This window comes from Rhamphochromis longiceps, linkage group LG12 (genome assembly GCF_057381845.1).
Source record: "Rhamphochromis longiceps isolate RC_006_pf linkage group LG12, R_longiceps_female_GT1.1, whole genome shotgun sequence".
NCBI lineage: Eukaryota > Metazoa > Chordata > Actinopteri > Cichliformes > Cichlidae > Rhamphochromis > Rhamphochromis longiceps.
Genome location: NC_140568.1, coordinates 15,708,103 through 15,772,294, shown reverse-complemented (window position 1 = coordinate 15,772,294; position 64,192 = coordinate 15,708,103). Strand labels below are relative to the sequence as shown.

At 41.9% G+C, this 64,192-nt stretch overlaps 2 protein-coding genes and 3 pseudogenes across 2 annotated transcripts; 2 read left to right on the top strand and 3 right to left on the bottom strand.

Moving 5' to 3' along the window:
* The first annotated feature begins 4,458 nt into the window (after window positions 1-4,458).
* Window positions 4,459-8,943, top strand: LOC146657085 (uncharacterized). Its single transcript, XM_085424937.1, has 4 exons — window positions 4,459-7,538; window positions 7,696-7,848; window positions 8,135-8,218; window positions 8,320-8,943. Exons 1-4 carry the CDS (start codon window positions 7,437-7,439, stop codon window positions 8,368-8,370), a joined length of 390 nt encoding a protein of 129 aa, XP_085281063.1. The 5' UTR covers window positions 4,459-7,436; the 3' UTR covers window positions 8,371-8,943.
* Window positions 8,944-11,796: 2,853 nt separating this feature from the next.
* Window positions 11,797-45,346, bottom strand: LOC146657081 (serine protease HTRA1-like; annotated as a pseudogene).
* On the top strand, window positions 29,270-30,710 carry LOC146657084 (uncharacterized; annotated as a pseudogene).
* Window positions 33,279-39,120, bottom strand: LOC146657082 (uncharacterized). Its single transcript, XM_085424904.1, has 2 exons — window positions 38,728-39,120; window positions 33,279-33,650 (listed from the first exon to the last, which is right to left on the bottom strand). Exons 1-2 carry the CDS (start codon window positions 39,071-39,073, stop codon window positions 33,295-33,297), a joined length of 702 nt encoding a protein of 233 aa, XP_085281030.1. The 5' UTR covers window positions 39,074-39,120; the 3' UTR covers window positions 33,279-33,294.
* Window positions 34,794-35,803, bottom strand: LOC146657083 (uncharacterized; annotated as a pseudogene).
* Window positions 45,347-64,192: the final 18,846 nt, after the last annotated feature.

The window sequence follows — 64,192 nt, the reverse complement described above, 5'->3', positions numbered from 1 at the left end:
CGTCTGTTTAGAAGGGAGTATGTGAACCATTTTTTATTTTTTATAATGTTCTTCAGGTACAGTGCTAGATCATATGACGCAACTCCTTCAAAGAGGTCATGACCTAGACAAGGTGGGAGACCAGGCTGGGATACGTGAAAAGACTGAAGGGTATTGAAGATGGAGTTTACCTTTATTCCTCTGACGTCTTGGATAGTTTCAGACTGGAGATCAGCAACAGCCGCGTCATATGTCTCTGGAGTGCGTGGAGGACCACAGGCATTCGGATCAGCATAAAACTCACTTCGTGTTACTTCACAGTACCTGCAAAAATATTGAGAGCAGCTGAAGTTTTCTGTAAACCCTCCTATGCAATGAGAACCCAAGTTGTCCCCAGCAATACAGTAAAGACCCCCTTTTACTGTTTCTCCATCTACATCTATTCCATCTGTCTCCAAAGATTTCAGATCTGCCAACAACTCTGAGAAAACTTTGGCTATTCCAAAGCGCTTGAAGTCATTCTCAACACACAACAAGACTAAAAACATGTTATCTGTATTTGAACGCAAATGAATGGGTAAATTTGCTAATGACAGATAGACTGCAAGAAGTTTGTGCGTTTTTTTAGCAGAACCCAGGGGATTCACTACCTCAAATGAATCTTGGTACAAAATCAGTTTGAGGCTTTCAGGGTTTTCATTAAAGAACTGGTGACATTTGAAAATTTTGCCATCATATAAATCCTTAAAAATTTCTACATCAGGACCCCCAAACTGTTGTGACTGTGTATTCCTCCATAACTGTGACTCTAAAAAGCTCTTCAGGGTTTCTCCAACTGGTATGTAGTAAGCACATTTTTCTGTCATGTTTTCATCCATTCCCAATGGCACTTTCTTGGGTTCTGTGTATTTAAACATTTTTTTGAATGTTTGATTTCTGGTGTGACTCTTTAATGCAGTCACAGATTTTAGTGACTGCTTCATCTGATAGGTTCATTTCATTTTTTAGTAAACAACTTACCTTATTAATTGTGTAGGCTTGACCCAATTCGTGCACATTCTGCATTTCCTCAGCAATACTCTGTATAGTAGAGGCAGGAATTAGCAGCTGTTCTTGCAGTTTAAGGTAAAAGAGACACATGTTTCTGAGATAAGAATGACTATCCTTCTCTGGCATATCACTGGCTGAACTAGCAGATGCCATGGTTTCATGTGTGTTTTCTGAATATTCTGTACTGTCATTTGGGGGCTGAGGACGAGATTCCTTGTACATGTCATCAATACCATCTGGGGAACAAGCTTTATGCTTCCTACACATGTGAGAAGTAAATGATGACTTTTTTGTAAACATATGCTTACAACCACTTACTGGACATGACACAGACCTGCCCTCTGCAATATGATCGTTTAAGTGAGACACTAGCTCTTTCACTGTTTGAAAATGGCGGGCACATAATGAAACCGCACATTTTAAATCTGCAACAAGAGCTTTAGGAGTAGCTTGAAGTGCAGGTGCATTGTGCACACGATAAAAATGCCCCTTGAAAGCAGAGTACGTGGTGAATGTTTGGCTGCAATTGGCGCCAACACATTTAAAAATACAACAAGGCTCATTCTTATGCACTCTGCAATGTAGTACATAGCCTCATAATGTGACCAATACCTTTTTACAAAAGACGCAGATGATCATTTTTAGTATTTCAAAAGTTTGCCTGTGCTTTTCAGCTGAACTAGCATGCTAGCGCTAGGTTATGAGCATTGGTCTAAATATCAACTGGTGCTTTTATCTCGAAAAAACGTCGCCAAGATATTGAACTTACCGTGCAGACTTTCTGACGAACAAACACAGATCCTCAAAAAACACTTGAAATCGTATGTTTGTAATTTGTCCTAACAACGTAGTTGCTGAAAGTTCAACGTTTTCTTCTCCCGTCTTCTCTCTCGTGCTGGCTCGTTAGCTATAGTCGTGAACTAGGCGCTTTTCTCCTCCCGCCCTCACGTCATTATCCAATCAGAGACGAGCTTCAGATGCACATTCAAAATTAGGCGCGCTCAGTGCAACGGTGAGTGGCCTGAAGTAGCTTACAGCTCTGTGGAGATGAGGCACCATAGAGATCCTATGGGAGGCACTGTAAGTTTGTTTAGCCTGTAATAATGAGACATTGCTGACCTAACCCAAAAAAGTATTCTAGTCTAAGTATCACATTGCAATTAAAAGAAACATAAAGAATACAAGCATTATGACAGAAGCATTACTTAGTCGTTAAATAATAATTTCTTATTGGTTACCCTACAATAGGCTGCAAATAGCCCGAATGATTTAAGAAAAAAACACGATGTAAACAATTTTAATTGTATATTTTTATATAGCCTATAAATGGAGAGGCAACCTCTCAGGTTCACAATGACATCTTCTGTGAAAACATTTTTATTAGTCCTATCCATGACTTTGCATCATTTCATGAATCATGTTAAAAGTAGGCCCAGTACATCCATGCAGTTGTAAAGTGACTTACATATAGGTCATGTGTTTTTAAGAAAAACTGACTAAAACTGTGATTTTTACAGTATTTGCATGTCAAATTAACATGATTGTTTGGTTATGAGTATTACGGTGTTTCACTGTTTTTATTCACAGTATTTGTAGTTTTAACCAATAAATTTGATTATAATCACACATTCATGTTCTAAATATAACAGGAACATTCTGTTTAAAGGTTTACAATAATTCACTGTGATCGAAACAGGAAAGTTGTGTTTTGGGGTTTACTATACATTTCTGTAGGGGTTTTACATGGTTTTTATGTCAATTTCACTGCCCTTTTTTTTACAGTGTATATATTCTGAGGTAAGTTGATCTACAGTGGGGCAAAAAAGTATTTAGTCAGCCACCGATTGTGCAAGTTTCCCCACCTAAAATGATGACAGAGGTCAGTAATTTGCACCAGAGGTACACTTCAACTGTGAGAGACAGAATGTGGAAAAAAAAAAATCCATGAATCCACATGGTAGGATTTGTAAAGAATTTATTCGTAAATCAGGGTGGAAAATAAGTATTTGGTCAATAACAAAAATACAACTCAATACTTTGTAACATAACCTTTGTTGGCAATAACAGAGGTCAAACGTTTACTATAGGTCTTTACCAGGTTTGCACACACAGTAGCTGGTATTTTGGCCCATTCCTCCATGCAGATCTTCTCGAGAGCAGTGATGTTTTGGGGCTGTCGCCGAGCAACACGGACTTTCAACTCCCGCCACAGATTTTCTATGGGGTTGAGGTCTGGAGACTGGCTAGGCCACTCCAGGACTTTCAAATGCTTCTTACGGAGCCACTCCTTTGTTGCCCGGGCGGTGTGTTTTGGATCATTGTCATGTTGGAAGACCCAGCCTCGTTTCATCTTCAAAGTTCTCACTGATGGAAGGAGGTTTTGGCTCAAAATCTCACGATACATGGCCCCATTCATTCTGTCCTTAACACGGATCAGTCGTCCTGTCCCCTTGGCAGAAAAACAGCCCCATAGCATGATGTTTCCACCCCCATGCTTCACAGTAGGTATGGTGTTCTTGGGATGCAACTCAGTATTCTTCTTCCTCCAAACACGACGAGTTGAGTTTATACCAAAAAGTTCTACTTTGGTTTCATCTGACCACATGACATTCTCCCAATCCTCTGCTGTATCATCCATGTGCTCTCTGGCAAACTTCAGACGGGCCTGGACATGCACTGGCTTCAGCAGCGGAACACGTCTGGCACTGCGGGATTTGATTCCCTGCCGTTGTAGTGTGTTACTGATGGTGACCTTTGTTACTTTGGTCCCAGCTCTCTGCAGGTCATTCACCAGGTCCCCCCGTGTGGTTCTGGGATCTTTGCTCACCGTTCTCATGATCATTTTGACCCCACGGGATGAGATCTTGCGTGGAGCCCCAGATCGAGGGAGATTATCAGTGGTCTTGTATGTCTTCCATTTTCTGATGATTGCTCCCACAGTTGATTTTTTCACACCAAGCTGCTTGCCTATTGTAGATTCACTCTTCCCAGTCTGGTGCAGGTCTACAATACTTTTCCTGGTGTCCTTCGAAAGCTCTTTGGTCTTGGCCATGGCGGAGTTTGGAGTCTGACTGTTTGAGGCTGTGGACAGGTGTCTTTTATACAGATGATGAGTTCAAACAGGTGCCATTCATACAGGTAACGAGTGGGGGACAGAAAAGCTTCTTACAAAAGACGTTACAGGTCTGTGAGAGCCAGAGATTTTCCTTGTTTGAGGTGACCAAATACTTATTTTCCACCCTGATTTACGAATAAATTCTTTACAAATCCTACCATGTGAATTCATGGATTTTTTTTTCACATTCTGTCTCTCACAGTTGAAGTGTACCTCTGGTGCAAATTACTGACCTCTGTCATCATTTTAAGTGGGGGAACTTGCACTGCACAATCGGTGGCTGACTAAATACTTTTTTGCCCCACTGTATAGTGTTACATCATATTCTATAAGGATGTTATATGTTTGGATACTTTCTGCCCAGTTTGACCCACTTAGCAGAAGCCAGCCTGTTTAAGGCTCTGATATCTATTCTGTATGACTTAAAGCAGTTATGACATGGTCTGATTTTCTCACCCAATAAAGGAATATTTAATAGAATGAAGTCTACTCTTCATTCTATCAGAAACAGTTATCACAGCTCGTACATTTTCTTTTTACACATATATGTAAGCATTGAGCCAAATGTAATAATGTCAACATATTAAACAAACAATATTTGTCTCTTATATATAATACATCTATATATACACTGTCAGAGATACTTGTCTTTGAGTGAAGATTTAAGGTGATATGAAATTCAAATAAATGCAACTTGAATCTTTACTGAAGCTCAGTATTTAACACAGAGTTCAAGTTCACTGCTTTAACAAATCATAATAATCGAATAATAAATATAATATTGGCCATATTATTATATTTACATTACTAACGTGAGATGACTTTAGTCTCATGAACAACATAAGCTAATTGTTATTTACTAACTAATCTTAAAATGACTGTTCAGTACAGAAATGAAGCCCAACAATCATGTTTTTACAGTCCTGTGGTCTCATCCTCAGATACTTAACAAATCAAAATGATCTCATGAAAAAAATGAATGAACAAAAAAACATTTTTTCGCCTTCATTTCTGTCAAACAATGCTGTATGAAACGTTTCTCGCAGTTAGTATCATGGTTACTAGCAGGGGCGATTTTAGCCCATTTTTGGGGGTGCTTCAGCAAAATGGTTTGTTCCAGCTCGCCTCTCCCCTGCTCTGGCTCTACACTGAAAAAATGGGAATTGGCAGGCTTTTGAATTTGCACAAATGAATTTAGTTAATGCTACACAAGCCTCTCATGTTTCTCTTATTTACATGATTAAATAAAGTACCATTTACTCGATTATAAACAATACTGAGACTACTCATTTTTCTTGCATTGATTTAAAATGACTAAATTAGAATACTAAAACCATTGTAATCATGTTTGACCACAACTGGAAATGATGCAATATATTCATAGACAACAACTAAATGTGATTGGATAATAAGACCGACCTTATCCAATAAGACAACAACATAATTTAAGGAGAGCGCAATTGACCGCCAGATTCTGGAAGACTGTTCAGCCACATGCAACCTTTGGCACTGAGTCAGGCATAGTGAGAAGGTAAGTAATTTAAATACATTTGTTTTAGTTGGGTACGTTTTCACAGAATTGTTGTAGTGCATGCTATATGAAACGTAATCTGTAATGCATCTACATGTTGTTTTTACAGTGCTAGCTAAAGTTGGTATTAGCTTTGTGGCTAAAGCTAAAAAATATTAACAAATTGCACATAGTCGGGAGAAAGCAGCTGTTGTCGGTCAGATATGGAATTTATGCATGTGACAGAGAGCACTGACGTTTTTGATGGCTTAGCAAGTTAAAACGTCACTGAGAGAGCAATAGTGTTTGTGTTACTCGTGCTAGCTATGGCTACATTGGCTAATTAGTCTGGCTGTAACCGTCAGAGTTTCAGAAGCTGGGAGGGCCACAGTGCCATACCTTAATTCTTGCTGATGACATGCACTCAAGTTATAATAAGGATCCTGACACCTTAGACGTAGGTTTAAGAACCTGTGCCCATAAATGCCAAATCATTTTTCCATTTAGTCATTGTTTTAGGTGAAGTGTCACTTATTTGACTATTCTATCGGTCATGCCCAAATAATACAGCAGATATCTACAAGGAGATAAGTTTGTTCAACAGACTATGTCTTATTAAGTGATGTATTGTGAATTTTCCAACATCGGCCCAAAACAAATTAGGACCCTTCCCCCCCCCCCCCCCCCCCCCCCCCCTCTTTTTTTCTAGTTTGTGTAGAACATATGTGAGCTGCTTCTCAAAGATTGGTACTTTAAAGAAACCATTGATGCTCTTCTGGACTGGAATACCTTTTTTCAATTAAAATGAATGTTTTTTGTGATGGTGGAATTTTTACTTTTATGATTACAGAAGTCAAAACATCAGATGATGATAGCTTACCATCTAAACTCCCCATCTCTTGGCAAGTCTGAATTAGAGAGCTCAGCTGTATCGGCCTTTCTAGTGGATTTGCTTAAAGAGGAGATAGCTTAAGTCATTAGGTACATATTCCCTGACATTCTAGAGGTCAACCTTGCACAGTGTGTGACATAAAGAGTATAACTTATAGAAATGGAATGGTACTGGCCCAAAGGGCAGCAGGTGGATTGCCAGAATACTGAAAAACCATATCTGCATTGTACCACAGCATATTCTACATTGTCAGAGAGCTTGGTGGCTGGTACAGAGAGCACGACAGAGCTTTTGAGCTCCGCCCAGTATCCACAAGAATATTCACTCTCGCTTCACTCTGTGAACTCCTTGATACTTATCCATTGGTTGACTATGAGATTGGATCAGTCCACATTGTGACTTTAAAAAGGCATATAGAAATAAAAGGTGTTCATATAAGTGTAATAGGTTCAGTCGCATGTATTTCATTAGATAAATTCTTCTTTTTTATGTCTGATCTTTATAACTTTGAGTATTGGGTATGGATAGCTTTATGAAAACTAAACTGAAAGGATTCTTTCTGAATGTCTGATATGTAATTCTTTGTTGCCTACAGAGTCCTATGGGGAGTCCTATGGTCCTAAAGACTGTTTTGGCTGACGGAACCTGTCGAAGGCTCACTCTCTAATGGAGCACCTGAATCAACTGAGGATCTCATCGTTGAAGTCAAGAGACAGTGTTGTCTTCAGGGCAGTTTCAGACTTCAGTTTATGGATTCCTTGTTTGGGAATGAGTTTCTTAACCTTACCTCAGTTTCAGAAGTAGCAGACAAGGGGACTCTTAAAGCTATTGACATGTCAAAGCCCACCACATGGACATAAAAAAGAGTAACAGAGTTGGTGAAACTCAAGATGGAAAAGACTTTTTCATACAGAAGACATGAAGTTGTTCGTGATGCACCAATGGTGGAGGCTTTCATGGCAAGATGGCCTGCTCTATTTGATTTCCATGAGGTAAGGTTTGCCTCATACACGGTGTTCTTGTGGTATTAGCCTAAAATGGTTAAGGCACAGTTGTTATTTGACAGCCCATTTCTTCAGCATGAGTGATTGCGGCCTTCTTCCAGGTATTAAACCTTTGAAGCTCATTTCTCTGTGCTCATGTTTTCAGATCAACGCTGAGTTTAAGAGAATTGCCACTATCCCCCCTCAAACAAAGTTCCTGGCTCAGCTGGATCTCCACTTGGACAACCTGGTGAAGTTGGTCAACAGAAGAGGAGAGCTTGGACTAATACTGAAAAGAATTGTGGCACAAATGGATAATGTAAGTGATAAAGCCTCAACATTCACTTAACACGATCCTCTTTGGATGAAATTTTATAATTGTGGAAGATTTCAAATGTTTCCCATGATAAATTCTCTCATTTTGTATTTTTACATCTGCTTGTTTTTTTTAACCTTCACTTTGTCAACTTATTATTAATTGCCAGTAAACCTATTATTAATTTGTGTGCCTTTACTTTAAAAACATTCATGTAAAGTACACTATTAAAACTTAAATGAAGGACAAGAGCTGAATGAAGATGCTAATTACATACATTTCATTTCAGTGTGAAGATGTTGATGCTGAGTGTGTTAAGGGAGTGTGTATCTACATGGGTGAAGACCCTGGCATGCTTATCCAGGAGTATGTGGTATGTACTTGTCTTTTTTTTTTTTTTTTTTTCTTTTTGGACTTTCCACAGTGTGTCATATTACTTACTTGGAAATGACTAACATGGCTTCTTTTTTACAGGGCATGGAAGAACGTGCCATCAGTGAGACTGTTGAAGACACCACTGTTTGAATTTGTCTTCTTAAAGAGCAAGCTTCAGCAGATGAACAAGAGTTGTCCTTGCAGGGATCAGGGTGGCGAAGACTTTGGATAATGTAGCATTTGCTGTGATAATGCTATTTGGACTCATGTATGCATTAAACCTTGCCTACCCTGCTGACCTTCGCTATAACTTCGACGTTTTCCAGAAGGTTTTCATGGAACTGGATGGAGCTAAACTCTCTAAAGTTCTTGCTTTCAAAAACCATCTGTTTCATTGAGAAGTCAAAGACTGCACTTCTGCAATTCTTTGCAGTTTTTCATTTTGTGTTCAGTAATGTTATACTGCTTATGTTTTTATTGCTTTCCCCTCGTGTGACTGCAATGCAGGATAATTTTTCCTTTTGGTATCATGTTGTAAGAAATTTTTACTGACGATTTTTAGCAATATGTTCTAAGTCAACCTTAATGTCCTGCTTACATGTTTAAAATGAAGATTAAAATTCATGTAGGTGTTTGGTATTAGTTATGTAACAATGTCATTTAAGGCTCAACTTAGTTGAAATCTTATACAGGTAAATACATGTACAGAAGCTGAAACTGTTGTCAAATAACACAAGTTATATTTGGGTAAATCTGTTTATTCATAAAAGCGTGTTGCTTTTTTTTCAGGTAGTCTTAATTTAGTTTACATTTTCAATTGTGTAATTAATACAAATGTTATATGTAAGAGATGACAGGATCATCTATAAGCACTTTCTTTTATTTGCTGCTGAGGTCAGTTTTTTGTGAAATATTTGCAAATATATTCTCAAACTAACTTTTTCTTTTAGTTATTTCTGCAGGCTATCTTTAAAAATGTGTTAACAAGTTTACATGGATGCGATTTTGGACTTGTTCATGGCAGAATTGCTGCTTTCACTGCTGTTACAGTTTAATAAAGGTGAATTGTTCAGTAGCACTCACAGTCTTTGCCTTTTTTGTCAATAATAATCAGTTAATATTTCAATTGAAAAAATTAAGTAGGATTTAAAGCCATAATTTGTGTTGCAGGAACATAATTGCAATGTGTTTACATTACATAATATCATTGCGTACCACTGGCAAATAAAAATAAGTTGGTGTTAAACATTAAAATATATTGACATTATGCAATACATTGATATTATGATAATAGATTAATATTAGTACATCAAACATGATTTTTTAAAGTAATCTGATGTAAATAAAATACTTTGATCTGACAAGCATTAATTACTTGAGGGAAAGTGGAAAATTAAGTCAGTCATACTTATTCATATTATGTGGGACCGATGTACACAATAAAATCAAGTAAATTGAAAGAACTTTTTTTTTCAGTGTAGTGCTCTTGCTGCCAGAGCGATGGTGGCTGAGACGCAGCGGAGCGGAAGTATAAGTGCCTGGCTTAAAACAGGACATATTAGCTGCATTTAACCTTCAGTTACTCTTTATATAGTTAGGTAGGAGTCAGACCATGTTTCTTTTTAGCTGAAAAGCATTACACCCAGGTAACCTGTTGAAAACGTGTTTTCCGACAATGTTTGCTACCCTACAATCCCTCCTACACTGTAGTAAAATCAGCAACATTTGACCGTTCTGTTGCTCCCATTGAAATGTATACAGCCTATTTAAAATCTAAAACTTCAAATTGTCCATAGCCTACTGTTGGTTACAACTGTCCTGTTTGAAATGGATACTAACTAGCTAACTGACTGAATGCCCATTAACCTTATAACTCCTGTTGTGTGTTTGCGTGTGTGTGTGTGTGTGTGTGTGTGTGTGTGTGTGTGTGTGTGTGTGTGTACAGACAGACAGCCAGGTTCATAATGGATATAAGGAAGTTTTTTCAAAAAAAAGGAGCCACATTCAGGTAAAAGTGTAAAATCAAATGATCCGTTAATCAAGAACAATGTTGCATCAGTGTTTCAATGTTTATATCTTTTATTAGATGTTCATGTGGTTTGGTTATTTGCCTTTTGGTTGAAAGTAGACTGAGAGAGGACTTTTTGTTAGCGATCTTAATAATTTTTCATCTAATTGAATACAATCTATACAGTCCAAATAGGGAGAGAGGAAAGAGGAACGTGAGGAGAAAGGGCAAGGTCAGGAAGAACCAGGTAAGAAAACAGACAGGGAACAGTGACAGGCAAAACAGAAACTGTTAAACTGACAAATAGAAAAAACCTAATTTTACTCACACAATCTGGAAGTTGTGTTCTCCCTATATTAAAGCTACTATACAGAATCTGAAAAACAAACTGGGTTGAAACATTGTTGACCCTCTTTAACAACATTCCAACATAACATTATAATTGATTGGGGAGATTAAAATTAATGATATATTTTTATGTGGTTCAGCCACAACTCTACTAAAACCTCAGCCAGTAATAGGTAGGCCAACTTTTGGACCGTTCAGTTGTCTGTATGACTGCCGCAGTACGTACATCACATTTGCACACTATCAGAAAGTGCCAAACAGCCCTGGTGGAGTGAGGAGCTGTAAAGAGAAGCAGATGCTCTGTTTATATTCTAAAAATGTTTTAAGCTTGTTTCAAAGATTCTGTACAGCAGCTTTAAATGTTTTCCAAAAGCACACATACACTTATCAGTGTTTCTCAAACTTGTTACAGTGTGTACCACCTGAAAAAATGCAGCAAATTTAACTTTAGCTGTCTATTTCCTTCTTACAGCTTTCTATTAAACAGCTGGATCTAACCAGACATGTGTACTGTCAATTAAATCAAATTATTTTTACAGAATTCACCTGCTTGCTGCATACAAATCTACTACTGCACATTCACCTAATGTATATAATATATAATGTTGTTCTTCTCTCCCCCTTTTGTACAAGTCGAGGAGCGTATCAGGTTACATTTCACTGCGTGTTATACTTGTATAACTATGCATGTGACGAATAAAGAATCTTGAATCTTGAATTATGAGCAGTGTGCTCATAACTTCATAACTTGAGACTGGAAATATTCATTTGTACCTCTGATGATTTAATTGAATTTCTGAACTTTCTGTGTGACTAATGAACAGCTGAAGAAAAAAAAGGCATAGATCTTTATAAATGCTACTATGGTGTTTTGAACATGTTACATCATTGAAAGATCTTATGGTGGTGCTAATTACCAACTTGTGGCTGATATCCAACTGTTTGCTCTTCTGGACTTGTGAATTGTTTCAGAATTCTGACAATTTTGAAAGCAAAGTAAAACAGGCAAAGATTCATTACACTGTAACTGAGAACCAAAATGCCAAAAAACATCTTCTTTTCTATGATGAGGAAACTGTAACCCTCCTAAAAGGGAACCATAAAACTAAGGTAATAGCATGTTGGGGCATTTTGGCACTGCTAATTCTTATACTTCTGCTTTTTGGAAATGCACAGTACAATTGGATGGAAACCCAGCTACTTGCAGACAGACAGTGGTATCAGTCAGTTTCTTCAGGGATGATCATTAGCGTAACATCCCCATCCTTTCTCCTCACCAAAACAAAGACTGAGGTGCTGTGCTTGACGGCATCGCTCACTTCCTGAGTGGTGTGGACAGGGTGTCCATTGATGCCAATGATGACGTCATGATCAGTCATACCTCCCCTGCAGAGATATCAACACCATACCATCAATCACAAGCTGAAAAGGTGTCAAACTCTAAGGAAGACACCAGTAACTTTCACACAAGACAAGCCTGCTCCTGTGTCAGCCCCCCCCCCCCCCCCCCCCAAAAAAAAAACCCCTTCACTGATTGTAAATCTCTTCACTGGCAGATATTTGCATGTTAGGTATGTACATTTGCTGATCGTCTTGCTGTTGGCAGGATGACAGTAGGTTAGTAGGTTACTAGACTGGCAATCCAAGTTGTCACTGTGAATTGACAGGCTGTGCTGTAATGCTTGGATGTTAGTCAACTGCTGTGTTCTGTGCAAAGTATACGGCTTCAATGTCATGGGAGGACAATTAAGAATATAGTCTAAAGAAAGAGAGAAGGATTCTGTCTTCCATAAAAAAGATGTCAGCATTGCCTTTGGGAAGTGCAAGAATAATGAGTTTAATCTAAAGCCTTGAGAACTGCAAGAAATTTCTTAATCCACCCAGAAAGGCCTCCAAATGCCAGTTCACAGCAGATATTGTTACACTCTGTAAACCAGTACCAAAACAAGTCCCAACTGTGCAGCTTTGCAATAAAAATAAGAAAATACATAAATAAATGAAGCCCACAGCTGTGGTATCCAACTTTGAAAAGATTTAATCTGTAAAACAGTGTAGCATTTAGGATAACAATAGGAAAGTGTCTACAATAATCTCTACAATGTACACTTAAAATACAGCAAACAAAACCCATAACATTAAAGCTGCACTGGATATTATATTGAAGAAGCAATGCCTTTCCTGTGTAGTTTATAATGGGAAAGTTACACTCAAATGAATCTCCAGGAAATGTATCACTCAACTCTAAAGACTATGTTAGTATCTTTTAGTAAACTTAGCACAATAGTGAGTAAGAAAACTATCACCTGTGATGAATCATAACACAATATGATAATCAAACTTCTGATAATCAAAGATAATCAGAAGTCATCGAGGTGGATGTGTGTGCATGCATACAAAAAAAGACCTGTTGGCTGAAAAATAGCCATCAACAAGATTCTGGAATAAGTATGGTTATATATGTGACTATTTTTCTCTTCAGAATTGGTAGAGTTCATTTCAATCTGTTGGTTTTCTGGCACAGACCCAGTTTTTAAGCATAGTCCACAATTTTTTTTTGTCAGGTTGGAGCTGGGTCTAATGTTAGCCTGCTTTATCCATGGATGTGTGTTTGAGAGCACTGACAAGTCAAAACACTGAATTGTGTCCAAGTTTTAACTGTCAAACTATTGATTTAAGGTGAATCTGAAGAACTTTGATTTATTAAATATTCCACCTACTCTGTGCAATGTTCCAGTGTATGCAGCAGATACAGTGGAAGCTTAGCTGCACTGTACCGGCAGCTAAACAGCAATGTTCTCAAGTTTGAAAGCTCTTCAATTTTATAGCTGTTCTTTCTTGGTTGACACCCCCTCAGTCGGTGTGATGTAACACTTGCTTCACTGTTGACAGTGACACTAGTGTTCCAGCCATTTCTAGTTCATGGCAGACTCAAGCCTTAGTAATTCCTGGGTCTTAAATAATTTTCTCTTATCTGAGGAAGACAGTTTGGGTCTTCTTCCAGACCATGGCAAACTGGAGACACATACAAATAACTTGTACTTATTTACAGTTGTTTGACTGATGATTCTAAGCTTGAATCTAAGTTTGTGGGATGGCCATTTCAACCCTTTTGAAAATTTCTGGACTAGCCAAGTCAATCAATTTAAATTAACTCTAAAATTCTGCCAAGAAAGTGGTCAAATATCCTACCAGAAGCTTATTGATGGCTACTAATAATATCTGGTTAAATTGCAACTTACTAAGGGATATTTAACCAACTATTAGTGGAGGTGAATATATACTTTTCTAACTTATTATAATCATTTTTTTCCAAGGTGGAATGATTGTACAGCATACATCTGGAAAGACTTGAAAACAAGAACTGGGTGCATAACTTCCATGCCCAGGTTTTAGCATTAAAGTACATACTTGTTGATATTTTGCTTTGACATAATGATCTGAGATCTTTTATAAGGAATCATAAGAGTTTCAGAGTGAGACACAGAGCATTGTCAAGTTGACACACTTTGGGAGGAGAAAGAAGAGAGAGGGTGCTGCTATTTGGGCCTGACATCACTCCGAACAGCATTCCTGATGTGATGTTTACAATATGATAATTGCCCTCAATATCAGGGGATAGCAGGAAATAGCCACAGATCAGAGATATGCATGAATCTCTGGGGTGTCACAGATGGAAGCCATAACTTATAACAATAAACATTTTTGAAGCACTGAAAGCACTAATGGCTCTAAAACAAGTGTTTGTCCAAGGCAGCGCCATCTTTTGCCCCATATTTGTCACATAAGCAACACGAGGCAACTCCTTCTCCACTATTCTCACATCGCCTTTTTGTGCTGGAAGTTCTTTAGATGTTTGGCTACCACCAGATTAGCCTGCTTTGCAACCCAGCAGCTGGAGTCTCTGTTTTTTTAAATGTAGATTGTCAGACCTACACTAAACAACAATGGAAGCTAACAGGTCCAGGTGTTAAGTTGAATATGCTGCATGGATCCTTGACTATGATCTTACTATTAGGGCAGGTTGGTCAGGCAGAAATCTGACGCTTTTCAGAAAATATCCAGAGCTTGATCTCCGGATGCCAAGTTCTAATAGTACATTTCTGCCCCCTACCTATTAATTTTCAAGCTACATGAAATCTCAGTTTTTCACAAAAGAATAAATGTATTGCAGCACAATTCTTACCTGGATGCAGCTGTTCCAGGTATTACCTCATAGATGTAAACACCTGAGCTCACATCTGGAAATTCTGGCTCACGTTCCTTGAGATCTCGGATTAAACTGGACAATCACACAACAACAGAGAAACAGGTTATCCCACTGGTTGAAATTTGTTTCATATCTCATCAAACATCTACATTTTATTTTGAAATGACAAAAGTAATTATAGTTTATGCAGTATTAAATACATGCCTATATATTTCAAAAGGGCAATAATTAGTACGAAAGGTGTAGTTCAGCTAAACCTCTGAGTGGTAGTACTACTGAAATTCAGTGTGCAAGACAACATTACAGGAACACCAGATAAGAAATTTGTGGTTTTTTTTAATAAAATTGGTCAAAACCATGCATCTATCTTTTTACTTTTATCTGGTTATTTTACTGTTTCTTCATATCTTTGATATCTATATTGTGATATTTACTGATCGATAGGTAATGGTAACTGCACATGCTACCTTTTTTTAAACTATAATTCCTATGAAGATGCTCCTTGCTAATTGGCCACTTATTTGATAATATAGACATTTGATATAATATTTGTGATTTTCAAAGTAAAAAAAAGGAACTTTTTCCTACTCAGAGTTTTTTTGTGTGATTTTAGATCCGTATGACAAAATGAAAACAAACTGTAAATTCATACATGTGAAGTTGTGCTGAAAAGAATGATGTCAAACAAGGCAACGTAAATAGTCTTCAAAGGTGAAATATAAAGATAAAATCAAAAGTAGTCAAAAACAGCCAATTATACCCTCCAGAGGCTTAAAGATATGCTATTCACAAATAGAAGCAGGTTGTTACTTCAGCATTTTACATGAATCTGCACTTTTGTAGTCAGAGTCTGCTGGCCATTTAAAAAAACAGGAAGGTTTAAGGCACTGGTACTATTCAATTCAATTTTATTTATATAGCGCCAAATCACAACAAAAGTCGCCTCAAGGCGCTTCATAGATACAGAGAAAAACCCAACAATCATATGACCCCCTATGAGCAAGCACTTTGGCGACAGTGGGAAGGAAAAACTCCCTTTTAACAGGAAGAAACCTCCGGCAGAACCAGGCTCAGGGAGGGGCGGCCATCTGCTGCGACCGGTTGGGGTGAGAGAAGGAAGACAGGATAAAAGACATGCTGTGGAAGAGAGACAGAGGTTAAGCTGTTACCCTCCTGGACTGCCCTTTCACCCTCTGTTTGGATCAAACCCCTCTGCTATGACAGTGCCTGTATATGGCTCCCCAGCCTTTTAAGTTCAAGGTGGTCCTTAGGCCGGTCCTGTCATGTCTCTTTGTGGCTCACTCGCAGGGTCCCTTGCCCGTGCTGCGTCTCAGCCAGTCCTCAGACCTGCGTCCAGGTGAATTTGTGGTGGCAGTAGGAAGCCCTTTCTCTCTGCAGAACACTGTCACCACTGGCATTGTCAGCACTGCCAATCGCAACAGCCTAGAGCTGGGCTTTAAGGACTCTGACATGGACTACATCCAAACTGATGCCATTATAAATGTGAGTGAATAAGCATTATAAACCTATTGATGCCTTTCATTTTAACTGCCTTTATTTGTTTTTATTCTTAATGAACAATGGGTAAGAAAATGTTTTTGTTTTTTTGTATTATTCATAGTATGGAAACTCCGGTGGACCGCTTGTCAACTTGGTAAGAGGATTTATAGTGCTGTCACGTGTAAAGAGATAAGACCAGGCCATTTGCATGTTTGTTATGCTTGCTGCTATGTAGGCGATTTTCTTGTTTTATTTATGACTGTGTGGACTAAGGTCATGATATTGTTTTATTTAATACCCAGTATCTTCACTCTACTCCCTCAGGTTCAAAATTAAGCCTTCCACAAAATATTTTAGGACAAGACCCGATTATGGAGGTCTTTGCATTGTTACTATGGAATAAAATGATACAGATTGTATATTCATTTATCAAGGTTGCTGCCTCCAGCCTGCCTTCCCGAAAATTGCAGCTTTTTTCTAAAGGAGAATAGTTGCCATACCGAGCATGCATTTTTTTAATTGTCCTTTGCTGTGAAAACACAGATAAGTTATGACAATAACCAAGACTGATGATTTGCATTGTGGGTAAAAAGAACACTTAATAGACACTGAGTTGTGTTATGTGCAGTGGAAGAAAAGGACACAGTACTGCTGTTTCTTTCTCTACATGAGGCAAAACTGTGAAATCAATGAAGACCACAGACACAGCTGCCCCTCTATTTTGTGCTTTTAACAGGATGGAGATGTAATAGGCATAAATACTCTGAAAGTGGCTGCTGGAATTTCTTTTGCCATCCCTGTGGACAGAATACGTCAGTTTCTTGCCAACTCCTACAACAGACAAGCCAGCAGTGAGCAGAATCGTATGTTTTTGTCACAGCATCCAGGAATTCAGTTCATGATAACATTTATTCAGTGATAAAGTCATATATATGTGTTTATTTCCCCTCAGGAAATTCACTACCAAAAAAGAAATTCATAGGTGTCCGGATGGTACAACTCACACCATTGTAAGTAAAGGAAAATTCATTTTTCCTAAATTGTCCTGCATTTTAAATGAAGCTAGTCTTAGCTAATTATAGGCCAATCTCCAACCTTCCTTTCATAACAAAAATCCTTGAAAGAGTAGTTGTCAAACAGCTAACAGATCATCTGCAGAGGAATGGTTTATTTGAAGAGTTTCAGTCAGGTTTCAGAGCTCATCACAGCACAGAAACAGCTTTAGTGAAGGTTACAAATGATCTTCTTATGGCCTCTGACAGTGGACTCATCTCTGTGCTTGTCCTGCTAGACCTTAGTGCAGCATTCGATACTGTTGACCATAATATCCTATTAGAGCGATTAGAACATGCTGTAGGTATTACAGGTACTGCACTGCAGTGGTTTGTATCATATCTATCTAATAGACTCCAGTTTGTGCATGTAAATGGAGAGTCCTCTTCACACACTGAGGTTAATTATGGAGTTCCACAGGGTTCAGTGCTAGGACCAATTCTGTTTACATTATACATGCTTCCCTTAGGCAGCATCATTAGAAGACATAGCATACATTTTCACTGCTATGCCGATGACACCCAGCTCTATCTGTCCATGAAGCCAGATAACACACACCAATTAGTTAAACTGCAGGAATGTCTTAAAGACATAAAGACCTGGATGGCCGCTAACTTTCTGCTTCTTAATTCAGATAAAACTGAGGTTATTGTACTCGGCCCTGAAAATCTTAGAAATATGGTATCTAACCAGATTCTTACTCTGGATGGCATTACCTTGGCCTCCAGTAACACTGTGAGGAACCTTGGAGTCATTTTTGACCAGGACATGTCCTTCAAAGCACATATTAAACAAATATGTAAGACTCCATTTGCGCAACATCTCTAAAATTAGAAATATCCTGTCTCAGAGTGACGCTGAAAAACTAGTTCATGCATTTATTACTTCCAGGCTGGACTACTGCAATTCATTATTATCAGGATGTCCAAAAAACTCACTGAAAAGCCTTCAGCTAATCCAAAATGCTGCAGCAAGAGTACTGACAGGGACTAGAAAGAGAGAGCATATTTCTCCTGTTTTGGCTTCCCTTCATTGGCTTCCTGTTAAATCCAGAATTGAATTCAAAATCCTGCTCCTCACATACAAGGTCTTAAATAATCAGGCCCCATCTTATCTTAATGACCTTGTAGTACCATATCACCCTATTAGAGCACTTCGCTCTCGCTCTGCAGGCCTACTTGTTGTTCCTAGAGTATTTAAAAGTAGAATGGGAGGCAGAGCCTTCAGTTTTCAGGCCCCTCTTCTGTGGAACCAGCTTCCAGTTTGGATTCGGGAGACAGACACTATCTCTACTTTCAAGATTAGGCTTAAAACTTTCCTTTTTGCTAAAGCATATAGTTAGGGCTGGACCAGGTGATCCTGAATCCTCCCTTAGTTATGCTGCAATAGACGTAGGCTGCCGGGGGATTCCCATGATGCATTGAGTTTTTCCTTTCCAGTCACCTTTCTCACTCACTATGTATTAACAGACCTCTCTGCATTGAATCATATCTGTTATTAAATACCTTCTTCAGGAACAAAAGGCAGTACACAGCTGTTTCACACCTTAGGGTTCACACTCCCTTGCTACCTCCCAGAGTCCTCGAAGAGACAAAATACTCTTCCTGTGGAGTGGTCTGCTTCCCCCAACTTCCTTACTACACCCCCACCATTTGTCTTATAGTGTGAGTGTGGAACATGTTTAAATCCAGTGGCACCAAGGCATTATAAAATAAAATAATGTGATTAATACATAAATAAAAGAAATTCCTATACAGGGGGCAAACTCCTCAAGATGGGTGGTGACCATGGTGGCCGTTTAGAAGTCGGCCATCTTGGATACAACTTATGTTTTTTCAACAGGAAGAGGGCCATGTGACACATCAAACTTATTGGTAATGTCACAAGAAAAACAATGGTATGCTTGGTTTCAATGTAACATTATTCTTTCATGAGTTATTTACAAGTTTCTCTTTGTTCACAGCCATTGACATGTCAAAGAGGTTAACACGTGAGGAGTGGATCGAAATCGTGTTGATATCTGGTGAACGCAGTAACCGGGTCATTGCAGCAGATTTCAATGCAAGACTCCCTACAAGACCACCCATCTCCCATGCTACAGTTAGCAAACTGCTTGCTGGTTCAGTGTTGGATTTGCCAAAATGTGGACGCAAGAAAACTTTCACTAATGAAGGAAAATCAGTGGCTGTCCTAGCTTCATTCAGCAAGAGCCCACAGCGTATCACTCGCCGCATGTCACTGGAGAGTGGCATTAGTCGAACATCCCTTCGGCGGATGTTAGCAACTCACAAATGGCACCCTTACAAACTCTAGCTACTGCAGCATCTCAACGAGGATGACCCAGATCGGCGCACAGAATTTGCAGAATGGGCAAAACAAAAATTGGAACAGGACCCTCAGTTCACGCAGAAGATTTTGTTCAGTGATGAGGCAAACTTTTATGTGAATAGTGAAGTTAACAAACAAAACTACCGCTATTGGTCTGACACGAACCCACATTGGATGGATCCCTCCAAGACTGTTGGAACAACAAAAGTGATGGTTTGGTGTGGTATATGGGGTACAACGATAGTGTGTCTATTCTTCATCAATGGAAACCTCAAGGCCACTGGGTATTTGAAATTGCTACATGATGATGTGTTTCCCTCTTTGTGCATTGAAGCTGGCACGTTCCCTGAGTTTTTCCAGCAAGATGGTGCACCACCACAATATGGGTGCCATGTCTGAGCATTCCTAGATGAACAGTTTCCTGGAAAGTGGATTAGTCGTCGTGGGCCAGTTGAATGGCCCCAAAGGTCTCCCGATCTGACCCCCTTAGACTTTTATCTTTGGGGTCATCTGCGGTGTTGCTATCAGTGTGTGAAGAGTGGGAGAAGAGGGTTGCATTGACAATCCAACACAATGGGCAGTACATTGAACACATTTAATAAGTGGTCAGAAACTTGTAAATAACTCATGAAATAATAAAGTTACGTTGAGACCAAGCACAACATTGTTTTTCTTGTGACATTACCAATAAGTTTGATGTGTCACATGGCCCTCTTCCTATTGAAAAAACAAAAGTTGTATCCAAGATGGCCAAATTCTAAATGGCCACCATGGTCACCACCCATCTTGAGGAGTTTGCCCCCGCACATATACTAATGTGCCACAAACAGGACTTTAATATCACCAACTATTCCCATGTTATTACGGTGTATCCATATAAATGGCCCACCCTATATATCAGATCTATAGTTGGGTGTTCTGGATGCTCAGGTGAAGAGAGAAGCTGATCTTTAAATTGATCACCACCTGGTGATGAGTTTGGGGGGGAACCCAAATATAGTGAGGATTCATTCGGCGCGTCTAGCAAGATCACAAGTACCTACTTCCTGCTGAACTTTGACAGGATGCTGCAGTGGAAGGAATATTTTTGATTATCTCCCCAATCCCACTGACATGCCTTTCATAGAGGAAGCAGAGTATGGAGATGAGCGGGGTGACTCACCCACCACTGGGGGGTGAGGTCACTTTGGCAGTTAAACAGGTCTTTGATGCCAATGCCCCTGGCATGTATGAGATTTGCCCTGAATTCCCAAAGATCCTGGGTGTTGTAGGGCTGTCTTGGTGCCACGCCTATGCAACATCATGTGGAGATCTGTGCCAATGCCTTTGTATTAGTAGACTAGGGTGATGATTCCCATTTTTGAGTAGAGGGGTGTCCTCTAAATATTGACAGCTCACACTACTTAGGGTCTCTGGACAGGTCTACACTAGGGTACTACTGAGGAGAGTCTGTTCATTAGTCAAACCTAGATTCAAGAGGAACAATGTGTTTTTTGTCCTGGCTTTTATCCTCTTGAGATATTCGAGTGGAGAATTTGCCCAACCAGTCTGCATGTTATTTGTGGACTTGGAGAAGGTGTTTGACATCATCCCTTGGGGGATCCTATTGGAGGCACTTTGAAAATATGGACTGTGACCGCGTGCGCCTGTTCGTCTTTGTCTATATGTCAGGTTGGGTCTCTCTGGGTACATCTCAGGCCCTCCAAAGTACGGAGGCCTATCTCCCCTCACCACACTCCCTGCCGGTGGCTGATGCCCTCACACGTTGGTGTGTTGGTGGTCCTTGTCGTCTGGGGCTGGGCGCTCATGTATGTACCGGCTCACTCCTGGTGGCCGATTGGCGGGGCCTGGCGCCTGTGGCCCGGTTGGGCCCCTTCCGGGGGGTGGGATGCCCTCAGGCCTCTGGCCTCTGGGCCTGAAGCTCGGTCCTCTCTGGCACAGCTGGCTGCCGGCAGAGCCCGCGAGCACGCCACTGCAACCCCCTCTGGCCTCTGCTCCGTAGCTGCTGGGTGACCTCTCGTTTGGGGCTCTACTCAGCTCTTCCCAGGAGGGTGGCACGGTTCCCCCCCTTTTGGTGGTCCTCCTCGGGTCCTTGTACTCTGGAGCCTCTGGATATCTGGGGCGGAGAAAGCTTTGGAATACAAGCATGCTGATCCACACAGGTGTGCACACAGGTGTACACACGGGTGTTCACAGACGCGGACTACACCTTTCTTGGCTGCTGCCTCAAAGCACATTGTGCGCTGTCTATCTTGCGTGCTGCACAATATCGTTTAATATTTAGTATCTACTGTTATCTACTGCTAGCTAGTTTATTGTGATGGTGCTGTTTTTTATTATGTTGTTCTTTTTTTGTTTGCTTTCTCTTCTGTTTTTTTTCTCCATACAGGTGATCCAGGTGTTTTGTTTGTTTTTCTTTCTTTCTTCCCCCCTTTCTCACCGTCTCTTCTCCCCTTTGGTTTTCTTTCTCTCCCTCTCTTTCTTTCATTCTTTCTCCTTGTCCTATCCCCCAGTCATGTCTGTCCCGTTTGTAGCAACCGAAAATAAAATCAATTCATAATTATAATAAAGGTCAATCAAATGGACCAATATGGCAAGGCCATGATGATCCACTTGGTAAAATAAATCCACTTGGCATCTTTCTTGGCCTTAAGACAACTATTCTGATGGCTAAAGATCGAAACGGGACACAAAAAAAAAGGACTGTTTGGAAGTGAGAACTTGGTTGCATTGACGACAATGAGTTGGACTTGTTTCTAGTGGCTGTTGGACTTTGCTGGGGCTGCCCTTTGACACAAATTCTGTTTGTAACTTTTATAGACAGAATTTGTAGGTGGATTTTGTCTCTGCTTTTTGTGTTTATGTTGGCTTTACCAGGTGGTGGCCTCCAGCTTGCAGTGGAACAGTTCATTGCTGAGAAGTAGCAGGAATGAGAATCAGCACCTCCGAGCAGGAGTTTAAGTATGGGTCCGGCAAGAAACCGTGAAGGAGACACAGCAAATGGACCATGGCAGATTCTAATGCTAGCTTCTGCAATAGCCTCAGAAGATATGAGTTGCCCACTAAACCTGAGATAAACCAGTAATAAAACTGTTATACTTTTTTGTAAGGTTTCCATTGGTGAAACGATCCTTCCTCTGTGAAATTCAACTCATTCAGAGACCAGCTGTTTATGGTCTCTCAAAACTAGTCCTGCAAGCAAAAATCATGTTGCTGAATTTTAGAAAATCTTCCACTGCATAACTTGTTCCAGTCACTCACTTGTTCAAACATTATTATTAGCAGTTTTTTTTCTTTTTCTGTTGAGATTTCTGTTGATGTTGATGAAGGTTAACTGTCACTGGTTGGAAAAGGTTGCCAAAGCCCTACGGTGGAAATGAGTGTTTAAAGTGCATTTTTTAATACAAAAACATTTAGTTGTACACCAAACGAAAAAATGCTTCAGCTTGACTCTGCCTGGTTCCTCCTTTGCCAGGCTCACGCCATTTATCTCTAGTGGGAATTGTAATGCTTCATTTAATTTATAGCTGCACCTCCCGGGGTATGGGCTCTTATGTCACAACAAATATGCCTTTTAGGCAAGCTTTAGAACCCCTTATGCAAAGAATGTATCACAGAGTGTTAAAGCATTGTACAACTGTCACCACTCCCAGGTTTTTAAAAAGAGAAAACTCCTTCAGCTTTAAAGCAGTTAAATCCAGTGATGCTTCTGGTTAACTTCTGCTGATCTTGAGGTGTTCCTGTATTCAGATCAGCCCTAAAGATGTTAATCATGTGCTTCACACTGAGTGCCGTCTGACTGAAGTGGTTGGGAATAGAGCACCTGCTACCATACAAAGCAGCCAGTTCTGTATGAGCAAGTCTAAGTTGGAACATGTTTTATTCAAAACCGCTCTTGTAAGTATACACACAAAAAATAGCTGGGGCTTTGAATTCATGATACATGAACAAATAGCACCCCAAAGGAATTCAGTCTGCAAATTGGCCATGTTAAGGAACAGAGTCTAATTTTGGTAGGCAAAGGCCCTTGATGACTCTCTCCCTGGATTTCTCACTGCTTTGTGTGCAGGATTAATACACTTTGATGTTAGCCTCTGATGACAAGCTACTCAGCAAGAGGAAACGCACCACTGATTTTGCCTTAAACCCTTGGGGAGCCCCACAAAAACAGCAGGACACTCACATCTGGATCGATTTTGATGAGAGCGATGTCCATCTTCTGATCCACATCCCTGACCGCAGCTTCATAATGTACGCCACTTTTCAACTCAACTTTTATCCGCTGTTTGTTGGTAAGCACGTGAGCATTTGTGACAATCCAGCCATCCTCTGACACTATAAACCCAGAGCCACTCGACACAGAGACCTCCTCACTGGAAAATGGCACTCTGGCAGTAAAAAAAGATTAATAGCAAAGGTCATTTTGCATCTAAAAGAGCATTTTGAAATGCTACTTCATTTTTCTGCTTTGGTTTGGTTTACCTTTGAAAAAGCTCCAGGTGTACCACAGCTGGGACAATCTTATCCACCACATCTGCAATGAAGTTAAACTTGTAGCGTATACTTCCCGGATGCTGTGCCCCTTTTAGTATAAAAGAAAAGGCATAAAAGTTTTCAAAAAAATTTCTTTAATAGAAAAATGAAATCTTAAAACTTAAACAGACTTTATTTCCAAAACAGTCATGTATCGTTTAAAAGAAAGTGGGGCTGTAAAAAGACTCATACAAAGAGCTGGAAGCAATAAACATCTTCAGCTTCTGTTAATGTTTGGTCGAACCTAGTTATTACTAGGTTCAGTTCATTACTGGCTTGTCTTATTAATGAAGCCTTTTATAGATTTTTCATTTGAGCAGTAAAGCTTTTTTATGAGTATTATTTTTAGGGTTTTGTCATTTTAGAGAGGTCTTAACTAGATCGAATGCAGTCATTTACTTGTTATTAAGTTGACTGCACTTTTGCTGCCATTAGAGAAGCCAAGATGGGAGAAAAGGACATTATCTGCCCTGCAGTTGTTTTGCTGTGTCCGTGTTTTCTGGCCCTCCGCCAGAACACCTACACCTGTATGCACTAGTTTACTCAGTCTCCTATTCAGAATTCAAACATTTATATCAACACTTTTGCTTTGCGTGTCTCTGAATCTGTGTATCATGTGACATGAAGATAATAGTTTCATTTACAATTCTTTCCTTATCAGACTTACAGAATACTTATCAGGCAAGTACTGGCACATTATTACTCCACTCAGAGCTTGTATGGTTTTTAATATTAGTGGGATCACAGGCTTACTGCAAACACAAACATCTTCATTGGTTTATACAAAAGCACACACAATACCCACCCATATGTTTTTGCTAGTATAGATTAGAAGCTTCCTATTAATCTGACATGAAATAAGTCTGATGCTTGAGTGCTCATGAAAGGAAATGGAATTTACCCTGCTTTGGAAAACAGTATTTTCCTCACTTGGGGGCAATATCTCCCAAGTTCTCCTTAGCTCGGTAAACAAACTTGTTGGTCTGAAGCTGCCAGGTTCTTGAGCTGACGCCGTGTTCGTTTGCACAAACAAACTTGTCTGTGCAGAAATGGTCTTAAATGCAAATGACAGTCTGTGTTTTTGCCAAAAGCTACTTTGGCAAAATGCCAACTATTTCTGCCTCTGAAAGCTCTTCCAACAAATCAAGAGTGAGCTCTGCATTGACAGGATAAATTTGTAGCTTTCAGTATCCTCTCAATTACACAAAGGACACACAGCATTGCCAGCTTGCATGTTGTCATGTTGTCATATTGTCATCACACATTAAATTCAACATTTCTATTAAGAATTTATACCGTAAATTATGTTTGTTAAACTTTTTGGGGCCTTTTTATGGATTTGTTTTTGATAGGGATGGTGAAGGCTAACAGGAAAGCGGAGCAAAGACATGGGGGGTCGGACTCGAACCAGCTGCTCTCAGCCGTGCGGCATATGGTCTCCTGCTCATCCCAGTGAGCGAAACCTGCGCCCAGTAAATTATATTTTGTTTTGTTTTTAGCAGGAATTGTTCTTAGGCACTTCAAAAAAGTTGTAAAGTGAAAATTACATGCATTACCTGATGAATAGGGCTGTGTGATATAACCAGAATCTCATATCCCGATGAAAGACATTTCTCATCCCAACAACGATGTATATGGCAAAATAGTGCTTTTTCTGTAAATTCTGCCACTCTCGGGCAGCTCAACTTGTGTGAAGTGTTTTCAGCTGGACATTGTGTACCTAGAGTCGAGTGTTTTGACCGATGCATGAAACTATGCATTGTTAAATATAAGTTGTAACTTCCGCAGTTTTCTTTTTGAGTATTTATTACATGGTGTGCTGCGGGAAAAAGCCTGTTCTAATGTTTGAGTGTAAGGTTTATTTTGAGCACCTGACGGCTCTTCTTTTGCGTCTCATCCGTAAACTCTCTCCATACTCTTTCGTGTGATTTTTGCGTATGTGGTAGAAGAGGTTTGTCATGTTTGACTCTGCGGTGGGGACTAGTTTAGGAATAAGGTCCTTGATTTGTTTTGACTGGTCCTTCTGTTTGGAGCTACCTGTTTCTGCCTCATCTTTAATGGCTATGCTGGTATTCTCTGTGCCTGCATCCATGTGATGACCATCCAAACAATGAAAAAAATTAAATAAACAGTGTATCCAATATATTTCATCATATCGCGCAGCCCTACTGATGAAGTAGTTTAACCTTTTGTTAGACCTGAAATATACAAATGAAAATGAAAACAATGTAAATTTAAAATAGCTTCCATCTAGAAATTTGGATCCATAGTGTTGGGGCCATTATGCTGGCATAGTTTTACAAGATTGCAGCAAATCACTGCAAAGACCTCATCCGTCACTCACATGCTATGACCTAAGCAATTACAAATCTCAACCCAACTGAATGATGTTTTAGATGGCACTCTCTATTGTAGTCATTATCAGCAAAACATCAAATGACAAAGTAGCTTGAAGGGATGTGATTCCATCCTCCAGTTTCAGTCATGTTTTATTCATGTAACTTAAGGTGCTTTATAAGCCACTGAAGATATGCTCCTCTGTAAATAACGCCCATATTACCTGGTATTCTGCACACAGCCAGTAAGGAACACAAATAGTTCAAGAGTCAACTGAGCACTTTCTGTTTAGTTTATGCTCTTTCTCTCTCTCTCACATACACACACACACACAATCTTCATCTTGTATCAACAGAAATAGCAGCCGTAAATATCCCAACATTTCTCGCCTGTCTGTTTCCTGATCACCTTGTTTACAGCAGAGGAAGGTGATGAAATGTAACGACAGGACTCCCGACATACACACTGTTATCTGCAAGTCATAGGGCAGCACTGTCCTCATTTTATCTTATGTAGACTGCTAGCAGTGAGGTTATCAGCAATTTCTGATATAAACTTTAAATTCACTTCACATTTTACTTTACCCAAGTGCTAGTTACTATCAGAATATTCAATTTAATATATTAGCTAAATCCTAGTACTAGTCCCTAATCTGTGCTTATGATCAAGTGGCATATTTGGCATTTTATATTAATGATTAGAGCAAAAGAGAAGGCATAGACTGTATAGAAAAGATGGATGTAACTTTGAGGTCTGAAGTCTGAAACCAAAGTACAATTGACTTAAACCTGCTTTCTTTATAATGGCCAGTAGGGGGCCACATTTGTTGTTGCAAAAAAACCTTGCAGAAAATTCTTCAACTAGTAGTTTCAATTCTTATTAAATACAAAATTAATTACATTCATTTGATAATGTTGTCATCAACGTCATGTGCCACCTATAGGTTGTATTAATGGGACTTATAGGCAGCACGGAGGTGCAGTAGTTAGCAATGTCACTTCCCAAAAAGAGAAGCTCCACCAATCAGTGGAATTACTGACTCTAAGAGATATTGTGAGGCTGAGGATTCCTTCTTGGAACGGTTATGCCCAGGACCTAGTAGCTGTATGACCTTTCTGCGTGGAGTTTGGATGTTCTCCCTGAGCCTGAGACTCTCCACAGGTTGTCTAGCCTCCTCCCACAGTCCAAACACATACAATGTAATGTTAGTCAGTGAGTCTAAAGTGACAACTGGTTAGCCATTTATGTGATATTTGGTTAAAATCTGGTGCAAAGGTCACAGAACTCTTGGACTGAAAACTTGGACTGTCTTCAAAGATTTCTCTGAGACTAAATGAACTCGTACATCTGATGAAGACTGTGGATATATGGCAATGAAAGGGGATTCAGTATGTGGAAGACTGTTATGAAAATGGACATTTTGTGTCCTTTGAACAATTGAAGAGCAAATGCAATCTCCCCAACAAGCATTGTGATCTTTTTTAGAGCAAGCACAGGCCCTCAAATTGCTATCCGATTGTTCAGTCTGACGTCACTAGCCGGGTCATTCTTACTATTCGGTGCCATTTGAGTCCTAATGACATAATATGGTATATTTAGTGTAAAACTTGTCTAATGCTTATTTCTAAACCATTTTCTTGTATGTTTAACCCCCGTCTACCATAGAACACATTGATATATACACAGGATAAATACATTAAAAGTAAATTACTTTTATTTTAGCACAAGTCACTAAAGAACTATGTCCCCAGTCATGCTTGCTCGACTTCAGTTACAAATATAACTTAAAAAAAAAAAAAAGAAATCTAGATTTTTCATCATTTCTGGATTGGCTTATTTCTAATGTTCCTCATCAAATGTTCTTTTTTATTATTAATGCATGTTTAATACTTAAAATCTTTAAAAAATGTTGTGTCCCTGAATCAACTGTCACCCCTGTTACTCTGATAAGAATTCCATAGAACACATCACCTGATTATTCTTTTAGTCACATGACACTCCCGGATGTAACATATTTTGGAGGGAAAACTTTCAAGAAGAAGACGAGTAAGTACCACTCTTTAATCAACCCTTTTTTCAATGTTTTAGCAAGATTTTGTAATGTGGCAAAGCATAACACGTCCAACCTGTTACGCTTATTAATAGTGGAAACAATTTTTTTTTTGTAATTTTTATAATATGGCTAATAAACATGTTAAAAATGGTTCTTAGTGGTCACCATGTACTAGCTTGTTGTTCATCATACTAGTAGTAATGGCTAAGTTTAGCATAAAATCTCCCCCCTGATACCGTCACCCCTGTTATTGCTATGCACTGTAACGGGGGGACATAAGATGATAGAAGTTTAGTGTTTAGGGTTATTTATACAAGTGTGTATTGGTAATTATTATTAACCTGTATATATATACTTTTAGAAGATTTTGAATAGTATACATTTGTCAGGGAATGGCACCAATGTCTGCTGCGGAGAAGCAGCGGCGCTACCGAGCACGTCGTGATGCTGACCCTGAGAGAAGACAGATATATCTCAATAAAGAGAAAGAGAAGTGGAGAAAGGACAGAGAGGAAGGGGGAAAAAAAGAAAGTGGCAGATCTCAGTGAACGACAGAAGAGAGCACAGAGAAAGCAGTGGCGAGAAAGGAAAAGAAAGCAGAGGGCTAGTGCCAAAGGCAGGACAGAATTTGAGGCTATGAATACTCCTCCCCTAAGTCCAGAATATTCCCTAGAGCCAGAAAATGCCCCGCAACCAGGACCCTCAAGGTTAGAAGAAGAGTTGACAGTTCAATGCTTTGCTGATTAGGTAGATTTTGTATTTGACTGATAAAACGTGATTTTGCCCTAAAAAGAGAGAGAGAGAGAGAGAGAGAGAGTGAGTGTGTGTGTGTGTGTGTGTGTGTGTGTGTGTGTGTGTGTGTGTGTGTGTGTGTGTGAGTCTACCTGCCTAATACATTATAAACATATAATATCCAACGTCTATCTTATACTGTATCTAAACATTTATCTAAACATATATATATAATAATTGTGACAATATTTCCTGTGTTGTAGGCAATACATTGTTGGATGAAGGAATATTAGACAGGGAAGAAGGAGACTCAAGAATGAAATTAAAGAGCTAAAGGCCTTGTTGGAAAAGGAAAAGAGAAAAAAAGAAAAATACAAGAAGAGGTGCCAGCGTTTGGGTGGGGAAAAAAAATCCCCACGTTCTAAAGTGGATGCACTGCTGCGTCATGAAACAGTTAGCAACACAATTAGGAAAAGACTATTACTGCAGGAATCAATCATTGAGGAAATCAGGAATAAATACAAAAACACCAAAAAGGAACGAGAGAGGCAAATTATTGCAAAAACGACAATAGGAAAAATTATAAAGAAATACAGGCTACAGAGGGCTGCACAGACAGCTCTAGGCTTTTCAAAAAAGCGTGGTCAAAGACAAGATGGAGGGCTCATAACCTTTGAAAGAAAGGAAAGCAATAGATTACCAGTTGATTGCAAGCAGAAAATAAAGGCCTTCTTCTTAAGAGATGACGTCAGTCGGATGACAACAGGACGAAAGCAAACTAACTCAAAAGAAAATAAAAAAAACAGAAACGTTTGCTAACTGATTCACTGAAGAATCTGCACCATAAGTTTCTTTCAGAAACTGAGCATCAGGTCTCATATTCTTGTTTCTGCACCTTAAGACCATTTTGGGTTGTGGTGCCCACAGAAGCTGATCGTGAAACCTGTCAGTGCAGGACACATGAGAACTTACAGTTCATGGCCAATGCCCTGTATGTCCAAGGTCTGTCAGCAACAAAACACATTGAAGAGATGGTAGATGCAACAATGTGTGATGCTAAATCCAAAGTCTGTGCATATGGTGAGTGCAAAGACTGTTTCAGTACAACACACACACTCTTGAGACCTCCTAACAACACAGAGATAGCCTTTACCAAGTGGTCTCTAGAAGAGAATGAAAAGTTAAATGATGGAGAGGTATCTGGTAAAAAGTCAACAATTACAGTGAAGACAACTGTCATGACAACAGAGGATGCACTTGCAGGGGAATTTCATGACGGACTACTCAGATTTAGGCGGCACGTCTTTAATATCCGATGGCAGTATAGGGCCTACAGACAACTGAGAGAAAATCTGAGAAACGATGAATGTCTGCTACATGTAGATTTTTGAAGTTTCTTTAAGGTGGTATTTTTTGTCACTGATGTTATGTCCACCCTGTTACCTCCTGTCCACCCTGTTTCTCCTCTGTCCACCCTGTTACCTGTGTGTTTCTTTTGTTAATTAAATCAAATCAACAAACATAATGCATGTCTCTTTGGTTATTGGGAGGGAATGAATCAGCAAAATTAAGTTACTTAAAAATGGAGCCAATTTTTTTTTAATATTCCCTTTGAATCTAAAAACAATCTTTTGAAATTACACTGTGTCTTAAAACTGAACCTGTCTTCTTTCAATATAATGCTTGTTTAAAATACTTCCTTGAAATTTCCTTGCAGATTTTAAAAAGGGACATTGTAGCTTTTAGAAAATGTAAATATTACTATAACTGTGCATTCAAAACAGTTATTAATAGAAAATTGAATGTCCTGTAACAGGGTGGACATTTGGCACGTCATGGTAAAGACTTTGATTTTAAAAAATATTATAATATAATATCCTTAGCTGGACCAATACATTTTTCTTATAGGTTGAAAATCCCTCTTTTAGATGAAATGTTAAAATAATTCAAAATTTTTTATTTTTTGATGAAGAGTGATCACACTGAAATGGCACCGAATAGTAGGAATGACCCAGCCGTGTCTGGGTCTAAACTCCGCTGCAGGTCCATATATCAAACGATCACTATGGCATTACTGAGAGTTGAAAAACTGTTTAAAGTCTTTCATCTTTAATAAAATGATCAGCGTTCTGCTCTACCAGGTGTAACAATTGAGTTTAACATCCAGGCATCCATGAAAACGGAATTTATGACATTTAACGGAGTTAGAAGTTAGCAGGGAGTTAGCTCGCTAGCTTCTATCTAAATACAATATAGCATGTCCTGACTGCGGGGTTTTGGAAACAAATTAAAACGTATAGCTCTGTTATCACTTCCAGCATAAATGAAGACAGAAAACTAAACAGCAGTGACGTTTGTAGGGTTACTGAAGTTGGGCTAGCTGGTATATAATGATGTGCTACGTGACCGCTAGCGACACAGCTATGTTAGCATAATATAAACAAGCTAACTTTTTTTCCACTCGATAAAAGTTAACGTGAGTGTTGTCGGTGGTCAGGAACAAATGTAATCGCATGGCAGGATGCTGTAAAAGGACCAAACTTCAGCCAGGAGAACAACTGAGATAATCCATCCACAATACGTGGTTAGTTATTCATATACTGCTGCATGGGCTGGGCTGTAGTTACATCCTAAGGTTTTAAAAACTGAGCTTAAATAAATGATTAGTGGTAATAAAAGCCGAGGGAGGTCAACAGGGATCACTGACTGTTTTAGGAGCTTTTTGAGATCAAATAGAAGAAAATACATAACATTAAACATGTTAACAACAAAAAAGCCGTATTAAACGCAGACTACTTTAAACCCGGAAGTAGGATTAGTCGCGTCATCACTGAACAATCGGATAACTGATGCAGAGACTTGTTCATCACAATACAGGGAAAAATGTATTTCTAAAGCATGATCTGTGTTACAGAATCAGAGTCCAAAGCCAGCTTTGCAAAAATCAAGAGTGAATATATATACTTATGAACACTTCGGGTCAGATTTATGCTATAATAGTTTGTCAGCTACAGTTAATTCCAAATGCAGACTTGCCTTTATCAGCTCACCTCACTCCACAGAAATTACATAAATCCAAACCTAAATTTCCAGATATGTATTTTAAGTGTGGTTGACAAGCTACATTAGTCTGTTTTGTATTGGAGCATTCTGGAGAGTCTAAATAAAGATTTTAATAAGATAAACGGTAGCTTAAGGCTAGATCAGTCCTGATGCTGGAAATATAACAACAGAAGTCATCCAGTGTGCTAACATATACATGTTTAGATTGCGTAAGAATCATATTATTTTGAATAAATATAAATAACATGACGCTAAGCTTTGGCCAATGATTGTGAGCTAACAACAACAAGGTCGCGGGTATGGCTGCGACCGTAGGATAGGAAAAAACCCTAATATGAAGGTATTTTACTGTGCATTTTACAGTAATGTTCTGTTCTTCTAGAATATCATTAAAGTTACGTAAATAGACTTTGACTTCACATTTTGAATGTAAATTAACGTTAAATCACTGTAATGTAATACAACATAATTGTCTTGATCAGAGGTGGAAAGAGTACTCAAAATTTGTACTCAAGTACAAGTACTGTTACACTGGTTAAATTGTACTCAATTACAAGTAAAAGTACTGGTGTTAAAAAAATACTTGAGTAAAAGTACAAAGTACTGTTCTCAAAAACTACTCAGAGTATTAATTACTTTTTAACAGACTGATGTTTTATTCTGTTGTCAATAGCAGGCATTCAACTCGATTCACCAGTATAAATATTTATGTTCAAAGCACATTTTTCAGATGAACAAGGTATAGAAAGGTAACTTGTTTTGTAAATAAATGCAGATATAAAAGAAGGAATTTTGTTTGTTAAAACAATGACAAAAATGTTTCTGAACATGCGTAGAACCATTTAAACTTTTCCCCATACACTGAACAACAGGCAGGTAAGTGCCTTAATCTCTTAGCATTTCTTTCACACTTTACTTTCTGAACCTTTTGTTCAGTTTCAGCAAGAGCTGGTTTTCTAAATTAACAGAGGCAATCCGACTTCGTTTGGCAGTGAAGAGTAGACCAGCACAGCTAAAAAGTCGTTCACACGCAGCAGAAGCAGGCAGAGCTGTGTTCAGTTTAAGAGAGAGGTTTTTGATGGCTGAGAAGGAGTGCAGCAGCTCCATGGTGTCTGTGGCACAAGCAAGATAACCATCAAGCTCAACTGCACTTTGCAGCCTTCTGGAGATTGGTCTGGAGAAGAATTCATCTTCATCAGATGACTCTCTTTGCTGATCCTCACTCTCATGCTCTGTCGTTTCAAGATGTTGTTTGATGTATGTCAAGGCTGTAATTGCAAGTAGATAACACAATTTTGTTATTTAAATTTCAGTGATTATTCCTGAACACAAATTTAAAATCGGCAAATTCTCAAAAAGGATTGTTTAGTATTCAGGACAGACCATCAATAACTTACAATGTATTAGGTGAAATACTCACTTAAGCATGTGTTCAAATGTAAAAATACACAAAAATGGGATCACATGATCACTCCTTGAATCGCTACCTTATCGTGGTGGAGGGGTTTGTGTGTCACAGGGATCCCAGGGGCTATGTTGTCTGGGGGCTTTTGCCCCCTGATAGGGTCTCCCATGGCAAATTTGCCCTGGGTGAGGGACCAGACAAAGAGCGATTCATAAGACCCTTATGAAAAGGACATCGAGGGAACAGTTTACCCTGCCCGGGATAGGGTTACCGGGGCCCCGCCCTGGAGCCAGGCCCGGGGAGGGTGCCCGAGGGCGAGCGTCTGGTGGCCGGGCCTTAGTCCATGGGGCCCGGCCGGGCACAGCCCGAAGAGGAGACATGGGCCCATCCTCCCGCAGGCCCACCACCCGCAGGAGGCGCCATAGGGGTCGGGTGCATTGTGTGCCGGGTGGCGGCCAGGAGCGGAGGCCCTGGCGGACTGACCCCCGGCTGCCAAGACTGGCAATAGGGACATGGAATGTCACCTCTCTGGTGGGGAAGGAGCCTGAGTTATCAGAATCAGAATCAGAATCAGAATACTTTATTCATCCCGAGGGAAATTAGGGGTTACAGCAGGCAGCACGCTAATGGCGCATGCGCACTCACAAAGGAACCTTCTGACCAACTTTACACAAACATCACATTGGGCAGACATGTCAGAAGGTAGGCTGATAGGAAAAAAACAACGAAAATACACTACATGAGGTAAGAGGAGGAGAAAAAAAACTCCACTCAGACTGAGCTCCTAGTGGGAGAACAGTTTGATAAAAGAAAAAACACCTCAGCACAAAAGCACATGACTATCAATACACCATAGAAACACGAGACAAGCAACAGGGGCGGGTAAAGGGTAAGAGAGAGCCGGCGTAGACAGCGCATCCGGTCCTGCAGCATCTGTGCTGGTCCAGTTGACTGCTATCATCCCCGGTAGGGCACAAGCATCGAAGACGTTGGAAAGGGAGGGGGATGAGTGAGTGCTTATCAGTGTAAGTGTGTGTGTGTGCGTGTCCATAGTTTAGCTGAGACAGTGTCCTTCGGCCTATCAGGCTAAGTAAACAGTCCTCCAGCCAATCCAGGTGTCCTTCATGGGGCGGGAAGAATAGTCATCACACAGTCGTTATCAGGGAGTTGTTTTGGTGGGCTCCAGCCTTGGGCCTGCAGCTGGAGCCGTGGTGTCCAAATGTTGAATATTGTTGATTTCTCCTTTGTGAGCAGCTCGAATTCTAGCACTCCGAGGCTGGTCTCTCGATCTCCCGTTGAAGAGCTGCGAGCCTCCCCATGATGGTATCAAACTTCTGTTCCGTGGTGTTGTCAGTCTTTTGATTCTGAGACCTCACAACTGCAGTGATCCGTTCCGCGATGTTTTCCAACTGTCGCTCAAGGGTCTCATTTTGAGCAGGCCTCTATCTGATGTTTCCCCTCATACGCTCAATGGTGTTGTTTTGAGCCTTCACAGCAGCTGTAAACGTCTCCAAGGTGTTGACCATATTACGTTCGTTGTGAGAGGTCGCACCTCGTCCCGTCGCTTCGAATCCAGCGGGCAGCCTTGTGGGGGTTTGAACAGCCGGTTCCGCTTTCTTATTTCTCTGATAAACCAGGGCTAAGCCAACGCCGATCAGCATGAACCCTGTTATCATGGTTCCGAATAGGTAGATATCTTCAGCGTCCTCGATCGACAGTCCCGCCAGGCACACGGTCCTCCAGTTCTGCCACCCGTCCATCGTGTAACCGGCAGGGAAAGTCCCTCCAGGGCACTCAGGCTCTCCCGAGCCCCGACTTCTCGTTGAGAAAAGGGTGTCAATAGCACTCAGAGACCAGTTGATCAAATCCATAATTCTCTTTTAGGTTTAGAGAACGACAGTGAGAGACTGTTCCAGGGAAAGTAAATTCACACAAGACAAGACAAGGACATAGAGGCGAAGCAGGGAAGATAAGGGTGAGGAGGAGAGGAGAAAGTGCGACCGCCTTCGCTGAGAGCTCAAGACAAAGTGCGTGAGGTTGAGAGGTACCGGCTAGATATAGTCGGGCTCACCTCTACACATGGCTTGGGCTTTGGAACCAGTCTCCTGGAGAGGGGCTGGACTCTGTCTCAGTCTGGAGTTGCCCCTGGTGAGAGGCGGCGGGCTGGGGTGGGTATCCTAATATCCCCTCGGCTTGCTGCCGGTACGTTGGGGTTTTTCCCGGTGGACGAGAGGGTTTGTTCCCTGCGCCTTAGGGTCGGGGAACGGGTCCTGACTGTCATCTGCGCTTATGCGCCGAGTGGCAGTTCAGAGTACCCAGCCTTCTTAGAGTCCCTGTGGGGGGGGGGGGGGGGGGGGGGGTGCTGGAGGGTGCTCCACCTGGAGACTCTGTTGTCCTGCTGGGAGACTTCAATGCTCACGTGGGTAACGACAGCGAGACCTGGAGGGGCGTGATTGGGAGGAACGGCCTCCCTGATCTGAACCCGAGCGGTGCTCTGTTATTGGACTTCTGTGCTAATCACAGTTTGGCCATAACGGACACCCTGTTCGAACATAAGAGTGTCCATAAGTGCACGTGGCACCAGGATGCTCTAGGCCGTAGGTCGATGATCGATTTTGTAATCGTATCAGCAGACCTGCGACCATATGTTCTGGACACTCGGGTAAAGAGAGGGGCTGAGCTGTCAACTGATCACCACCTGGTGGTGAGTTGGATCAGGTGGCGGGGGAAGACGCTGGACAGACCTGGTGCACCTAAACGCGTAGTGAGGGTGTGCTGGGAACGTCTAGCAGAGGCCCCAGTCCACGAGATCTTCAACGCACACCTCCGGCAGAGCTTCAACAGCATTCCGAGGGAGACTGGGGACATTGAGTCCGAATGGACCATGTTCAGCGTCTCCATTGCCGAAGCTGCTGCATTGAGCTGCGGCCGCAAGGTGGTTGGTGCCTGCCGTGGTGGTAATCCCCGAACCAAATGGTGGACACCAGAGGTGAAGGGAGCCACCAGGCTGAAGAAGGAGTCCTATCGGGCTTGGTTAGCCTGTGGGACTCCGGAGGCAGCCGACAGGTATCGACAGGCCAAGCGGAATGCGGCTCGGGCAGTGGCTGAAGCAAAAACTCGGGTGTGGGAGGAGTTCGGAGAGGCCATGGAAAAAGACTTTCGGGCTGCCTCGAAGAGATTCTGGCAAACCGTCAGACGTCTCAGGAGGGGAAAGCGGTGCTCTACCTGCACTGTGTATAGTGCTGGCGGAGCGCTGCTGACGTCGACTGAGAAAATTGTCAGGCGGTGGAAGGAATACTTCGAGGACCTCCTTAATCCCACTGACACGTCTTCCGAGGAGGAAGCAGAGTCTGGGGATGAGGGGAATGACCCGCCAATTTCCGGGGGCGAGGTCACTGAGGCAGTTAAACAACTCCTTGGTGGCAGAGCCCCTGGTGTTGATGAGGTCCGCCCCGAGTTCCTGAAGGCTCTGGACGTTGTAGGGCTGTCCTGGTTGACACGCCTCTGCAATGTTGCGTGGAGATCAGGGGCAGTACCTGTGGACTGGCAGACCGGGGTGGTGGTCCCCATCTTCAAGAAAGGGGACCGGAGGGTGTGTTCCAACTACAGGGGGATCACACTCCTCAGCCTCCCTGGGAAAGTCTATGCCAGGGTGCTGGAAAGGAGAGTTCGTCCGTTAGTCGAACCTCGGATACAGGAGGAACAATGCGGTTTTCGTCCTGGTCGCGGAACACTGGACCAGCTCTTTATCCTCTCCAGGATACTTGAGGGTGCATGGGAGTTTGCCCAACCAGTCTACATGTGTTTTGTGGACTTGGAGAAGGCATTCGACCGTGTCCCTCGGGGTGTCCTGTGGGAGGTGTTGCGGGAATATGGGGTGTCTGGCCCATTGCTACGGGCCATTCGATCCCTATACAACCGTTGCAAGAGCTTGGTTTGCATTGCCGGCAATAAGTCGGACTCGTTCCCGGTGGGTGATGGGCTCCGCCAGGGCTGCCCTTTGTCTCCGGTTCTGTTCATAATTTTTATGGACAGGATTTCTAGGCGCAGCCAAGTGGCGGAGGGCTTTCGCTTTGGTGGCCTCAGAATCTCATCTCTGATTTTTGCAGATGATGTGGTTCTGTTGGCTTGATCGGGTGAGGGCCTCCAGCTCGCACTGGAGCGGTTCGCAGTCGAGTGTGAAGCAGCGGGAATGAGGATCAGCACCTCCAAATCTGAGGCCATGGTTCTCAGCCGGAAAAGGGTGGAGTGCCCACTCCGGGTCGGGGATGAGTTCCTGCCCCAAGTGGAGGAGTTCAAGTATCTCGGGGTCTTGTTCGCGAGTGATGGGAGAAGGGAGCCGGAGATCGACAGACGGATTGGGGCTGCAGCTGCAGTAATGCGGACGCTGCACCGGTCCGTCGTGGTGAAGAGGGAGCTGAGTGTAAAAGCGAAGCTCTCAATTTACCGGTCGATCTACGTCCCTACCCTCACCTATGGCCACGAGCTGTGGGTAGTGACCGAAAGAACGAGATCGCGGATACAAGCGGCAGAAATGAGCTTCCTCCGAAGGGTGGCTGGCCTCTCCCTTAGAGATAGGGTGAGAAGTTCGGCCATCCGGGAGGGGCTCAGAGTAGAGCAGCTGCTGCTCCACATCGAAAGGAGCCAGCTGAGGTGGTTCGGGCATCTGACAAGGATGCCCCCTGGGCGCCTCCTGAGTGAGGTGTTCCAGGCATGTCCCACCGGGAGGAGGCCCCGGGGCAGACCCAGGACACGCTGGAGAGATTATATCTCTCGGCTGGCCTGGGAACGCCTTGGTATTCCCCCGGATAAGCTGGAGGAGGTGGCTGGGGAGAGGGAGGTCTGGGCCTCTTTGCTTAGGCTGCTGCCCCCGCGACCCGGCCCCGGACAAAGCGGATGAAAATGGATGGATGGATGGATGGGATCACATGAATCCTTACCAGCCTCTGTTACGTCTGCTCTGTCAGTCCAGGAAGTCTTGAACTTGGGTAAGAGGACTGCAGCTGCAGCCAACTCTGGATCCTCCATCATCGCTCCAAAACGCTTTTGAAGGCCATTTTGCAGGGCTCTGATGAGTGGCACGCATGTCTTGCTTGATGTCTCCAGCCTGCTAAGTTTGGACAGTAGTTGTTGGATTACTGGCAGGAGCCATCCCATAAAGGAAGTGGACTCAGACTGAAGGATGTTTGAAGCTTTCACCAGTGGCTTCATGGTGGTACAGTACTCCCTTAGGAATGCAACTTCTGCAGGACTCAACCTGTAAGACACAACAACAAAACCCACCATGACTATAATAGGGATCTTCTGATTTAATATTAAGAGTCTGCTCACGTTTTTAACCATACATTAAGGAAAATTCACAAAATTTGAAACCATATTGGTAGGTGTCCAATTTTACTCACATTTTCACCTTGAACTCCTCACAAATGCTCCTGATGGCATCTTCCCCCTTCTCATCAATGATGCGTATTATCCTTTCAATGGCAAGGTAGGTTGAATTCTATCGTGTTGCATTGGGACGAATGATCTGTAGCTCACACTTGTCCTCTACCACTTCATTAGCCAAATGAGATCGGCCAGTTTTGTTCCAAATGGCCTGGCATTTTGCAAAGGTTGCACGGGAGAGCCTCTTGTAGGTGTCATTCATGCTCTCTGCTAGGGCAGCATCAGTTGTTGCCACAAGGTTTAGCAGGTGACATGCACATCGCTGATGAGGCGGAAGTTGATACTCCAAACCAGAGTCTTCATCAAGAATTGCACTTGCCTCATGGTAGTCAATATGGTCAGTCAGGTCAAGAGTTTCTGGGTCTGCGTCATCTTCAACTTCATCTGCATCATTTTGTGCCCCAAACATGTGGAAGGCCTTGACAAAGTTGGATCCACTATCAGTTGTGGTTCTTACAACTTTGCCTCTAATCTTGTATTGGCAATGGATATCATCAAGCGCACCAGCAAGCATGTCAAATGTGTGAGACCCTCTCAATCTTTTGCATGCTAGTGCTGCAGATCTTCTTTCCAGGGACTCTTCCTCTATCCAATGGCATGTGACTCCAAGGTAACTTTTCTGATGAGCTGACCAACAATCAGTAGTGGTAGCAACAAATTTGACTTTATCCAATGCTGCAACCAAAGTCATCTTCATGTGATCAGCAGCTTCACAGATTCTGGCACGGACAGTGGGTCTGGAGATGACTTTGGCTTGAGGTTGTAATGTGGTAACCAATTCTTTGAAAGATGGCTGTTCTACCACCGCAAATGGCTGTAGACCCTCACATATGAAATTGATGACAAGCTTGTCAACAGTTGCTTGTGGAACATGTTTGTTTGCAGTTCTCAACATCAGGTCTGGTAACTTGGCTTGCGTATTTGCTGAGAGCTTGTTTGGTGTGGCTGTGGTCTTTCGCTGTCGAGATGTTGATGCCACAGTGATATTGTACTGCTCAATCTTCGATGGATGTTTCCTCTGTAGAGATAAATATTATCATACGTCAGGTTCATACATTACTTCATAACATCACTGTGATTAACACTAAAGGAAAACACGTTTTTAAAACATTATTCAACTAGACTTGAGCTAATCTTTGATTGTTGAGCATAGTATAAAAGAGTGGTGAATTGGTCAAATTTTGCAGATATATTGCTGTATTTATTCACAAGTGTAAACCAATTTTGAACGATCATTGCAAAAAACATGAATTTCTGTATACATTCTAAGTTCTGTAATATGTATACTATCTGTAAAAAGAGTATCGACCAATGTATCAGTATCTAAATTTTTAACTCCTTTTTATCAGTATCACCCTAAAGTTTTCAGTATTAGTCAGGTCCTAAAAATACTAAGAGAGCAAAATATGTGTATCTAGCAAATCTAATTTAAGAAAAGGGATCACATACACAAAAATGCTGCCCATACAGCTAACAAATAAAAACAATCCACATTATGTTCTTTAAAAAAAGATATCATATTGGGAAACATATAACCCTACTGATTAAGAGCCATGTCACTATGATAGACCTATATCAGGCCAATGATACTGATCAACTGATCCATCAATCGGGCTCTGGTACATGTCAGCTGAGAGCTGGAAGATTAATTTGAGATGCAGCTCAGCACTGTGTTCAAGTTTTAGTTGTTTTTTTTTAAATATAGGGCAGCTGATTGTAGGCCTGTGAGTTTTAAATGACTACAAGTTTAATTTATTGTAATGACGGTGGTTATCCAAATAATAAGCTAAAACATTCCTACGAATTTAGCTCAATTATGCATGCACACACAAGCACATTAGCTAGCTCCGTCTTATTTTAATATCAGGCTAACCAATGGCGGTGACAATATCTTAGCCAAACTAGTAACCTTAACACACATGAAAAATAAGAAAGCAATATCATACACGTATAGTTGTAAAACCTCTTACCTCAATGTGTTTTTTTAGATTAGACGCTGAAGTCTTGTAAGCTGAAATGACTGTAGAGGTCAAAGTTTGCACTGCATCTGGACGCTGTCTCCTTTTCTCCCTCTGTACACGAAAAATTCCTCCAGGTACGGCCACGGGCATGCGTCCTCCGTCTTTTCTACGTCGTTTTCATGGTTGACAGTGTTGTCCTCTGGCTTCTTTGTCTCCAAATCTTCCGTCTATAAAGTAGTTTATACTCCACCATTTAGCACCTCTAGACACCTGTGCCTGCTGCTGCAGCGGAGTTTATTCTTTGCTTACGTCTTAAATTGGCGCGGTCTCGATTGCACGGCGTTATTGGCTGCAAAAATGCAGACGAAAGGTTTGAATATTAAGTCAAATTGTGGGCGTACTCAGTAGTGACTTTTGATTTTATAAGTAGCGAAGTAGATTACATGGTGTAAGTTGTACTCAAGTATGAGTAAAATTACACACTTGAAAAATTACTCGTAAAAGTACAAGTACCCAAAAAATTTACTTAATTACAGTAACGTGAGTATTTGTAATTCGTTACTTCCACCCCTGGTCTTGATTATTAAATGTATCTGTCTGTACATATGCATATTTAGATTGTTAAAATACATTCACAAATGTATCATGATTTCACAAATATCTGTCCGTTATTTGAAAGATTGAACTGTTGAATTCAAATGTAATGCTATGGAAAAGTATATAACATGATCCCTATGAGCTTGTGTTACATCACATAAGTATTATTATCGTTGCTAGTTAGGTCGTTCGTGGCTCAAGAGTTGGCAGTTCGCCTTGTGATCCGAAGATTGCCGGTTCGCGCCCCGGCTCGGACACTCTCCGTCGTTGTGTCCGTGGTCAGGACTCTTCACCTACCGCCTACTAGTGATGGCCAAAGGGGCCGATGGTGCGATATGGCAGCCTCGCCTCTGTCCCAGGGCATGCAATCAATTGTTATTTAAATTAACTGTATATTTCTGTACATTTACATATTATGATTCATATTGCCACATTCAGTGACCTTGTTTATAGGTAATTTCATTGTTTGATCACGTAAAAATGTTCCTAATTTAATGTCTAAAAGCACTTGGAAAAGGCAGAATCCCATGTCAAATTAGCGCAACAAACTCTATTTTCATTACTGAAAATGACCGTATTTTTATGGGACAGTTATTTTCTGTTATTTCATGGTCGTATTTTGGCGCCCCAGCTGCCGGAATATTACTGTTGTTTTAGGATGTTTTTTTTTTAACAGTGATAGGGTAGTTGAGTCTTTGCACTTTTGTTCCATGCTACGCACAAGACCTTTTGATGCAGGCAACTGCAAGCGACAAATAAAGGCATTCATTCATTCATCTCTGCTTAGCATTTTGTTACATTTCATGATGCTGGGGAAAACTGAGTGTCCCCATCTCCACTTCTTCCATTAAATAAATGGCAGATACCAGACACAAGAGTTTCCTCTGTTTAGGGTAAATCTAATTGGATGTGAATGGATTACTTTGTGCTATGCAGCCTTCCTTTGTGATATATTCTGATTTATACCGTTCTACTCACATACCGCAGAGGAGGTCACATATCTATGAAGCCAGTATCTGAGCAAAGTGAAGGCTATATTTAATCCTTCTGACAGGGATATTCCCATCTCCTTTTTGCTATATTTTATATTTTACGGCCTCATCTACATTGTCAGTGCTCAGGGATTTGCATAAACCAGCTTGCATAGGCAAGCAGTTGGAGGTCTAATGCATGATGTATTCTCTCACCTCTTTGGAAGGCTGTGATAAAACGTGCAACTGAAAATGGATAGGACAGGAAGGGAAAATGAAGAGGATATATTTGGGTGGCAGTGTGGTGCTGGGTTTCTCTCAGGAGAACGAAAAGCCATCAGTGGAGAATTTGAGAATGCACTGTTTTATGTCACATGAATATGCAGAACATTATGAGGTTCCCTATATCAGCATATTCCAGGAAGACAACTTTTCCCAAGGTAGATGATTTTGAGTCCGACACATTCTGGGGAATGACTTATTAGCTTTATGAGTGAAATTAAAAAGCACAGGTGAAGATGAGTAGCCACGAACCACAGAAATAGAAAAAACTGAGATTTACAGCAATCTTCAGCGTCACAGGAGCAGCAACAGACCAGCTGAGGCTTAACATTTGAATAAATCCAAGAAATGTGAATCCTATACCCCCCATAATGCAACAGCAGTCACTGCTTTTCTTTAGATGACTTTGCCAGATGTCTATTTAACGCTTGCTAAGAAGATACCACCCTCTCCCCCTAAATTTGGCTAAAAAGTGAAGGAAAATTGTTGCCTCCTCAACACTTCTGCAAACTCCTTTGACAATTTATGGATTAGAACTCGGAATCTTCTTGCTATTCAGCAGCAGTACTAACCATTGTGTCATCACTAGTATATGGGAACAGTATGTTTTGATTGTCCACGGGGCCATACAAATAATATCACCAGGCAACACACAATGAGAAGACCTACCATCCCAGGAGAGACAAGAGTTTTGTAGTTATGTAAGCACGTAAGTGGAACTCCCACATACATTTTCCCCAGAAATATTTATTAAATCACAGCATTTCTGTCTGTCTAACTAATTTAAAAAATTCTCAGCAGTAAGTGGGCATAATTTTATCCTCCAGTGCATTTGATCTGCCACTCATTTTTGAAAGTTCCAACTCCGAACCCAGTTTAAACTGATTTTAGCCCTGATGTTTATACAGTAGACCATTTTGACAACTGGTCAGCAGAAACTGGCTCAGTGGTTTACTGAACCGTTTTCTGAGGTTGAGTCGTTAATTCGGGCTCCATCATTCTTTATGATCAACATGCTTGATTTGGCTAAGAATTTACACCAAATGCCCTTCCTAATACAACACTCCCCATTTACCCTGGCTTAGGACTGGCACTAGGAGTTCACTGGCTTGTTGCCCTCCTCTTCTTGGGTTTATCAGAAGATGGATACACTGTAGTCATAAATGGATGGTTGGTGGTAAGAGGCTTGTCCAGAAAATTTCACCAAAAACTCAACATGGTGCTAAACTGGGTGACATCACTGTATTCATCTTTTATACACAGTGTATAATAGCAGTAGAACTTGTGCATTGTCAGAAACACTGGTGTTAAGGAAAGATATGCTGTTCAACATCATTACCTTTTAAAAGTCTAGAGACCTCAACTGTGGACTTGTAAGAAAAGTCCCCAAGTTCATATGTGAAAACTGATTGCTATTACACAGCTATAGCATTGCTTATACTACTCTATTAACGCCACTGTATAATTTAGTTCATCTTTATCAAACTATTAATCCTTAATTGGCAGAAAAGTATAACATAAAGAGAAACAGAAGTACGAGGATGCATTTTTAATTTGGTTCATTATCGATTTTATGTAAAAAAAAAACAAAACAAAAAAAACAAAAAACCTTTGTGCAGCAGAAGTAGGTTACCCCCTTTGTTTAGAGGCTACGGTGTCATCACGCGTCAGGACATGCACTCTGGCTTCTCTGAAATCACTTATATGTTAATTTACCTGCTCCACAGAAAATGTTGTCATAAGATCATTCTTCAGTATTATTCACAGTTTTAACTTTAACAATTGCTGTTTCATATCAGTTATACACAGATCTCTTTTTAAAGAAAAAAGGAAAGAAAGAGGAAAACAACAAAGATGGGATATTAGACCAAAGCTAATATCCCACAGCTTACCAGAGTCACACCGACCCCTCTGGATTAAAAACACTGGGGAGGTCTCTCCGAGCTCGGCTCTCCTGTTCTCGGCTCTCAGGCGGCAGATGCTGGGGTACGTCCTGCCGTCGCTGCCACACACCGGGCCGGAGGAGGCACACATGCACAGGCTGTGCAACCCTCCGGCTTTCCCCGGGCCTGAGTCGCACCGCAGCCCGTTACCGCAGGACAGGTGGCCGCTGCTGCGCTTCCCGCACGCTTCACCTTCCCCGGCCGCACACACCACGCAGCAGCCGCAGGCGTCCTTTACCTGGCGTGCGGTGGGGCAGGACACTGAGAGGTGGCACACACCTGTAGGCAGGTTTGTCTTTCTCTTAGCAGGCCTGTATGGACTGCAGAGAACACAAGCGTGAGGTCAGCGAGGCTCTTCATCGTGTGAAGAATCAGTTTGCAGCAGTCTCTGTGCTCTTAAAGAGGCTGCAGGTGTAATGCACCTAAACGGAGCTGGTCTTCTTACAGCCCCCAACACTGATGGCAGTGAGGTTCGAGTTGCAGCATGTTGCTCCTGGCTTCTACTTCGTATTGCTGCATGCTGTATCACATTAAAGGACAATGGAATGCAGCTGCAGCACGGTTCATGGTACATGTACGCGGCTTTTGTGTGAGAAAGCAAGGGTGGTGTAGGGCCTCCAATTAATGGAGATAAAAATGCATATGATGATAAATGGTTTTTGTCTTTAGTCTGTGGTGTATAATTAGAGTGCAGGATTTTAATACTGCAGCAAGCCAGAAGGCCGAACAGATCAGAACTCACAATTACAAGTAAATGCATCATTTAATCATTTGTTTTATCACTTGTCACACTTTCCATGTCAATGTGTGTATCCTGGGAATTTTTAACAGTGAACATTAAACTGCAGCATGTGGACGCTTTAAGGCTATAGTCCCCAAAATTTGTGTATTTTTTAAAAATGGATTTTTCTTAAGGTCCACATGAAAAACACACAAAAGTAATGACATGCACAGTCAAAAGCACGCCAGAGCAACAGGTGGTGTAACCCTAGTCACTGTCTACGTAAGTAATGTTTATTTATTGAGCGCTTTGCACAGACATAAAGTCAGAAAGCGGCGTACAACAAAGGTAAAAACTAGGAATAATCGCAAACACAGTTAATAGCAATACAAACAATGTTCAAATGAAATAACAACAATAAAAAATAAAAATAATAACCAGATAATAAAAAACAGATCAAGTAATGATAATAAAAGAATCTCAACAGAAGGCCAGAGTTCACAGAGTCAGTTGAATGTAGCAGGAGAAGTAGACTGATCCAAAGTCCCGGTGCCACAGACCTGTTTACCCCTAGTCTTTAAAATTTGTATGAGGAACAACTAATAGATTTTGAGCCCGTGAACAAAGGCTGCGGACAGCAGTGTATTAAACAAGCTTTTGAAATAAGCAGTCTGGATTGTGTCCATTTAGTGCTCTGTGTGTAAGTATGAGAATTTTAAAACAAATTCTGAGGTCAGTTGGAAGCCAGTGTAAAAATATTTAATAGGATTAATGTGAGCTTGAACACTAGAACATGTAAGAAGTCTGCATTTTCCACTTTCATTTTGAAAAATATCTCTGTCCACATAAAAACACAGAAAATTGAAACAAGAAGTCAAGAGCAACAGGTATCCGGTTGTTCAGTGATGACGCGACGAATCCTACTTCCGGGTCTAAAGTAGTCTGTGTTTAATATGGCATTTGTTTTGTTAACATGTTTAATGTTATGTATTTTCTTCTATTTGATCTCAAAAAGCTCCTAAAACAGTCAGTGATCCCTGTTGACCTCCCTCGGCTTTTATTACTACTAATCACTTATTTAAGCTCAGTATTTAAAACCTTACGATGTAACTACAGCCCAGCCCATGCAGCAGTATATGAATGACTAACCTCATATGTGGATGGATTATCTCAGTTGTTCTCCTGGCTGAAGTTTGGTCCTTTTACAGCATCCTGCCATGCGATTACATTTGTTCCTGACCACCGAGAACACTCACGTTAACTTTTATCGAGTGGGAAAAAAAGTTAGCTTGTTTATATTATGCTAACATAGCTGTGTCGCTATGTGCTATGTGTAGCACATCATTATATACCAGCTAGCCCAACTTCAGTAACCCTACAAACGTCACTGCTGTTTAGTTTTCTGTCTTCATTTATGCTGGAAGTGATAACAGAGCTGTACGTTTTAATTTGTTTCCAAAAACCCCGCAGTCAGGACATGCATGCTATATTGTATTTAGATAGAAGCTAGCGAGCTAACTCCCTGCTAACTTCTAACTCCGTTAAATGTCATAAATTCCGTTTTCATGGATGCCTGGATGTTAAACTCAATTGTTACACCTGGTAGAGCAGAACGCTGATCATTTTATTAAAGATGAAAGACTTTAGACAGTTTTTCAACTCTCAGTAATGCCATAGTGATCGTTTGATATATGGACCAGCAGCGGAGTTTAGACCCAGACACGGCTAGTGACGTCAGACTGAACAATCGGATAGGTACAGGTATAACTTTCATCCATCCATTCTCTTCTATTTAGCCTTATCAGGCTTGTGGGGAGGACTGGAGCCTACCCCAGCTGCCACTGGGCTAGAGGTGGGGCACACCCTAAACAGATCACCAGTCTGATGCAGGGTCAGCACAGAGAGACAGAAACAGACAACCATTCACACTCACATTCACACCTATAGGCATATTAGAGTTACCAATAAACCTAACCCCACATGTCTTAAGACTGTGGGAGGAAGCCAGAACCCAAGTGGTTCCATTTTGAAGCCTGAAGATGAACATTTTTGCCATCCCCATCTTGGTGTTATGAAACTGAATGAGAGGTGGAGGGAGAGATTATGATTATGATTATGAGTTTGATTATGAGACTGCATGCTCATTGCTTACCGTCTTATGAGTGACAAGTCGGTAGGCCATCAGTATATCCTGGGTAATCCTTCTTTCTGACACTTTAGATGAACAAAATTTACAAAATGGGCTTAAAGCTTTAAATAACATTCCCTGCACTGAGCAACTGAGACCATAAGTGAGGAGCAAAGTGTTTATAGAGGTTAGAGAACCATTTTCCCATGTGCGTGCAACTACAGATAACGCCCCCTGCTGGCCTTTAAAAAGAATGCAGGTTTAAGACACATATTAGATTAGATTAGATAAAACTTTATTAATCCCTTGGGTGGGTTCCTCCAGGAAATTCAGTTTACACTAGCACAGCACCAACAGAAGTTCCATGTTACAGAGTTGGACTACCAAAAAATAAAATAGGGATAAATAGGATAAATAGGAATATCTGTAAAATATACCCATTGATGAGATGTAGACAGCCCAAGTCTATTGCACATTTCAACTATTGTAAATATATTGCACAGTGATTGTTGCACAGTCAAATATAAAAAAATATTGCACAGTGAAAAGCACTACAGTTTAGTTGTTCTCTCCCTCCTTTGTCCCCTCCCTTTCCCCTCCAGTGAGGAGTTAAACAGTAGACTTTGGAAGAAGCAACGCATGCTGAGCAGACTCCTCTGGCTGTTTATGACCATATGCAGTGGATGCCCAGTGTTGTCCATAATGTCCAGCAGTTTCTTTAATGTCCTCTTCTCTGCCACTGCCACCAGTGTCCAGCTTCATGCCGACCACAGAGCTAACCTTCCTGCTAGATTTTACATGTACATATAAAGTGTCGCAAAGCATAATTTAATTTCATGTATGAGACTAATTTAGTTACATTCTGACTGTTAAAGCATCTGTCCCAAGCCAAGCATCAGTCTTTGAATAAATATGAAACTGTTTTTCATGGCTTGAGGGTAGCCCAAGGATAAAGCATTAACAGCCCCAAACAAGAGGCAAAGTACTTGAGGTAGGTTCTCAAGGCCCTCCATTAAATACCTCCTTCAAAAAGAATGTTAGTAGACTCTGGTTTGAGGTGGAGAGGATTTGAAGAAATGGGCACTGCTTCATCAGAGACAGTCAGCACTCCCAACAGACTTTCCTCACTCGCACAATCCTGTTTTAAAGCAAAAAAAAAAAAAAAGATTAGTTATTAGAAAACTGTTCCCTTTTTGAATAAAAAAAACTCCTCCCTGTCTTTACACCAGGTGGAAATCCTGAAGTGCTTTATAAAAATTAAAAGAAAGAGAAAGAGTATACAATCAGCATTAATCTCTCAATTTAAGTCTTGGTAAAATCTCCATATCAAAAGGAAATTTTTCCCACTACTATGTGGGTTCCCTTAAGATGCATCTATAAAAAAGGTTATTATCACAGTGAGGTTTTACAGTACAAGGCTGCACATTCTTGTCACATCTGATCTGAACTGAATACTGGACAAACAGAGTACGCCATTATTAAAAACATTCAAAAGTCATTAAACAAGTATTTATAAAGACAATAAAAATAACACCATATCTGGCAGTACAGACAACACTTACTGACTGGAGAAGGAAAAATCCCTGTTTTTTTAACTATCTATCTAGCTCAGTAAGATGGCCATGAACGTCTGCATGCGCAGTGAATACCTCAGGCAGCAGAAACCCAAGAAAGAGAAGGAACCATCATGGAGGGACAGGCCCCTGCATGGTATGTACCACCGGCAGATAGATGAAGTGGCTGACATCCAGAAATCCTACCAGTCCAAAGCTGGACTGAAAGACAGCACAGAGGCACTAATCATGGCAGCACAGTAACAACACCAGTGCACTTACAACCCCAGCAGGTTCCCTGCCCACAAAAAACTACTTCCGTTTGCATAACTCATTGTCTTTATGCTTTTAATATTTTGTTCTCAAGCACTTTGTGTTATTTATGTTAAAAGGTATGGTACAAAGAAAATGTTTACTTTTACTTACTTTATTTACTTAACCAAACTGACGTAGACCTGCAAACACTAGGCAATCAGAACATGCACTTTTTGTTTTAATTAAACTGTTCTACTGAGTCTTGGAAGTCAGGGAACAAAGAAAATAATCATACTCCATCACACAAAACAAAAAACTATTCAAATTTTATCTCAAAAGCTATATTTTGGCCTTTTCCAAAATATGGTTAGAGTAGAGCTAGGGTGACTTAATCTGTGATGACTTCTTAAACATTTTTCCAATTTTTTGCAATTATTCATATCTAACTTGTTAATAATAATAACAAAAATAATTTCAGAGTTAACATGTTATAGCAAAACAGCACTGAGCATAGCTTTATAACTAATCAGTTATGATTTTATCTTGCACAAACTTGACTTGAGCTCAAAGACAGGCTGTCCAATTTTTTTTCTTTTAAATAAATAACGCTGTTCAATCTTTTGTTCACACTTGCGCTTGATATTCAAGTCGGCTTCTTTCAAACGATGCAGGTTTCATTCTAATTTGCTTTGACCATGATGTTCTTTCTTTGGGTTTTTCGGCCTCATAATTAACTGTCTGCTCTTGTTGTGACTGAGAGAATAGCTCTGTATCCATCAGAGGCTCCGTATTTCTCTCACTTAAATTACACTTGTTGGAGGACCAGTGCCTCCGAAGGTAGAACCTATTTGACACTGTTCCTTAAAACTAGTTAAATGTTAACTCTAGGTGACACACCCATGTCATGTGGAAGGGCTTCTCAGAACAATCCCAAGTGCCCTTTGATGCACTCATAGCATGATAATGTAGAATGGACACCAAGCTCGAAACCTCTTTGTCCGGTTCATGTTGTGGTTCTTGGTCCTTTTGAACCTGCATTTTGTGTTTCTTGTGTTTTTTATGACCTTTTGTGTTATGGTTTATTATTCTTAGTGGGAATCCTGAGTTTATTCAATGTTAACCTATGTACCTTTATTCTCCCCTCATGTCTTTGTGTTTAGGTGTGTTAGTCCTTGTGCCTTATCTCCATTTTCTGTGCCCATGTTCCCTTCCTTGTGTGTGTCATTCCATGTTTCTATGTTTATCTCCTTAGACCTTCTTGTTTTCCCGAGCATTTGTGTCCTCCCAGTCTGTTGGGGAGTAACAGAATACATGTACCGGCGTTACGTATTTAAAATACAAAATATGAGTAACTGTATTCCGTTACAGTTACCGTTTAAAAAGGTGGTATTCAGAATACAGTTACTTTGTTGAAATAAATGGATTACACAGTGGTCTTATCCTGTTTCATATGTTAGGCTGTCCCCTCTCTATTTTTGGTAATTCCAGACCGATGGAAACTCAAACAAAACACGCATTAAGAGGCTCTAATGCCTGTGTCTCAATCTTGCGGCTCATGTCACCTCTACTTGCGGCCCGCATGAAGAAATATTATTAAAAATTATTATTCAAAAAATGATTTAATATGAAGGCAATAGGCAGAGTGTTACAGGCATAACCCTAAAGTATGTAGCCTCATGGGCAGTGTAGTCCATGCTGCAGGGAGAATGGACTGCCATACCCGTCATGTATCTGTGAGCGCCAGGGAGGGAGAAAAAGAACAGTCGAAAATTAAGAGTTGTCACCAACCAGAAACGGTAGATGGAAACATGTAAATATAATAATAACCACTGCAGCCAAAAAGAGTGCCTGACGAGCCCAGTTGTAAGTAAGCTATTAAGACTCGACTGCACACTGTGTTCGTGTTTTCCTCCAATACAATACGTTCTGTTGGAGCAGCCTTTCAACACCTCTCTCTGTCTCTCGTTCGCAAAGTTGACCCAGACAACAAAGTAAACCTAGTTTTCGGTTATGAGCCCGACACGGTACCCAACGTATTAGCCAGAGGGCCCTTTACTATGGTTAGGAGCCGCGGACCTGTTTTATATATATTATTATTATATTTTATATTTGTATTATATATCTTTGTTGATCTAGAAAAAGCATATTATAGGGTGCTAAGAGAGGAACTTTGGTGCTGCATAGGAAGATCAGGGGTGGCAGAGTAGTATGTGAGGGTGGTGGCAGACATGTATGAGCACAGGTAGACAGTTGTTGTCATGGTCCTGGGTCGGTGACCCAGCGCTTTTAGTTTGTTATCATTTTCTAGATGATTGTTTAGGTTCTGTGTTATATTCGGTCTGCCTCTGAGTCTGCGTCTGTATCTGTCTGTCTATGGTGTCACCCCATCTGTTTGTGAATCTGTCTGTTTAGTTCAATGTCTTGTCTGGTTCCATGTGTCTGAGTTTCCTGTTTTATTGTGAAGGTCCGTGTCGTATGTGAGTGTGATCAGTTTACGTTTCCCCTGTCCCGTCAGCCCAGATTCCTCCCAGCTGTGTTGCCCTCTTGTCTCTCATCCCCTGATTACTGGTGTGTGTATTTAAGCCCTGTGTGTTTTCCTGCCTGTTGCCGGTTCATCTGTGTAACTCCGTGTCAGTCTGTGTTCCTCGGTGTCAGTCTGTGTTCCTCGGTGTCCTGCTCGTCTCTCTGCCTCGCTTCCCTTTTTGTTTCATCTCAGGTTTGTCATTTAGCTTTCCCAGTTCAGGTCTTTAGTTTTGTCTTCCCTCTTGCCTGTTTTGCCTTCTCACCACTGTGTAAATAAACTCACCGGCATCTCATCCACTGCCTGCATCTTGGGTCCTTCTTCTAACTCCACACGGCTCGCCTCGGCAGCCGGGACAGTACGAACCGGCCACTATCGACCCAGCAGCATTCAACCCGCCCAAGGAGCTCCGGGAGGACATTGTTTACTCCGTGGACAAATTAATTAACGCGTGGCTGGAGCACGAGGGGAGAGAATTTCGCCAAGCCGTGGCTAATCGGCTACAGCGCTTGGTTTCTGGTCTCCCCTGGCTGCTCAGCTCACTTCACCCGCTCGCACAGAATTTCATTCTGAACGGACTCCGTCTTCACCCCCCGGCTGCTACCACCCACCCTGCAACTCATGCTTCACTGCCCGGTCCGACAGAGGATGTTCTGCCCGGCCCGTCAACCCAGCCTTCAAGGGGGAAACGGCGCTCACGCTGCCGACGCTCCTCGCCACAGTCGGACCTGGGGATTTCCGAGCGGCCAGCTGTGGTGAGTGGACAGGACAGTATTGTTGGTCTGAACTGTGGGACCGTTTACTCAGGGGTGATGTTCTGTACGGCACAGGACAAAAACTGTTTATCGCCTGAAGCTCAGTTAGCCGCCCGGCCAGAAGCTCAGTTAGCCGCCCGGCCAGAAGCTCAGTTAGCCGCCCGGCCAGAAGCCCAGTCGCCACCTCCGCCACATTCAGCCTCACAATCCAGAGCTCAATTACAGTCACAGCCGGACTTATTACAAACCATGTTACAATCCATAGCCCGGTCTGTAGCTCAGTTGGCAGAAGAATCATCAGCTTTATCCTCCGTTCAGTCTCCAACTTCACCACCGTTGTCATCACAACCATTATGTCAGTCACCTTCAGTTCAGCCTCCTGTTCAGCAGCCACCAGCCCTGCATCCTGTGTCAGTTGCTTCACCTGTAAAACAATATAAGTCAATTCTACCCGAAAGACACTATTCCTCGCCCATCCATTCCAAGCAGAGAGACAAATCTAATAATAATGTCAACATTCCTCAAAGGCTGGCCAGTTCTGAGACTGAGATGCACTCCAGGGCCTCCCCAGAGGCTGGGTTTCAGCCCCCATCAGACTCTGGACCCCTGGAGTTTAAGAAGCCAGCTGAGGACTGCACCCGGCTGTCGCTGCCTGAGCAGGGTCAATGCTCTGCGCAGCTGCAGGCCGCTATGTGTTTGCCAGAGGCCCGCGTGCCTGCTGGTCCTGTTCTGTCCCTGCCAGAGGCCCGCGTGCCTGCTGGTCCTGTTCTGTCCCTGCCAGAGGCCCGTGTGCCTGCTGGTCCTGTTGCGTTCCTGCCAGAGGCCCGTGTGCCTGCTGGTCCTGTTGCGTTCCTGCCAGAGGTCTCCGCACCTGCTGGTTCTGTTCTGTGTGTGCCAGGGGCTCCAGTGCCCACTGGTTCTGAGACTGTTTTTGCTGGGGGGCCCGAGAAGCCCGTCCAGCGTCCTGCCTCGTCAGCTGGGGGGCCCGAGGAGCCCGTCCAGCCTCCTGCCTCGTCAGCTGGGGGGCCCGAGGAGCCCGTCCAGCCATCATCTGCAGTCTCATCACCCTCGCCTGCTGCAGTCTAATCACCCTCGCCTGCTGCGGCCTCTGAGTCTTCAGCCTCGCCTGGTCCGGTTTCAGCATCTGCTTCAGCATCGCCTGGTCCAGCCACTGCTTCATCCTCGTCTGGTCCGGCTCCAGCATCCTCATCAGCATCGTCTGGTCCAGCTCCAGCATCCTCATCAGCTGCTTCGCCTGGTCCGGCTCCAGCATCCTCATCAGCTGCTTCGCCTGGTCCGGCCTCCGCTTCAGCATCCTCATCAGCTGCTTCGCCTGGTCCGGCCTCCGCTTCTGCATCCTCATCAGCTGCTTCGCCTGGTCCGGCCTCCGCTTCAGCATCCTCATCAGCTGCTTCGCCTGGTCCGGCCTCCGCTTCTGCATCCTCATCAGCTGCTTCGCCTGGTCCGGCCTCCGCTTCTGCATCCTCATCAGCTGCTTCGCCTGGTCCGGCCTACGCTTCTGCATCCTCATCAGCTGCTTCGCCTGGTCCGGCCTCTGCTTCTGCATCCTCATCAGCTGCTTCGCCTGGTCCAGCCTCCGCTTCTGCTTCAGCCTCTTCGCCTGGTCCAGCCTCCGCTTCTGTTTCAGCCTCTTCGCCTGGTCCAGCCTCCGCTTCTGCTTCAGCCTCTTCGCCTGGTCCAGCCTCCGCTTCTGCTTCAGCCTCTTCGCCTGGTCCAGCCTCCGCTTCTGCTTCATCATCCTCGTCTGATCCAGCCTCCGCATCCTCATCATCCTCATCAGCGTCGCCTGGTCCAACTTCAGCTTCAGCATCAGCATCGCCTGGTCCAGCTTCTGCTTCAGCGTCCTCATCAGCTTCGTCTGGTCCAGCCTCCACTTCGCCTGGGGCTGCAGGGGCCACGCAGCCTTCAGGTCCCCTACTACCACCTCCACATCGTCGGTCATCTGCCGGGCCGCTTGTTGGGCATCTCCGCCACCGTGGACGCCCTCCTGAACGCCCTCCTGAACGCCGCCACTGCCTTCCACGTGGCCAGCCTCCGGACTTGTTTCCACGCCGCTGTTGCCGTCCGCACGGTCGGCCCCCAGGACTGTTTCCACGCCGCTGTTGCCGTCCGCTCGGTTGGCCCCCAGGACTGTTTCCACACCGCTGTTGCCGTCCGCACGGTCGGCCCCCGGAACTGTTTCCACGCCGCTGTTGCCGTCCACACGGTCGGCCCCCGGAACTGTTTCCACGCCGCTGTTGCCGTCCGCACGGTCGGCCCCGGAACTGTTTCCACGCCGCTGTTGCCGTCTACACGGTCGGCCCCCAGAACTGTTTCCGCGCCACTGCCTACTGGCCGGCATCCGGACCTGCCCCGCTGCCATTCGCATGGTCGGCCTCCTGAACTTGGCCATCTGGGCCTTTTTGGACTCTGTCCCTCCGTCCTGGGCCCCCTCCGCCTGCCCTGGTCGGGTCCTTTTCTGTTTTGTTTTGGTCTGTTTTTGTGTTTCTGCTGGGCTGTCTGGGGCCAGCCCTTGAGGGGGGGGGGTACTGTCATGGTCCTGGGTCGGTGACCCAGCGCTTTTAGTTTGTTATCATTTTCTAGATGATTGTTTAGGTTCTGTGTTATATTCGGTCTGCCTCTGAGTCTGCGTCTGTATCTGTCTGTCTATGGTGTCACCCCATCTGTTTGTGAATCTGTCTGTTTAGTTCAATGTCTTGTCTGGTTCCATGTGTCTGAGTTTCCTGTTTTATTGTGAAGGTCCGTGTCGTATGTGAGTGTGATCAGTTTACGTTTCCCCTGTCCCGTCAGCCCAGATTCCTCCCAGCTGTGTTGCCCTCTTGTCTCTCATCCCCTGATTACTGGTGTGTGTATTTAAGCCCTGTGTGTTTTCCTGCCTGTTGCCGGTTCGTCTGTGTAACTCCGTGTCAGTCTGTGTTCCTCGGTGTCCTGCTCGTCTCTCTGCCTTGCTTCCCTTTTTGTTTCATCTCAGGTTTGTCATTTAGCTTTCCCAGTTCAGGTCTTTAGCTTTGTCTTCCCTCTTGCCTGTTTTGCCTTCTCACCACTGTGTAAATAAACTCACCGGCATCTCATCCACTGCCTGCATCTTGGGTCCTTCTTCTAACTCCACACGGCTCGCCTCGGCAGCCGTGACAGTTGTGAGGTATGTGGTATGGTATGTGACAGATGGATTCAAGGCACAGGTAGTATGGCACTAGGGATGGACTCTGAACTCCATGGACTATGATGTTTGCAGATGACATTGTGATCTGTGTAGTGATAGGAGAGAGCCTGGAGAGGTGAAGGTATGCAGTGGAAAGAAGTGGAATGAACAGAGGAAAAGGTGAACATGCAGGAAAATAGTGTTGGTAGGCGAGTTTAATGGCATGAACAATCCAAAGCAACATACAGTGTCCATGAGAGGTGAGGAAGAGAGTGCAAGCAAGGTAGAGTGGGTGCAAATAAACATCAGTGATGATTTGTGACAGAAAGACAGCAGCTATTTTGTATAATGTGGAGATAGTAGCACTAACCTAAAGGCAGGAGATGGAGCGGGAGGTGCCAGAGCTAAAGATGACGAGATTTTTCCTAGGAGTGACCAGAATGGAGAGTATTAGAAATGAATATATCAGAGGGTGTCATGATTCTGGGTCATTTGGTCCAGCATTTTGAGTTTAGTTTTATTTGTGAGTTTCATATTATAAAGATGGTTTAATTTCAAGTTTTACAGTTTCCTTGTCTTTGCAGTTTATAGTTTGTTCTCTATTAGGTTCCCTTTGCGTCCTAGAGTCCCCCACTCATTATGCCTTGTCTCGCTTTTCAGTTTACGTGCTCTTCTCCTTGTGTTTTGTTTCATGTCTCCCCTGTCTGTCCTCCTCTCTCTCTCTCTCTCTCTCTCTCTCTCTCAAAACAATGTAATTGTTTTTGTCCCCTGTTCCTGTTCCTATTTCTGTTTCTTCCCTGGTCTGTGCGTTTCCTTTTTTATTTTGATAGTCTCTTGTACCCATGTACAGTTTTGCTTCCTCTTGTGCCATTAGGTCTATTCTTCCCAGCTGTGTTCCCCATGTGTTTTCGCTTCCTTCCTCAGACCTCTGTGTAAGTGTTTGAATTTTCTGTCAGTCGTTGTCAGGTCATTTGTTTACCATGTATCATGTTCCAGGTATTCATGTTTCTCAACTCCAGGTTTTCATGGTTTTAGTTTACCCAGTCTAGGTTACTGTTTAGTTTAGTTTCGGTCCGCCTTTGTCTTGTATTTTTTCACCGGCCTTATTAAACAGCTAGCTTTCTGTTAAAACCAGGTTTTGCTTTACGTGTCTGCTTTTTTTGGTCTACAACACTAACTCCAATCAGTCTGCAAGATCAGACTCTAAGAGAAGGAGAGCTCAGGTTGAGCAGTTTGGAGACAGAGGCAAGGCTGAGATGGTTTGGAATTCATACATGCACTGGAGCGATCGACCTCACACAATACCAGCAGAAACAAATTTTCTCCATCCCATTTTTTGCCTCGGGTGCTTTTCAACATTTTTCAGACTGTTTTCTTTTCACAGCCTTAAAAAGTGGAGTTCACAGCAAACTGGCTGAAGAGTGGAGAAACTTCCACAATTTTTGATTTTAAGAATGAACACAGCAACCTTTTATAAGGAATCGAGACATTATATATTTACACAGGAATAATCCTCAAAATTTGTTATTTTTTCTTCGGTCTTGGACGTTTTATGTGATGAGCATGTTGGTCCCAGGGACAGAATTAATAATTTAAATAAGCACGAATGAGCTATTGTGAATCCTATAGATTATTTGTAACAGTTAACGTACGTTTAATGTTTAATGTTGTATGTTTAATGTAGAGCTATTGTTTTTAATTGTATTGTTTTCTTGTTTATGGGTCTTTTTTGTCTTTCATGTTCATGAAAGAGTAGCAACTCTATTGCAGGAGCTAATGCAGCTCTTAATAAACTAAACTAAACTAAACGAATCATTTATGGACGTCAGAGACAGAAGTCTTAAAAGCGGCTCATTTTTTTATTTTAATGATTTGATTTGTTCTAATATCATGAAGGAGGTCTTTGTTTTTGTTCGGACAGTGCATTTACATTAATAAACTTTAAAAACAAACAAACTAATTATTATTGGTTTTATTGATGTGTGTGTTTGTTTTCAAAACAAAGAGAAGTAGAAGGCAGACATTTAACACAAATGAGATTTATTCTTTATACAGTGTAATTTGTGTTAATCCACTACTTCTTTTTTTTTTTTTTTGCCTGTCCCATTTGGTTCTTTAGCCGTCAGAATTGTTGTCTGAGGACCAACAAGGATACCCAATGGATTTACTTTGCCAAATGGATCATCACGGCCTTGCCGTATTGGTCCATTTGATCAACCTTTGTTGTTATTATTTATTTTATTTTGTTTTCAGTTTTCAGACGGGACAGACATGACTGAGGGATAGGAAAGGGAGAAAGAAAGATGAAGGGAAAGAAAAACAGAAGGGAAGACAGACAGTGAGAAAGGGCACTTAAAAAGAGAAAGAAGAGAAAAAAAATCTCCTGGATCACCTGTTGAGAGAAAAAGAAGAGAAAACAAGCAAAAAAAAACCCAAAACAGAGCAACGTACTAAACACAACACCATCACGTTAATCTAGCTAAGTGTAAACAGCAGTAAATACTAAATATTGAATGTTGTTGTGCAGCACGTAGGACCGACAGCGCACAATGTGCCCGAGGGCCTCCTTTGCCCCGGGAGAGGCCTGACTGAGTAACAGGCACCAGGCCCGCCAAGTAGTCAATGGGAGTGAGCTGGTACATACCTGAGCGCCCAGCCCCGGACACCAAGAACCACCAACGCACCGACCCCTGAGGGCATCAGTTACCGGCAGGGAGTGTGGTGAGGGGAGATAGGCCTTTGGAGGGCCTGGGACTACTAAAAGAACTTTTGTGTTACAGCACAGCTCATGAGATCACACTGTGCTGTCCATGGTCCTGAAATTATAATATAACCTTATTAAAGAGAGTTCTTCTTTCCCAGTGTTGCCAAGTGTTCTCTCATACAGGTTGGGGTTTTCTCTCTAATAATGTAGGGACTTACCTTACAATATCAAGCACACTAAGGTGACTGCTGTGAACATACACTTCATAAGTAAAACTGAAGTGAACTAAACAGTGATTCAGGAAGTGGCTGTGTACAGTATTTGTGAAGCAGTCCTGGTTGTTGAAATGACATTTGTTCGTTTTTGCTTCTTTTGTAAGCTCACTTTTTGAGTCAAATGTTTTACAATGATATGATTTTGTAGCAGCCGCTCAATAGCGTTTAGACGATTCTATTTTCTTAGTGTTGATTGGAAAACATAGATTGTCCATCGGTGTATTTATTTTCTCAGTGTCAGTCAGACTGTGATTGCACACAATTTTAATTCTTTTGCTCTTCTCATTCTGCACAGCAAAAGAGATCTTGATAACAGCTCGATAGTCTCTGACAAGCAGCCAGGCTCTATAAAAGCATCAACCTGTCTGTGATGTGAGCAGCAGTATATTTAACTGGTGGCTCTTTGACTCCGCTTACGGTCTCCTCAGTGTTGTAAATTTTTTGGTCTAATGATTTTTGCTTAGTTATGAATCAAAATATGCTGGATTTTGACACGAGAGTGTGTGTACAGGGGTGTCATCAAATATAAGTCACGCTGTGACTGAGATGGCTTTTATACTAGGATGCCATTAGAAAATAATCGTAGTTTAGAATAATCTTATAATATATAATAATAATAATAATATAATAATCTTACTTTAATTTATGATAGACTTAAAAACTCTTTAGTAAAAGGAATGAACAAACAATGAGGGAACACAATTAGAAGTAATTTATAGTGTTCACATAAAGACACATGGTGAGGTAAACGATCTAAGCTGGAAGGGGAGTTGTTCCCGTGCTGTAGATTACTCTCTAGTATGAAATTTTAATACATTTATTGATATCCAGATATTCTGCTTTTATTTGACCCTGTGAGGCCTAATTCCTCATCAGTACTGAGACGTCTGATTGTAAGTTATGAAGATAAACAGCTAGTATTTTTTTTCAAACAGGATCTGATTTGTGTTCTTTGTTAAATCATTATAGCTAGTAAGAGTCTGCCAACTGTTGTTCAACTTTCCTGAACAAGCTGTGTGGGAAAAAGAAGAAGCAAGCCTCTGCAAGAACATATATGTAACCAAAAGCTCTATAAATAATCCTACATTGCAAATGTGGCTCCATGTTAAAGTTGTAGTATATACATCACTTGATGAAAGCCAAAAGTCAAAATGTGTTGGTCATTGAAGTTCTACGGGTGTCCTACCGTCCTCCTCAGTGGTCCAGCAATACATCTTTTCTGTTTAGCTGGTGGAGTGATGCTGAGGTAGGTGAAATACAGTATGTTTCTGTACATGTAAGAGTCAAGAGTCTATTGGCAGTATTTTCAGCCATCTGCTGTAATCCAGTCTGGATGCAAGAAAAGCATGGACAACCTCTCAAAGTCGTTAAAACAAAGCGGTTTACCCTTTTCCAAAAGTCTTTATTGAAAAAAAAAAAAGACTTTGAACACAGATCTTTCAAAACAAAATAAAAACAAGGTTCCTACATGAGATTTACAGTATTATGCACAGATCTGAGGTATGAAGTAATGCTCAGGAATGAAACCAGCTGGTTGGCAGCAAGTGGGAATAACAACCAAGTTTTCTGTTTGATCTGAGTGAGGACATTTTTGCACATTTACTCACTTACAACACATCACGGCCAGTGAGCAGCACTGCAATCATGGATGTGTTTAAATATTTTAAGATGAGATATTTCTACTTCAACTGGCTTAAGAAACTTTGTTTGTTTTCAATGATTTGAAAGGTTACACTGGCTGGTGTAACATGAAAACATATGTTGCACATACAGAAACTTATGCTCCTATCCACACAACATCTTTTTAAGGCAAGGCCCTGTATATTTCAGCAAGGTAATGTTAAACCACACTCTTCAGCTCTTACAACAGCACAAATTCATAGTAGAGGAGTCCTTGTCCTGAACTGACGGCCAGCTGTCAAGACTTTTCACCACCTAAAACATTTAACACAAAAAAATATGACAATGAGGACTCCCAGAGATCCCCCTATTTTTTTTTCTTAAAGTGTTACAAACATTTTGATTTTTTCTGTCGATCTACAGATAGATAACAGAAAAACAGGGAAAATACCCTGCGGTTCTTGCTTTTTTTAAAAAAATTCAGACCTAACATATGTCAAGTCATATGTCATTAAAAAAAAGGTATGATCCACATCTAGCTCAGATGCACCCCGGGGGTGGACTTTGTGATAGTAATTGGACAGGCTGATTAAAACATATGGAGGCATGATGGCTTTAATGAGCCCTTGATGATAATGCTACAGTTTCGGTAAAAGTAATGATACTGGCATTACAATTGGCTCACCCGTTGGCTGGAGCTCAATCACATGGTACGATATGATGTGTTGACTGCCTTCCAGGTTCCATTATATGGTGATAGAGAGCAGATGAACCAACCAGGAGCATCTGCCAGGGTTCATTCCGCCTGTAACAGTTTGTATTTGTGCTGAAAACACTTTTTTGCCAACCACACATCATCCTCATTTGAAGGAAAAAAAGAACTAATACAAATTTAACATGAAGGGATCACTGATAAACTGTAAGTATGTTTGTGGCTGATGTAGATAATGTTTTTATCTAGATTGTATATTATTTAATATGCTCAGAAGTAGAGTCCGTTGTGCTTTCGTGGTGAAAACTGTAAAATTGGCACAGCACCTTTCAAAGAATGACACATTGCATTTCTCCCTCCCAGCTCACTGTGTAATTGTCAAAGACATAATAATGACTGACTGGGATGGAATTTAATTTCCTGATTATTTTGTTATTATTATAATTACAGTATGTCCGCACAGTAAATGGATTACATTTAACATAGTGCAGCTAAGAAGCGTTACATGAGAGGCAAAAGAAGTGACCTGACATTTCTATAATGGCTTACTGTTACTGTGTGAGTCTTTTTTTCTTTTCTTTTTTTCATTTATAGCGGCTGTCATTCCAGTGGCTCCTTCAGCATACAAATCCCCTTTTTTCCCCTGGAAAACTCATAATTCCTAAGCTCACTACAAAGGGTGTGAATTGAAGAAGCTGCTGTGCGTCCTTTGTGAAATTTCCCCAATCAGGAGTGGCCTAGTTTTGAAAGTCAGGAACAGTTTCTAAAACCATTCAGTCTCCTAACTTCTAGAGATTCTTTAGGTGACTTTGAAAGAAGTCAGTTTGTACTCATGTGTTCGGAAGTCTAGTTCACTCAACGTGCTTGTTCACAGGACTTTCAGCATTTGTCATGTGTTGTGCTGTGAGCCAAGCCTCTGCAACTTTCCACCTTTTCCAGAGTCCTGTCTTTTAAGCCATCAGTGCAACATTTGATCATCACCTTGTGCTGCTGCTGTTGGTCTCTGGTATACCGGTTTCTTACCAGTAGGGGGCAGGAGTGATCCAGATTTGATGCTATGTGCTATCTAGTGGCTTCTATCTAATTTGGGGCAGGAGGTGTAGCAGGGAGGATGCTTTTAAGCTCCACTTCCTCTATAGACCCAGATGCATGCAGGGAAAGTCTGCTGCTCCCAAGGTCAGCCATCTGAGGACCGGCAGTGACCGCAGCTCCATCTCCTCTTCCACTGATGACCGCTGGACTAATTGGCTATAGGTTGCCTCTGCGACACTGAAAATGAAACTGAAGCGAAATGACAGCCCCTCTGGATTATCTGAGATGCAGCTTTTTAAAGGTCCCATATGGCAATTGTCACAGGCAAGGCTGTTTGAGGGGAACTCTCCATATCCTATTTCATTAGCCTTGTCTGCTGTTGTGGATGAGATGTAATGTGGTGGAAAAGTGCATCTCAACATCCCTTTCTCCGATGGTTGCTGTCATATCACCACCAGGGCAAATAAGCTTAGTCATGGGTATTGAGCTTACTCCCTCACTTGCTTTTGTGTGTGCTGATTGATGGTGCGTAATCTATTAAGAGGATTTGGTGCTAGTTTGAAATTGAGGGCACAAGTGTCTGGGAATTAGCTTTCTTAATGTCAGGAAGTTCTACAGGAACAAGAGGTGAGGGCGACTTCAGTGGTGATCTGGGAGAAACTCATTAGCTGGGAAAGCTGTTTAGTACCAACAAACAGTCTATGTGTCCTCAGATAAGGAAAGCATAGAGGGTACTTTTTGATTCATTACCAAACTATAGAAGAAGTCGATATTTTATCACTCCCCAACTTCAGCATTTAGTTATGTAAGAGTGTAAGAGCCATAGAAAACAGGAACTTCTTTTATCAAATCCACCACCCCCAAAGGTCAGAACACTTACAAATTACTACAAATGTTTCATACAATTCATAGCATATTATGCAATGTATGGCTTTATGTCCACATACAGCTTATGTAAGTGGTTAGAGTTAGTCTAAATGATCTCAAATCATTTAGACTGCTAATAGGTAATGAGGAAAACGGTAGTAGGGTGGCACAGCGGTTAATACTGTTGCCACACAGCAAGAATGTCCTGAATTCAAGTCTACCATCAGGCCAGTGTGTTTCTGTGTTTTTGCGTTCTTCCTGGGTACTCTGGCTTCCTCCCGCAGTCTAAGACATGCACTTAGTGGGGATAGGTTAATTGATCAGTCTAAATGGTGTACCCTGCCTCTTGCCCTATGACCACTGGGATAGGGCCCCCTGCAACCCTGAAAAGGATAAGCAAATGGATGGAGCATGTACTGGTGGCATGCAGTAAGTTTTACAGAAAGGCAAGCAGATGATGTGATGCTCTGCTCTGAATCTGAAAGTGCCACCATCTGAGCCTTCACATCCATTTGTTGTTGCTAGGTGTTTCCATACATGTCACCACAAGAAGGTTTATTTTGTCTCCCAGCGCAGTCTCAAGAGTGTGAAAAAGCTACCAGGAGACAAGCCATTACATGAGAAGACCTGGCCAGGGCTGTAGAAGGGTGTAGTAATAATTAAATAATGGAATGCGGAAGAACAGAAGGAGCACTGCCAAAAACTTCCAAGGTGGCCTTCACCTGCCTGTTCTTGTGCATTCTTCTAACCGAACTGTTGGAAACAGACTCCATAAGCATGGTACAAGATCCCAAAATCCTTTAGTTGGATCACTAGTCATAGCCCAAGACCATAGAGCTCCACTCGCATTCGTAAAAGAGAACACCAGAACTGGGAGATCCTCTTCTCTTCACAGCGGAG

Bases quoted from the DNA above. Each gene is read 5' to 3' on its own strand.
- LOC146657085 (XM_085424937.1), top strand. From the start codon at position 7,437: ATGGAAAAGACTTTTTCATACAGAAGACATGAAGTTGTTCGTGATGCA. The intron at 7,849-8,134 runs GTAAGTGATAAA...ATTTCATTTCAG, and splicing joins TTGTGGCACAAATGGATAAT to TGTGAAGATGTTGATGCTGA. The intron at 8,219-8,319 runs GTATGTACTTGT...TCTTTTTTACAG, and splicing joins TGCTTATCCAGGAGTATGTG to GGCATGGAAGAACGTGCCAT.
- LOC146657082 (XM_085424904.1), bottom strand. From the start codon at position 39,073: ATGGTGGGTTTTGTTGTTGTGTCTTACAGGTTGAGTCCTGCAGAAGTT. The intron at 33,651-38,727 runs GTAAGGATTCAT...TTGCAATTACAG, and splicing joins AGCAGACGTAACAGAGGCTG to CCTTGACATACATCAAACAA.